General features: G+C 37.8%; 2 protein-coding genes and 1 long non-coding RNA gene across 4 annotated transcripts; 2 read left to right on the plus strand and 1 right to left on the minus strand.

Moving 5' to 3' along the window:
* The first annotated feature begins 485 nt into the window (after positions 1 to 485).
* LOC121737278 (F-actin-capping protein subunit alpha) lies at positions 486 to 2,856 on the plus strand. The gene has a single exon (XM_042128908.1). The coding sequence runs from the start codon at positions 522 to 524 to the stop codon at positions 1,386 to 1,388; it is 867 nt and encodes a 288-aa protein (XP_041984842.1). The 5' UTR covers positions 486 to 521; the 3' UTR covers positions 1,389 to 2,856.
* Positions 2,857 to 7,529: 4,673 nt separating this feature from the next.
* On the minus strand, positions 7,530 to 53,156 carry LOC121737274 (CD109 antigen-like). 2 transcript variants are annotated; one of them, XM_042128897.1, is made up of 29 exons: positions 53,049 to 53,156; positions 41,698 to 41,870; positions 41,261 to 41,333; positions 40,157 to 40,319; positions 38,064 to 38,228; positions 37,468 to 37,583; positions 36,623 to 36,812; positions 35,714 to 35,839; positions 35,265 to 35,456; positions 34,070 to 34,231; positions 33,652 to 33,969; positions 33,053 to 33,278; positions 32,537 to 32,676; positions 31,999 to 32,145; positions 31,585 to 31,692; positions 30,742 to 30,932; positions 30,381 to 30,457; positions 29,819 to 29,937; positions 29,418 to 29,553; positions 28,880 to 29,004; positions 28,476 to 28,598; positions 27,789 to 28,140; positions 26,880 to 27,037; positions 26,337 to 26,517; positions 24,367 to 24,518; positions 23,774 to 23,891; positions 8,932 to 9,125; positions 7,892 to 8,639; positions 7,530 to 7,709 (listed from the first exon to the last, which is right to left on the minus strand). In XM_042128897.1, the coding sequence occupies exons 1-29, from the start codon at positions 53,111 to 53,113 to the stop codon at positions 7,624 to 7,626; spliced, it is 5,124 nt and encodes a 1,707-aa protein (XP_041984831.1). In that variant the 5' UTR covers positions 53,114 to 53,156; the 3' UTR covers positions 7,530 to 7,623. The 2 variants fall into 2 exon arrangements, with proteins under 2 accessions (XP_041984831.1, XP_041984832.1); XM_042128898.1 differs by lacking the exons at positions 7,530 to 7,709; positions 7,892 to 8,639 and having other exon boundaries at positions 8,961 to 9,125; positions 23,776 to 23,891.
* A 383-nt stretch (positions 53,157 to 53,539) lies between these two features.
* LOC121737368 lies at positions 53,540 to 59,723 on the plus strand. Its single transcript, XR_006037135.1, has 3 exons — positions 53,540 to 53,552; positions 56,160 to 56,163; positions 59,628 to 59,723. It is a non-coding gene; the product is annotated as an uncharacterized LOC121737368 (long non-coding RNA).
* Positions 59,724 to 72,089: the final 12,366 nt, after the last annotated feature.

Here is a 72,089-nt window from a genome sequence, read left to right on the forward strand (position 1 = left end):
GTAATTCGACAGCAGCGACACGATGCGAGTAAAAGAAGTAACTTGTGAGTGACTTTGGCTTCGCATTCTCTTTGACCCCGGCTAGTTTATAAGTGTTTTTTTATGTCTTAAACTATAAAATGATTTAATACTTACACTCCCAAGTTGCCACATGCGGCCGCGAGAACAACAACAGATTTCCAAGAATCCGCGATCGAAGGATTAAAAAAATATCCTTGATCATTGGATAAATTTTTATATTTGCATGTTTCACACACGGAAATCGGAATAAGCCGCTAAAGGAAAAAAAGGATCAAAATATTTTATTCCTATTACCCCGGTATTGCAAGAGTTAATTTATTTTCTCAACCAAGTAATAACAAAGTAATAACAAATAAATAATAAGTAAACGACTTTGATTGACCGTCTAGAGTGCCCTTTAGACAGTATTAAAAAAACCGTTGACAGTTGACAGCTATTTCAACTTCTGTTTCCTTGATCTTTTGAATCTGTCGCTGACAATTTTGTCAAAAGTATCAAAAATGGCGGCGGACGGTGACGAAGTGATTAGTGATCAAGAAAAAGTGAGAATTGTTTCGGATTTTATACTCCATTCCCCGCCCGGAGAGTTCAACGAAGTGTTCAATGACGTGAGAGTATTGCTGAATAATGATACCCTGCTGAAGGAAGGCGCTAGTGGGGCATTCGCCCAATACAACAAGGATCAGCTCACGCCCGTCCGTCTCGAGGGCTCAGAGCTTCATACCCTCATCACCGACCACAATGACCTCGGGGCCGGGAGGTTCTTCGACCCGCGCTCCAAGCGCTCCTTCAAGTACGACCATTTACGTAAAGAAGCTTCCGAGTACGAGGCGTTCGAGCCGGACCGTGTCGCTGAGTCCTGGCGCGCGGCTTTGGACATGGAGCTCACGAATTACGTAGCGGAACACTACAAACACGGCGCGAGCCTCGTTGTCGGCCGGGCGCTGGAGTCCGGCTCCGTCGCGCTCGTAGCGTGCATAGAGGACCACCAGTTTCAACCTAAAAACTACTGGAATGGCCGGTGGCGCTCCGTCTGGTCGTTGACGGTGGGCGGCAGCGCGGCCGAGCTGCGCGGCATGCTGCGGGTGCAGGTACACTACTATGAGGACGGCAATGTTCAGCTGGTCAGCTCGAAGGAGGTGCGGGCGCCGGTCATCGTGCAGGGGGAGGCGGCCACCGCCAAGGAGTTGGTGAAGATCGTGTGCGAGGCGGAGAACGCGTACCAGACGGCCATCTCGGACAACTACAAGACAATGAGCGACACCACCTTCAAAGCGCTGCGGCGGCAGCTGCCCGTCACGCGCACTAAGATCGACTGGGCGCGCCTTGTCTCCTATACGATCGGCAAGGAATTGAAGAGCCAATGATGTCCTGCCGCTGCGCTCTGAGCAGCAGCGATCGCTCCATGCCTCTGTACATATAAGAGTAAATCTTGTTCAAATATTTACTGGCGCCCGGCCAGGTGCATATTTAACTATGAGTATATAGAGAAATCGCTATAACTGTTAAATTTGATTGCATTTTGTTACTCATGAAGGGATATGCTTTGGTGTCACCCGCTTTTCGGTGGTAACCGCAACTTTTTAAAGAGATTTTGTTGGTCTGTAGTTTTATTAGGCCCCACATGATCACAATGTCCCGACGATCATGCAATTTTTGTTTTTTATAATACCGTGATTGTAATATAAAATTATAGTTGTCAATTTAGGATCCTATAGAACAGAATTTAGTGGTCTTCAGTCATAGAAATCCATCCCAACTTGAGTTTACGTGTAGGCCACTAGTTATGAAAATTGTTGATACAACAAATATTTGATTCCATAAAGATTTACGTAACTATTTGAAAGATTTCATTAAAACTTTGTCATTTCATAGTTCAAAGTAATAGAGACGTAGAAAGCCAGTTGTTCCTCAAATTCATTAAGTCAATGACAGTAAATATTTAGCATTAAATATATTTCTAAGTTTTGAATAACTCAAAAGACAACAACTTAATTAACAGATTTTATTGTATTCTCTTTGTTTTTAAAGAGTATCAGACCATCAAGAGCAAACAAATTGATGTAAAATATTAAGAAAAAAGCAAACTCAAAATATACAATCATGGACAATCATTGCATGCACAAAACAACTACTTCAAAGTGGCATTTATATATTATGAAAAAAAAAACACATTGTGTGAGCAATATTTTAATATTCAATATTATGTCAATTACCTTACATTATTTTCAACATCACTACAATATTATAGTTTTCCTGGTAGTCCATCCAATTTGTTAAGTCAGTATTATTTACGATTGGCTGTGATAACAGAACATGCAGACATACAATAGTATCCTTGTTAAAGAATACTACAACACTCATCAATCATCAACACAGTCATATTTCGGTTTTATTTCATAGTTTATTTGAATCAATTATTACAAATGAATAAAAATGTTTATATGATCAACATTTTCTATTATCGTCAGCCAATCGCCTGTTAGTTCTTAAATATTGCTTGCATAATTGATTGGAGGAGTTGGGAGGAGATGGTGCATTTTATTGTAATTAATGTCCACATAGCTTTAATGCGGATTCTATGAGCGACGAGCACAATGTTGATTTAATCATAAAATTGTGGATTTGCTCAATGCGAATATTGGTAGATGAAAAATATTTTCCATATTGTTTTCTGCATTGAGACATGCGTATGAAAAAACTTTTTATATCTCAATATATTACGCCGATAAGGTTTATTTTGTAATTATAATTTAAAGAATGTAAACTAACTTCAAGTATTCTGTAATGTACGATTGAATTCATTTGAATAAAAATATATATTAAAATGTTGCTTCAATGTATTTTCATTATGCACTGGAACTAGTTATATGTATTTTCCTGAATTGGTATAGTCACAGACATGGGCAAGGAGGGTGCCAGGGGGTGCACTTGCACCCCTTGGGAATCTCCGGATCAACAGGAATTATTGAAATAAAAAGCATTTTGTAACGCTATTACCATGTCGTACAAGGATAGTTCGTAATGTTTCGGCACTAAATGTTTTCTGTTGACGTAAATAGACAGTCACTGTTGTTAGTAAAAAGGAAAGAAATAAAACTAAAATCTGCACCCCTTGGAAATTATTTCTGCCGGAGCCCATGGTCACAGAATATTATAAGTACATATTTTACTAGTAAGTACCACTACTATAAAATAGTTACAGGAAAATTACATACAAGTAACATAGATTTATAATATAAACCAATAGAACAATTTATCGCGTGTGAAAGGTGTTCGAGGATAAAGACGTAACAGACGGACAGACAGACACACTTGCCTATTTATAATTTTAATGTTGAATTCAAATTGAAGGTTTTGTGTGATGCAGTGTATCATGACGTCACTTGAGGTGCGTCCAGGACGTATGAGTCACTTATCAAGTTATCACTTATCAATTGCCGTGCCTTACGACCTATATGCTGATGCAAATAAGGTCCATTATCTAGTACATGAAGGTAAAATAACTTTAAACGGACTACAGGCCAGTGTATCTCGGAAACCAGTTAAGCTGACAGGAAGCCACTGTAGTGTGTTCTCTGAATTGGTAACAAAACTAAAAGCGATAAGAACGCAGTGAGTCATGCGTAAATAAAATAAAAATAAATAAAATAAAAAATACTTAAATCAAATATCTTTTATTCAAAATGGGTATCATGATACACTTTTTTAAAGTCGAACGAAGAAACTACGTTGCCTACCACCGTATAATGTCAAATAGACCAATAGCACAATAGACATATATCATTCTGTCTACTCTGCCAATAGGTACGGTAATAACTATGCCCTACCTTAAAAATACCAAAATCCAAGAAAATAAAATCAATTATGATTTATTTTTATTTCCGCCCTATCTGGCTGTAGCCAATGCTGCCCTACCTCAAATCTGACTCTAGCTACTAGTAATGGGAATTAATGCTATTTTCTATTAATTTCATTAACATGCTAATTTGATATCTTAGCATGTTACGTGCTATTGGTTTGCTATTTGCTAAAAACGCAACATCGTTAATTCACGGTTCGCATCGCACTGCTCGCGTCGAGTATTATTTCGCATCGAGTGAAAAATATCAATTCATAATTCATTAACAGCGCCGCGGTGCGAAACATCGCGGACTTGAATTATTTTTCATGATCGCCGACTAATTGCTGTGCACGATAATTTTAGCAATCGTATTTTTTAGCAAGTACTATTAATTTAATGATTGCTAATGGGCAATTAACAATTAATTATTATTGCTAATGCTATTTTTACCAACACTACTAGCTACAGCCCTGAGGTACTTAGTAATTAGGTACACGTTTCCTGCACGAGATGTAGGTTTCTGCAACAAAGTATCTGGCAACATTGACAAAATACACGATTAACCAACCGCCTCCTAAGTGGTCCCGGCCCGGTAGCGGCCATTATGGGTAGGTATTGGGTACATATCCTTCAAGATTTCACGAATTTTTGTGTGTCACGTTCGTCCTTAGGGCGTAAGAACTTTTGCAAAACATTACTTTTTGTTTAAATGTGTTTGTTTTAAGATATATTTGACCCGCGAAGATCGCTAGGGAACACTTAGCGTTAGGAGACCGTTGGTTCACCACACTACAGCAATACAACAGACATAATGTCTTATCGGTCATTCAACTCATTCACCTCACTAACGAGATGACGAATGAAACTATTATGTGCGGCACGCACCCCAACTTGATGTGAAGTGGACTGCAAGTGTACTTCGTTTCAGAGTTTTCCATGAAAATGAACTTTATGTTATTAGCATACGGGTGCTGTTAGATGTAAAATAACTCTGAACAGTATACAGATGAATGGTTGCTACTGTTCATTGAATTGTTATCACTTTCAATGTTAGTTAACGTTTACACTTTACCCCTTTGACGTATAAGGGACACGGGTGTCCCTAACTTTTAAAGTAATTTTTTATCTAAACAATAACTTTATTGAAAAAAATAATCTTTCCAAATCATAGTTTTTGAACTTGCCTTTAGTTGTTTTTAATTAGTTGGTAGCTTTGCGCGAAAAAAAAGTAAATTGTTCCCTATTACTTTTCGGTGTTTTGGCGCGCTTCTTTGATATTTTTCAAAAGTGATTTTATTTATGTTTTCTGCGGTAATTACTAACTTCTTGTGCAACATTTCATGAGAATGGTAAGTAAAAGTTGTGAATTTACTACTATTTTTTAGATTTATATAAAACACGATATTTACATCAAGGGACACTGCTGTCCCAATATGCGTAAAAGGTCGTACTCCTATATTATTACTGATATTATTTTATGACTTATTTATTCAATGTTATTCGTATTTTATATTAATTTTCATTGTTTTAGGCCATATAAAGGCGAAATTGTGTCCGTCTGTTACCTTTTCACGCCCAAATCGCAGTACCGATTTTGCTAAAATTTCGTATAGAAGTGGTATTTTGAGTCCCGGGACATGACATAGACTTTTTATGTCGGAAAAATGTACGGTTCTCACGCGATAAACGAATTGTGGCGTAACGGAGTTGCGGGCGTCATCAGTATACAAATTATTTTATGATGAAAAGTATCCTCGAACGATAATTATGTGGAGGAGTATCTTATGGCTGATAACAGCGATGATGAAGATGCCCTAATCTTGGATGAGGAAGACCAGGCGTTTATCCAAGGAGATATGGAAGCTGGTATATCAAAACTCCGAAGTAATAATTTAGCATGCTCCTGCATCAGACTCCACTTCAGCTCCAGATCCAGCTCTAGGTTCATCGTCGTCTGACTCGCTTGATCCGCCGTTGAAAATAGCATTTTCTGTTTGCTGTGAAGCACAAATTTACGTTGCATACATCGCAAATATTGTTAGTGCGATTCTCAACTCCCGCCTGTGCGCACTGCACACATCTTATTCGTAAGGGTCCCTTCTTCATCACGTGTGATGGCAAGGATTGCCTGTGTCCCAGATTTTGCATTCGTTTCTTCGTCACAGAGATTGACGGTAATGCGTGCTTTCTTATAATCATCGCTCGGGCTACAACTTGACGGAATTCAAGTGACGAAAGCAAACAACTCTCACCTCTGTGTTCGGTATGCAGTTTTTCGTAAATTATTATATATTCATTGTTCATTGCAATATAATTCCATAAATCGAAAAACAACCGAAGCTAATACTTTATTTTCGACTTTCTGTCGAATTCATAAGTCACTTTTTTCTGGTCCATGAGGTCTACACCTCCCATATTTTTGTTGCAAGGATTGCCTGCCATCACACGTGATGAAGAAAGGACCCTCACGAAAAAGATGTGTGCAGTGCGCCAAGGTGGGAGTTGAGAATCGCACTAACAGTATTTGCAATTTATGGAACGTGTGCTTCAAAGCAAACAGAAATTGCTTTGCAGAGTTTCACGTGTAAATTTATCAATAAATTTATATTATTTTATTAAAAAGTTGTATAATTTATTACCTAAAGCATATAAAAACCTGTAATTATTATACTTAGTTAAACTGGTAAAAGTCGCCCTTTATCGCATATTGGGACACATTTGTCCCAGCTATTTTTGAAAAATCTACGATGTCTTTTTTATTTTTTTCTAATCATATCGATAAAATACTCCACAAAGCATACCCTAAACTACTAACATCCATAAAAACACTTTTATACTAGTTATGTACGTGTAAAGGTTAAAGATACGATTTTGCAGTCTTTAATTCCTAAAAGTTAAATTAATTATTTTGATGAGCTGGAAACATGAAATAAAACACAAGATACATAACAAGATTTTAGTACAAAATTAAAATATTTAAAACTCACCCTAGTTAAACAGATAAGTATTAATTAAGTATATTCTACGAATAAATATTTATTGTACAATATTCAGTCTTACTCCTTCAAACAATATTAAATATGAGTTATAACAAAACGGTTATATAAAATTAAATATATGTAATTATACCTACCAGAATTATAATTAAATTACTTCTTTAAGAGGAGTCCACACCGCCGTTTTTCCATACAAACGTTGTCCCCTGTTTCCTCCGTGGATAATGCCGGTAGAGTTATGATTTTTTTTCTGAATATCTATGGCCACTATTAGCATGTTCCTATGTTTTCTTTTTTTTTTTCATAATTTTATTATTAAAAAAGATAGAACGTCCAAAAACCCAAAAAAATGGCCAGATTTTCCTCCGTGTTCAAACACCCAGAAAACAAAACTGGCTAAAATATACAAAAAAAAAAAAACAGAAACACAGCCCAAGCCTTGCTTTGATTGCTTAAGTTTTGGAGAAGGAATCAGCGGACAACGAATCGAAGATTTTCTGTTCTTTTATTAGAACTTCTGTCGTGTTGTCTCTATCGCGCTCTGCGGTGGGAGATTTGAGATTGGTGAGACAGCAATACATTTTCAAATAATTACCTATTTTCTATTTCTCTCGCCCCTGGTGTATCCTCTTAAGGACTGATTTTTTATTAGATTATTAAAAATCTATAATATTATTGCCAAAATGAGAAGGGCCGTCCAGCGGCTACTGAACCAATGTTGGGTCCTTTAGGCTAATATTGCCAGTAATTGTATAATGTAGCTTATCGCACTACGAAATGTGGGTTGATATAAACATAATTTGGAATAAATAGTGGTTCAAAATGCCGGCGAGTCTGCAGGGGTTGATCTGAAAATATTAAAAGATGGTTATTGACTCTTATTGTAGATGGTTCTCCACATTTTCATAAGGATTTACAAAAACCTGCATAATTCTTGCAATTTAATAATAGTTCATCAAGAATTATTATAATAATTAATAATTATGCCTGACTTTAACGATCATAAGTAGCTATTTCATTTAATCCTTACCTGATTTAACGAAGAAATCTTTAGGAGGCAGCACCACAGAAGGTACTGGTCCTTCGAGACCAGAAGGCACTTCCAAATCATAATTCACTTCATGAAAGTTGGACAAGTGCGGAGATTCTGTAGATACTATATCTTGATTCTTCTCTTTAAGTTCATTAACTTTAACAACTTCTTTTGTTTCATCAGTTTTTACTTCTTCTTTATGACTTTCACTTACAGCTATTATTTCTTCTTTGTCAACTTCTCTTATTAAGTCTTTTTCTTTTGTTGCATTATTTGGCGATTTTGTATTATTTTCTGCGTTACTAACATTATTTTCTGTGACTATTTCATTCAATTTAACATCTGCAGTTTTATTACTTTCCTTAATTTCTGTTTCTACTGAACTTATATTTATTTTAACAGTTCTGTTATCTATTGATTTACTTATGTCATCAAATTGTGCAGTTTCATTCAATTTTATAGCACCTACGTCTTGTATTTCTTTGTTATTAGCTGAATTTTCTTTACCTAGAGTTACATCATTAATTTTAGATGTATTTCTTTCAATTTCTTTTACGATATTGTCATATGCTGGATAATCAAGTGGTATACCTTCAGGTACATCTTCATATGAGAAATCATCAATGATTAGTATTTCATCGCCATCCGGAGATTTCGCAGAGTTGAATAGGTTATCAGTTGACGAATATTTTGGTTTACGACTTGTATCTACGGGTGCTGGACAATCTTCGGGAATGGTGAAGGTCTAAAATAAATATATAATATTAAAGAGGAGTTAATTTTAACATTGACAAGATTGCAAGCGCACATATTAATTATAAGTACTATTAATTAGGTACAAATCGATTTCTTAAAAATTAAAGTCAATTATTATTTAGTTGTGTTTTCAGAGCAAAACTTTTTCGCTTAAACTATGGCATATTTAGGCTGTGATAGTAATTACATTTTTGAATCAAATCCAAAAACCTTGTAGAATTCAAGATCTTTGTAGTTAAGTACGGAACCCTACAAGATTCTTAACAAAGGAAATATTATACCTGGGTATCCATAACCTCTGGATGATAGTAATCATAGATCTTGACATATCCAGGTTTGGTCTTCACTTTTGGTCCTACGACATGTATCTTGAAGCACTCGTGGCCGGCCCGCGGAGTCGTGTCGGCCCCGTCTCGTGTCCCGATGTATAAAGTGGCCTTACCCCCGCTCGTGGACAACTCTATGCGACGCAGTACTGAAATAGCGCGGAATTCGGGTTACTTCATGCTGTTGAAATTAGATGTGATGCCATAGATTACTAAATAGTAAGTGATGCGTTCTGTGATTAATCTATGTCTACGCCGCTTTTTAGTGGGTAATATAAATATAGATTGGACAACTAGTAACTTTGTTTACACAAATTTTTTTTTATACTTATGCGTAAATGATGACATAAACAATGGTCATTGCGGAATGCGGATGTGATTAACCATATTATAGCAGGCTCCTAATACTGGATGTTGCAAAGACGCCTGCTGTTACTAAATCTTAGGGCCAACCCACACGTACCACACCACGTGGTCGGGCGTATAATATTTCGTATTGTAAATGAACTGGACCATTCACACGTACCCGGTACCACATTTTGCAGTCGTTGTCGACCACTTGTGTAATACCGACCACATCGCAACCACAACGTCGCGTCGATGCAATGACAGTGCGCGTACACCGCCCGCGCTCGTCCCCCCTTTCCGTTTCATTGACTTTCGTACGTAACCACATTGCAACCACGTCGGCATTTTGTCGGCACCACAACGCAATTACAAAAAGCTGCAGCGACACCATTCACACGTGCCTTACTACTTTCGACGACATTTTGTCGTTGCGATGTGGTGTGGTTGTGGTACTTGTGGGTTGGCCCTTATGGGCAACGCAAATGACTGGAAAAACGTTGCTGCTGAACTTTTTAACCGTATTATAAACTAGATGACGCCGCAACTCCGTTGCGCCAAAATTAGTTTATCGCGCGGAAACCGTACATTTTTCCGGGATAAAAAGTATCCTATGTCCTTTTCCGGGACTCAAAGTATCTCCATAGTCCATACCAACTTTCAGCGAAATCGGTTCAGTGGTTTGGACGTAAAGAGGTAAGACAGACAGACAGACAGACACACTTTCGCATTTATAATATAAATTTGTTATTTGGTACGGAGATACTTTAAGATCCGGGAACGGACATTCCCAAGGAAAATGTGCCGCTGCTTGCGTTAAACATAATTATATCTCAGCGCGAACGTTATCGACATCTCTACTAGATGACGAACATTTTTATTTCCACGTTTTATGTTAGTATTTACTAGTCATCTAAACTCCAGCTTGTTCATATTCCCGAGAGCGGACCTTGACCGAGTGACCTGATCATTGTTCAGGAGCGGGCCGCATCCCTCGGGTAAGGACAGACGTACGAAGCGTGGATGAGGCTTCAAAAAAAGAAAGGTCCAATACCCTTGGGTAATAAGTAAACCGCGGTTGGCTTTGCCCTGCCAAGAACATGTACCTAGTTATGAATAAAAGTGAGCTATCTGAATCTAGAATCTATCTAAAACTAGAAAATCGTTGTGGCATTGAATGTGTTAAGCCGATGAAGTTACATATTTGGATTGTGGTATGGAGGTATTATGTACTTATATTGAGTTCCGGGGATCGGGGAAAGACAAAGCCAAGTTTTATGCTGGAGCAATACTGTTAAAATGAACTTAAAGCCTAAAGGTATGAAGAAAAAAATTGTCAAGATCCCAAATTCACGTTTAAGTTGACTTTACTTTTGAGCGTCCGTGGCCTAATGGTTAGAGTAGAGTAGACATTTGGTTCGCACTCGTAGAGGGTGCAGGTTCGATCCCAGGTGGAGGCGTGTACCAATGAGAGATTTTCTGATCTCAAGTACAATATAATACGGACACTCATACGGTGAAGGAAAACATCGTGAGGAAACCCGCACATAGGTAATTAATCCCAGACGTATTGGCTAGTTCTTTCCTCTGGACTAATGACTATGCCGACTATGTTGCGAGAATGCCGTATGCGCTTGGGCAACTATACGGACATTTAAAAAATCTTGTCCCACTTGGCACTATTTGGCACTACAGTATTTGAGGAGTGGTTACTTCGCTCTGAAAATACTGTATAAGTCATCCACAAAGGATGTAAAGGCCTAGTAATTTACAACACTATAAACTGTGAATTTCTCGGAAAAATAATTATTTTAATATGGAACACGATTCGCGACTATTAATTTCCATTAGCCTTTGATATTTAACCTACTTAGACATAACGATCTTCTGATGTTCCCTTTTTTTTTCTTAAAAATGTTTGATTGATCCAAGATTTCTTGTAACTTGTAGGGTGTAGCACAGATTTTTTTTGCTCGAACGTTACGAAATACTTACAAGTTCGTGTTCAGTGCTCAATGCTCTTCGTGTTCAGTACAATAATATCTTTAGAATGCTGTTAGGACTACCGAGGTACTGTAGTGCCTCAGGAATGTTTGCCGAAATGCGCACTGATGGCTTTAACGCCATAGTAAGAAAACGAGTGGCGTCATTGATGCGGCGTGTCAGAAGTAGTCATAACAACATTCTAAGGGTATTGACTGATAATCTTGATGGTTTGGTAAGGCATTGGATAGAGGTGCATGTTAGATAGAGAATGGCTCATTACTCATTATTCATTATTTTATACGTGGGAGAGCCATGCTTCGGCACGAATGGGCCGGCTCGACCGGAGAAATACCACGTTCTCACAGAAAACCGGCGTGAAACAGCGCTTGCGCTGTGTTTCGTCGAGTGAGTGAGTTTACCGGAGGCCCGATCCCCTACCCTATTCCATTCCCTTCCCCTCCCATCCCTACCCTCCCCTATTATCCTATTCCCTCTTAAAAGGCCGGCAACGCACCTCCAGCTCTTCTGATGCTGCGAGTGTCCATGGGCGACGGAAGTTGCTTTCCATCAGGTGACCCGTTTGCTCGTTTGCCCCCTTTATTTCATAAAAAAAAAATCCTAATAAATATTTTTTTACTATAAGAATTAGAATGTAATGTGCCATCGAGGAAGTTGATTCCTATGCAATTGACAGACCAACATTATTTGGTCGAATATGTCAATTCACTGTTCATTGTGATCTGTCAGCTGGGTTTGACGTAACGCAACCACACTACTTAGGCCCCCGATTTGCATAGGAATCAACTTCTCTGATAGTACTAACATAATTTAAATTTTAATTGTATTTCTACTAACACTGGATTCTTTGTGATCTGAAATAAATGGTTATTATTATTATTACAAGTATGTAGGTAGGTACGCTATTTAGGTTCCAAATGTCTAGATTCTTTGTGACAAGTTTATCTATACTATCTATACTAATATTATAAAGAGGTAAACTTTGTTTGTTTGTTTGTTTAATTGTAATGAATAGGCTCAAAAACTACTGGACCGATTTTAAAAATTCTTTCAACATTCGAAAGCCACATTATTTACGAGTAACATAGGCTACTTTTTATTTTGTAGAATATAGGGTTCCGTAAGATATTTCAGTTTTTCGGAAACAACCAAAAAATTTACTTATTTTGCGTACGCTGCCTAAACTATAAAAGATAGAACTATACAATGTTCTAAGTAAATGTAGATCTTATAAATATCTACAAAAATGTCGGCGACACAATATACCTTTCTATGTCAAGTGAGGCACAAAAACATTTTTTTTATTTAAAAATCTTGTTTTTTTTTTGGACTACATTTAAACGCATTTATTTTACTCATGCTAATAATCCTTATCAAAATAAATAATTTCATCACTAAGTACAGTTTATGTAGATTATATTTGCTCTTTGAATGATTAAAATTGGACGTTTGATTTAGAAGTTATGGCGAAATTAAAATATTGCGATTTACGCCCGTTTTACAAGTACCAATGCAGGGGTGCGCATTGTACACATTGAAAAGGTCTACAGAAAACTCCGCGATGGTATATATTTTTTTTATGAAATAAGGGGGCAAACGAGCAAACGGGTCACCTGATGGAAAGCAACTTCCGTCGCCCATGGACACTCGCAGCATCAGAAGAGCTGCAGGTGCGTTACCGGCCTTTTAAGAGGGAATAGGGTAATAGGGGAGGGCAGGGATGGGAAGGGAAGGGAATAGGGGAGGGTAGGGAAGGGAATAGGGTAGGGGATTGGGCCTCCGGTAAACTCACTCGGCGAAACACAGCGTAAGCGCTGTTTCACGCCGGTTTTCTGTGCGAATGTGGTATTTCTCCGGTCAAGCCGGCCCATTCGTGCCGAAGCATGGCTCTCCCACGAAGCTATTATGGATATATCCCACAATGACATATTTTTTTGTCATTTACTTTTAACTTCAAATAATGGCAAATTTTCGAAGCGATTTTAACCAATACGGCAATAATCCTTATTCAATTAAATACTTTAAATACATTATTGATTATGGCCCTTTACAGCATAATTATTACGATTTTAATTTTAAATGAATATTTTCGAAGATATTACAGATTTAAAAATTGCGGGACGTAAGTAGCTTTTGCGGCAGTACCGACCAATGCGGCCCACGGCCCACGGGTAGTACTCGTAATGAATATAAATTATTTAAAATCAAACTACTGAATCGATTTTAATCATTTTTTCAGTGACTTAGGCCATAATTTATTTTATACCCGTGCGAAGCCGGGGCGGGTCGCTTTATAAAGCAGTGTGATCAATTAACCTTTTGACATTAGCATTGATTAGGTCGTAATTCATTATTGCAATTTAAAGAGCTAGTGAATGCATGAAATCCTGCCAAAAAAACGAAAAAAACTCATAAACCGGGTCTAAATGGCACATCCATATTTCGTACAGCGCGTAGCTTTCATGGTGCACTATTTTCCTAGATGGTTTTCACTCAGCTGCGCTAGTTGTGAGTTGTTCTGTAATCATCATTTTCCGGTTTTAATGCTGTTTTCATTGAAATGCAACCGGTTTTTATGAGATTTTTAAATTTTTATTAGATCATGTTAGTAAAAAGTAATTTTTTCATTTTACAAGGAGATTCTTTTGGTTTGCATAGTTAAGTAAAATAAATAATCATATTTTGCCGTCTGATACAGAGTTTCCCGAGCCTTTTAACCTCCTCGATTAACCGATGTTGCCTGTAACAACAATGTGCAGAAATTCGTCTTTAATTATTATCTCATTAATATTTCATCATACCAAATTTCAATATACCAAATTCCAAAATCAAAATCGATTTAGAGCCAGTCCACACGGCGCGATGCGTCGCTGCTGCCGTTGCGTTGTTTTACATACGTTATATTATATAACCAAGGTGTTCACACCGCGCCGCACACGGCGCGCTGCGTCGTGGCAACGCACACAATATGACGGACAGCAGCCCCCGAGACGAAGCGGGAGGGGATGTTGACGAGACTGCTCTAGTCTTCTAGTGCATAATATAAGAATCGCGTACGGCCAGTCCACGCACCGAGCATCTGTACCCGGAGTCCCCGCAGTCCCCGCATTCACCCTACCGACATGACACGGTCGGAAAGTTGCTCTACTAAGTATTATTCAATATTAGTTTCTGTTGCATATCAAGGGGTATTAATACGGCCCGGTTTTTAATAGTATATATTATATGTTACCGGAAATGTATGTAATCTGTCATTGTATACAATTCCTAGGAAATGTATGCAATTCCTATACTTGCACGGAAATGTGTAAAATTAATTATATTAAACACATTTCCTAAATAGTAATAGGAAATATAAAACATTTGAGATATCAATGGTTACGCAGGGGATAGCGGGGCGGGACTTTGGTCAGTTACTAACCTACAATCTTCTGGAATCGGCCAAGGATTTAAAAATGCCTTTGCAAGAAAAGCTATACTACAGCAAGACGTCTGTGCTATAAAAATAAGTTATTGTGTACCTACTTCCAAGTGCCGTTCCAGCTTACCCTGCAAAAATTAATAGCCATATTATGGCAGTCTATGTCACGGGCGTAGCCAGGTTTAAGTTTCGGGGGGGGGGGGGGGTCAAGAAAATAAAAGAAGTAAAATTACATAAAATAACCCTTATATTCATACGAAAAATATTAAATATGCAAAAAACAAACGAATTGGGGGAGACCTATTTCGAGCAGTGCCACTGCTCGAAACACAGAAGATTAATTCTGTAATGCGTACAATAATATAACGTATAATAATACTTATAACAGTTTTTTTTATTTAGCGCATATTGTCCCACTGCAGCAGTGGGATAATATACGCTAAAAAAAATATTCTGTTATATTATTATGTAGGTACGCATTACAGAATTAATCTTCTGTTTTTATTTTTAAATACATCCACTACTTCATTCGTATCAATTTCTATCCCATAGTGAATGTTCATGAGAGCCAAGCCGTTCAGTCTGTTTTCACTCGTTGTGTTTCGCAAGTAGTTTTTAAGTCTTCTTAGGCTTGAAAAAGACCTTTCTGGGGTAGCGGTGGAAACAGGTAAGGTAGCCAATATTTGCAACAATGTGTAAATATTTGGATACAGTTTTTTGTCGCACCTATCCAAACATTCTAAAGCTGATTTTGGAGTAGGGGAGGTGAGAGTCATAGCTGCTTTCCACACTTCAAGTTCTGCTTTAAAGACAGGTGTACTTTTTTCAGGCAGTACTACTGAATACATACAAAATGCCTCTTCAATTTCATAACCGGCCGCAAAATTTGACGGTAACACACCAGATAGTGCCGATACTACTTTACGGTGTTTTGTAAACCTCTCAATCAATTGTTGAATTGTATAGTCGAGAAATGGGATGAATAAATTTATTTTGTAATACGTGGATATATCCGACGCAGGAATGTTAGAGCGATTTGTCTGCCTCCCGACGATACGTGGCATAAGCAGTATACCACCATTTTCTTCGAGCAACACCTTTACTTCTTCATAGAGATGGTTGATGGATGAAATTGTTTTTAGTGCAATAGTTACAACACGGTCAAATTAACTTGACGCATCGAAATTTATAAATAACATGCGAGCTCTATAACGACGTCATTAAACCGTGCGTCTAGTTAATTTGACCGTGTTGTAGTAATAAATGATATATGCCGCACGCCTGTCCTTATTTTAATTTTATGAATGTTAATATCTTAACTTTTCGGGGGGGGGGTTTGAACCCCCTAAACCTGGCTACGCCCGTGGTCTATGTTATATGTTAAACTAGATGTTCCACGCGGCTTCGCCCGCGTAATTTAGGAATTTCACGGAAACCGTACATTTTTCCAGAAAAATAGCCTATGGCCTGTTTCACCACTTTCTGTTAAAGTGCCGAATAGGCTATTCACAGCTTTTTTGACAGATTCTCCATACTTCATCTGTCAAGTTGAGTGGTGGATAGCCTATTCGGCACTTACCAGGAAGTGGTGAAAGGTTTTTTAATCGTCAGATAACCTTTAACTTAGGAATTATTTTGACGCTTTGACATTTTTTTCATACAAAACCTGTCAAAGCGTCATATTTATTCCTCAGTTAAAAATTATCTGAAGATTGAAAAATCAGACCTTTTTTAATATTGTGACGTAAGTATATGATATATAATTACTTACCTAAATAACAGACTTATTACTTACTAAACGAAAGTTTGACTGTATAACAATAATATAAATCGATTTTGTAATGAATATATTTTAAAAGTTACAATTATAGTTGATTTTTGAGGTTTTAATTAGTAATATATTATGAACATTATTATATGTTAGATACGATTGAAACCTGAACGTTGTTATCTCAACGAGTACTTTACCAAAAATTATTATTATCATTGAAATCGGTGAATCATTGTTTTTGTGTGTTTTGTTATCCCCGACATAAAAAACTATATAATAGTGGAGCGTAATAGCTTATGAGTGTGGGGAGAAATAACGCTTCATACTCACACTTATAGGCTCCCCGCCTATATGTGAGTAGGAAGCGTTATTTTTAAGGTTAAAACAATACATACGCCTTATATTTATGTAAAGTAAGTTTATTATAATGCTTTAAGAAGTAGTTAGGCAAACACAATATTATTGTTTATTTGTTTCGCAAAATATACACGTAAGTCTATGTAACGACTCTTTGCAGAAATTACTTTGCCTGAACGGCAGCGTCTGCGGCAGAAGACGTGGACGCGTTAGTATTTTTTTTTTCGTACAAGCATATTTACAACGTTTACGATCCATATTGAAATCAAATATTTACAAAAGTATTAGGTACAGAAACACAAATATTTACAAAAACTACAGTTAAAATACTAATATTTACAAAACACTCAAAAAATTATATAAGTACATAAAATAATAAAGTAGAGCAACTTTTAGATTCACAACAGTGCGCAACCTACGTTAGAGCGAGAGCAAAATTAGAGCGAGAGGGTCAGTCTAAATTCGCCGTGGACCACACGTCTGAACGCTCCGGCCGTGCAGTGGCCACTAAGGAATTTCCCTTGCAATTCTAGTTTATAAACCCTTTTTTTGTAGGTCTTTTGAGATTATTATTATTGTTGGAGTAAGGTGATTTAGGTGGTTTTTTTTTGTATTTGCTTTATTGGAGCTCTTGGAATCAAAATAATCTAATTATTACATACTTACGATGCATAGTTTTTATGAAATAACCCGTTTATTAAGAGATAAAAACAGAGAATTTTGATGAAATTGTGACCTCTTGATTAAGAAAATGAAAGATAATTAGAAAAAACTAATCAGCGCATTTTGAAGACGAGAATGTTGAGCTCATTATGCGCTGAATAGATTTTTAAATTATATTATTTATTGCCATAAACTAAGCGCACAAACACAACTCGAAATGACATTGGGCACGAAAGAGCTGTTTTTAACGCTTGATTTACCTAACATTATCCACATATATGAACTTAAAAAAAATAACTGGCTATTACTTATATTATACGCAATAATAATATTTCATGTTATTTTTTTAATGAGTGTTAGTTTGTCAAAAAAAAAAATACAAAGTTGCGCAAATAATTCGCAGCGAGTGAATTTTGCAAGACTGCAGCCTTAACGCTGCGATGGCGCAGGGACTGACTCTAAATCAATTTTGATGAAATCTGATGATGATGGCTATGCGTCAAAATATTTGCGTGTCGACAACGCAACGCACCGTGCATACTGGCTCTTAACGTTAAGAGGTAACAGATCGACAGACATACACACTTTCGCATTATTAAATCTAATAAGTTAAATGAAATATAGAAATATTAGATAGTCATAGATATCTTCATGGCTTCCCCTTGTATCATAAGAGCTGTCTTCACAATAAGTCTAGGACTTAGGCTGAACCTATTTATGTTGAATGTAGATCGTAGATCGAGGGCACAAGCTTATATCCTTGACTTACTTACACGGCTAACTAATATACCTATGCTGTGCATGCTATTACCTATATTGATTTTCTTACATGTGGGCGTGTAAGGTACTATTTGTGATACTACTTAGTCTCATATATCTTCCGTTTAGCCGCCCTTAGACGATCAATGTTATTGTGCAATATCATGTATTGTGCAACGTTATTGACCGTATAGGGTTGATATTGAACGCGCCCGCCTTTTAATCTTATTGTCAAATAAATTGTTCAATATACTAATGTTCAATGATATTGCACAATAAAATTGATCGTCTGACGTCTATGGGCCCACTTATAGTTATTTTTTGGAGTAATTATATCATATTCATACTAATATTATAAACGTCACTAACGCGAACTGTACGTGTCTATCGGTCACATCTTCAAGCTGTGATCCCATTTGAATGAAATGTTTGGAGGGTGGATAGTTTTATCCCGTGGTTTTATCACTCGAAATGTACGGCTGCCAGGCAAACTAATTTCTGCACCAAAGAAATTCCTTGCAAGTTGAAACAAACATTTTTATTTGATAACAACTTGCATCCACAATAGTTTGCTACAGACAAAATGCACGAATGTCCTATACGTCTCCCTTGCTCCTAGAGCTATAAGGGTCAGGTACATTGTAGCTACAGAGACACATGTAGGACGTAGGCACTTGTAGACCGAGTGTAGGACTCTCAGTTACGACAGTGTTGAAGTTATCTTGTTTGCTAAAGGGTGTCTGCCGTCTAGCAGTATAGTCGAAGAGCGAGTGTTCGGCAGACTAACAGTAAAGTAACAAACTCAATAATATTAACCCTTTCACGCATATGGGACACATTTGTCCCCACAACATTTTTACGATTTTCTGGAGTACTGGCCAACTAAAACCTTATGTAGATATATTTTTTTATAATTAATGATACCTTTTCTAATTTACGCGCTGGCAACACTAAAAAAAAAACTATCTGTCAAAAATATCACACGCGCGAAAAGTGCAAATTTTTTCCGCCATAAATATTTATTGATTTAAATTTTATTTATCCTAAGTGACTTTTTACGGCTATTCTTTTCATATTATATTATTCATTGGTAAGTACAGTTATCGTTTTATTGGATGTATGTGGCTTTTTTGAGTAAAATAATGCATATTATCTACAAATACACAAAGGGACGCGGGTGTCCCTATATGCGTCATAGGAAACTTTTTGATTGAATTTATAAAAATGTTTACATGGCTATATTTAGTATTTTATCGTGCTAATTTTATTGTATGTTATTACAGATGATGTCTTCGAACAGATTCAAAGTATTTGAGCTTCAGGAAGATGTTGTTTTTCAAATCCTTACGGCTGACAACAGCGACGACGAGGACGGTTTGCTTCTTGACGAAGAAGACCAAAGTTTTTTAGCGCAAGATATGGAGGCAGGAATATCGACAACTGAAATAGAGCCCAGCACAGCGCCTCTAGAAGACAATAATATTATATTTTCTAGTCAGGAATCCAGTACGCCGAGAGCTGCAGCTGTAGCTCCTTCTTTCAACTGGCGCAAAAACTCTTATTCGCCACGCTGTTTTTCGGAGATGGCAGATTATAACTTCGGTGAAGTCCGTATATTTGATCTGAATAGTAATATAGAAATATCACCTGTGAAAATTTTCAACGCAGTTTCAGGTTTTGATAAATTGATAGACGATATTATTATTCCTGAATCCATGCTTTACGCACAACAAAATGGCCGTTCCTTTAGTTTGCGCAATGAAGAAGCTAAAGCTTTCTTGGGAATGAATTTCATAATGGGATAGCATTCCCTGCCTACATTCAGGAGCTATTGGTCTACAGATCCTGACATGGGCGTCCCTTATATAGCTAATATAATGACAATAAACCGCTTCGAGGAAATACGCAGGAACTTACATTTGAATAAAAATTCAAACCAACCAAGTTGTGCAGATCCCAATTATGACAGGGCTTACAAAATACGCCCTATTTTAGATCATTTCAATCGAACTTTTCAAAGTGCTATGTCGAATACAAAAACCCAGGCAATAGACGAACATATGATCAAGTTCAAGGGGCATAATATAATGAAACAGTATGTCAAAAACAAACCCATAAAGTGGGGTTTCAAAATGTGGTGCAGGGCGGACTCTTCTACAGGTTATTTATTTCAATTTGATTTGTACACAGGAAAGAAAAAAAGCGGCACTGAAACGGGATTGGGTGAATCGGTAGTTTTGCAATTATCAGAAGGTTTGCAGGGTATCGGGTGTGAATTATACTTCGATAATTTTTTCAATTCCCCTAATCTTCAATACAACTTGGCGACTATGAATATAAAAGCTTGTGGGACAGTGCGTTCAAATAGAAAAAATATACCAAGCAATATTCCGATTGACAAAAATATGAATCGTGGGGACATTTTTGCGACAAGCAGCAATGGCATATCTTTTGTAAAATGGATGGATAACAAAGCTGTATTTTTATTGACTAACTTTTTATCACCTGTACCGACAACGACAGTAAAAAGGCGCGTGCAAGGGAAAACTGAAAAGATCAACGTAACTTGTCCTGAAATGATATCAAAATATAACAAGCATATGGGAGGGGTAGATTTGATGGATCAGAGAAAGGTTTGTTACGAAGTTGATCGAAAAGCCAAAATAAAATACTACCTAAGAGTGTTCTTTGATTTATTAGATATTGCGATGAATAATTCCTACGTAATTTACTGCAAGTTACACGAAGCAAAACATATCGAAGGAAGTCTACTTTCAAGTCTAGAATTTCGTCAAGTAGTGGCTCGTTCACTCATTGGTAGTTTCTCGTCGCGACAACGAGCTTTGTCAACTGTAGTCATGACAAAAAAACGAATTACTTATTCACAAAAACGCGGAACACCTTCGTATGTAATGGTGAAAGTAAGTAATAGGAAAAGATGCGTGCAATGTGCCAAAAGTCACATTGAAAATCGCACAAATAATACATGTCCCACGTGTAATGTACATTTATGTTTCACAGCAGAACGGAACTGTTTTCTTGCCTTCCATTAAATTTTACATTATAGTAAGTAAATAACTTAAATAAATCTTTTTTTTCGAAATCTGAGTTTCATTTCGGAATATAAGTGATGTAAGTATTTTTTTGCGATATATTGAAAAATGTACTACCTTCACGCATATAGGGACATCCGTGTCCCATTCAAAAAAATATAAAAATATTTATAATTGTCATGTAATATATTACTTTTATGTTCAATTAGACCAAAATAAATAAATATAAACAAATAAAATCATATTTACTCTTTTGGACTTATTATAAACGTGTAAGGGTTAATCATACTATTCCCACATTCCCATTATATTATTATACTCATACGTGGGAGAGCCATGCTTCGGCACGAATGGGCCGACTCGACCGGAGAAATACCACGTTCTCACAGAAAACTGGCGTGAAACAGCGCTTGCGCTGTGTTTCGCCGAGTGAGTGAGTTTACCGGAGGCCCAATCCCCTACCCTCCCCTATTCCCTTCCCTTCCCATCCCTACTCTCCCCTATTATCCTATTCCCTTTTAAAATGCCGGCAACGCACCTGCAGCTCTTCTGATGCTGCGAGTGTCCATGGGCGACATAAGTTGCTTTCCATCGGGTGACCCGATTTTTCATAAAAAAAACAAGGCTTCGAGCGTGGCTCCGCCTGCGTAATTAAAATATAACTACCCGGGAACCCTATGTTTCCCCACAAAAAAATAGCATGTCTTTCCCCATGGCCTATTCTATACGTGCCAAATTACAGAAAACATTTTCGTGAGATTAGCGCGTTCATACTTCAAATCTATTCCGCTTTATAATATTGTAAGTGTAGTAGGAACCGGTATTAATGCCTGCCATTTATTTGACCGACTTCCAAAAAAGAGGAGGTAATACGTTCGGCTGTATGTATTTTTTTATGTATGTTCAATAATTACTCAGCTGTTTATGGCCATAATTTTCAAAATTCTTTTTGTGTTATATAGGGTTTAACTCTAATTTGGTACCGTGTTCACAAAAGTGTTGATCTGATGATGGGATGAATGAGAAATCGAGGGGACTCCTTGAAATTTGTATGGAAACATATAGTGATTTTGACAAACAGCCAAACCATGATCAAGCTTAACCAAAACATACCAAAATCCTTCCTTTTCACTTCACCGCATTCAATTAGTAATTTAGATTTTAGATTATTATCAAAGAGGTTTCAGGATATTTAGGCCCCACTCAAGCAGGTAACAGACAATAAAGTGGAATACATAATGCAATCCCTTTCACAGTAATTGCAGACGCTCTCATCATCCCAGACTCGAAGGAGTGGGAATACTGGAGTACTTTATTATATTGTAGTGGATTAAACGTCGACTGTATTCTACAGTGTGTAACAAAAACTAGTGATAATACTTTAGGGTGTGTACATGTTCCTTGTAGAGAGTTCACTGTGAAAGTAGCAGCTCTGAAAGACGAACATTTTTTTTCACTTTTGTATGGGCAAGGGCCCGAGCGTCACGAGTTTCCCCATACAAAAGTGAAAAAAAATTTAGGTCTTTCAGCGCTGCTACTTTCACAGTGAACTCTCTACAAGGAACACGTAAACACCCCAAAAGTATTATCACTTGTTTTTGTTACACCCTGTATAGAGAATAGTGTTATCTAAGACTATAGTTTAATCGGGTACGGGAGTAAATCTATACTTAATATTATAATTCTAAAGAGTTTGTTTGTTTGTTTGTTTGAACGCGCTAATCTCAGGAACTACTGGTCCGATTTGAAAAATTCTTTCAGTGTTAGATAGGCCATTTATCGAGGCTATAGGCTATATATTTTATGACGCTAAGACTAATAGGAGCGAAGAAATAGAGAAAAATGTGGAAAAAACGGGGGAATTTATTTGAAAGGGCTTATCTCACGCACTACTGGAGCAATTTTTATGTTATTTGGCAGAGATAGGAGGATGTAGGCCACGTGAAGGATCATAGGCTATTTTTGTGGACTAATTTGTCTGTGAAATATCTGAATTACGCGGGCGAAGCCGCGCGGAACGTCTAGTTATAAATATATTATGTTTGATACGATGATATTTTAATGAACAAGGCGTCAATGGATTTGTAATAATATTGGACAACTTGTGTGACAACAATATGCTATAAGTAAGTAAGCCAAATTACGATTTCCGTGCTAATAATATTATAATGCGAAAGTGTGTCTGACTGTTTCTTACTCACACAAACACTAAACCACTGGATATCTATAAAAGAGACAAAAGGACATAAGACTGTTTTTGTCCCGAAAAAAATATGTCTTAGTTCCCGCGCGGTGAACTAATTCCAGAGCGACGAAATTTCGCATAAATTGCTTAAACTTTCATAATAAAAGACACTCAAATATTGACTTCAATATTAACCAACACCATTCCATTCTATTCCCACAAGTAGGGTTTACACTCACACGTGTTAGTTTTCTTAAGCTGCGCGTACAGCATGCCAGCGTCCGCCGCGTAGCTCGCCGGCAGCGACAACTCCGCTAGACTCATGGCGGGCAGCGGGCCGCGCCATATCACACATGCCTGTAAATAAAATTTAAAAATGTTAATTTATATATATACACCATGGCGTAACCAGGATTACACTTCATAGCTGCGAGCAACCCTGTACCTGGATACCTACTCCCACAGATATAAATCAAGATAGAACGGCTAAGCGGGTGGAGTACGCGTGTTTCAATCTTGCACAAGTTAGCAAGATTTGTTGAACGTTCATTTAGTCAGCGCGCACGTCTCGACTTGATTACACCGGAGCGGTTGTGCAAAAATGCCTCATTGCGCAGTGTCTAATTGTAAAAACAGAAGTACGAAAGTGCATCGGTCAAAAGGAGGTATTTCTTTCCACGGGTAAGTTATTTGCTCTAACTAAAAGCAAAGCAACAATTGACACGAGCGATTCTTTAGCAACGCACACGCGTCGCCGTTCTATCTTGATTTATTTCTGTGCCTACTCCCAATGATCACTCACACCAGAGCAAATCCCACTAAAGCCACTTACATCAACAATCGCAGCGCAGTAACAGTTAGTGGTGTTATCGCAGTTGAAAGGCCCGTCAGTTCGCACCGATACATCGGCTGACAGCGACTGGCGCGATGTCGCGCCAGTGCTGCTGTAGCTGCGAGTCGCTTGCACCAGCGCACACCCCGTACCTGAGGAATAATTATAAGGTAATTACAACCGTATATAGAAATGTTTAACTAGCTAAAATTCGAGCTTTGTGAGGGCTCGCGTCGTTACACCTTGACTGACTGGAGCATTTTTTTTATGAAATAAGGGGGCAAACGAGCAAACGGGTCTCCTGATGGAAAGCAACATCCGTCGCCCATGGACACTCGCAGCATCAGAAGAGCTGCAAGTGCGTTGCCGGCCTTTTAAGAGGGAATAGGGTAATAGGGGAGGGTAGGGAAGGGAAGGGAATAGGGTAGGGGTCAGGGATTGGGCCTCCGGTAAACTCACTCACTCGGCGTGAAACGCAAGCGGGTTTCTGTGAGAACGTGGTATTTCTCAGGTCGAGCCGGCCCATTCGTGCCGAAGCATGGCTCTCCCACGTGCATATAAAAAACCTTGAGTAACTGATGATAACACGTCTAAATATAAATAAAAATTACTATGTTAAAGCACAAATCAATAGGCATGATAGTTTTTCCGTAAAGTGTACCACAAAATGTTCAGGTTGTTCATATACTAGGGCTCGCTTCGCCCGCCCTGATGATTATTTAGCTTTAATGAAGAGTTTGATAGAAAATGTATGAATTTTAATAAGGCACGACATCGCGCCAGTACTGTGCCTGTGCCTGGGAAGGAATAGAGAGGTTTGTTTTGAGTGTGTTCTAGTTCTAGCTGTTCCGGTGAACTTCGTGTCACTTTAAAACCTTCCCTGGACTTCTACGAATATTTTAAGACTAAAATTAGCCCAATCCGTTAAGCCGTTTTCAAGTTTTAGCGTTACTAACACAATTGAAAATCCATTTTTATATATATATAGACTAGATGATCGCAACTCCGTTGCGCCAAGATTCTTTTTTCACACGAGAATCGTAATTTTTTCACAACGACAACAAACCCTTGTCCTTTGCTGTATCACAAATTAAGTGTCCTGGCTGATTCCATTTTAGAGCGCCTCATTTAAATTTGTGTTTTTCAATTGCAGACCATAACGCGTCTTATTTGCACACAATGCCCAGGTGCGATAATTCTTAAGAGGAGTCCACACCGCCGTTTTTCCATACAAACGTTGTCCCCTGTTTCCTCCCTGGATAATGCCGGTAGAGTTATAATTTTTTTCCTGAATATACATTGGCCACTAATACATTGTCCCCATGTTTTATTTTTTTCATAATTTAGTTAGTAAAAAAGATATGAGCGTTCAAAAACCCAAATAATTGCCAGATTTTCCGCTGTGTTCAAACACCCAGAAAACAATACTGGAATTATATAGGTACAAAAAAACTAAAACATAGGAACACAGCTCAATCCTTGGTTTAATTCTTAATGAAAAAAGTACTAAAATCGGTTAAGTTTTGGAGAAGAAATCAGCGGACAACGAATTGATGATTTTCTGTTCTATATTAGAACTTTTGTCGTGTTGTCTCTATCGCGCTCTGCAGTAGGAGACTTGAGATTGGTGAGACAGCAATACATTTTAAAATACCTATTTTCAATTTCTCTAGCCCTTGGTGTATCCTCTTAACTTGGAACGTGTTTGTATGACAGTGTTTGTGCGAAGCGTTGCTGTAGTTGAAACATTCAACATTGAGCATGATATGCCTGCGCTATAGTGCTGCAATTGGAACCCACTTTAAATCATAGCGTTACTTCTTGGCTACGTATCTGACTGCAATACAAACCATACTTTAAGGGCCTGTTTCACCACTTCCTGATAAAGTGCCGGATTGGCTATCCACAACTTTTTTAACTGATTCTCCGCGCACTTACAAGGAAGTGGTGAAAGAGGCCCTTAATCTCACCTTCAACAGTGACACTAAGTTTGTCACTGATGTCCATCTTGATGACATTGGGTATAGTCATCCCTGGAGCCAAATTCACAGCTTCAGTTGTGTACTTGCTCTGTATTCTCACTCTTAAGTTACTTGGTGGAGGTAGGATAGTGGACCAACGGAGCAATGCTTCTAGTGCTACTAGGGTATCCTGGAAGAGAAGATCTTGTTAGCAAAAAGCCTCAAAACATATTTAATTAAAAACAAAACCTGATCGTTTTGATATACTACATAGTGTAACCTATATTTTATTATAATAAAAGAAACATAAGGTACAGCATATCGAGGCGAAAACGTGCTAAAAAGTGCCGTTTGGGCCATTTAGAATTTGAAGCATGGCATACACTGTAGGTACACGTCATGACACATCAAAAAACAAACAAAAAACTAACACCAATTTAGAGTATTTATAAAAATCTTGCTTCTGCAACATCTTTCCAAACAGGCATTTTAAAACCTTCAAAAAACCTTTATCAGAAGTGGATAAAGGTTTACAGCAGTTCCTTAGCTGACCTGAGTAGACACAAATCCCCCGCCAACACTTCTATGTGTGGACAGCCACAGTACAGCGGCTCGCGCATCCACCGCGCAAGTTGGCTGGAGAGTCACTGGACACTCCGCTAGCGCCAGCAACGCGTACCCTGTCGCCTCTATTGACGTTGCTAGATTACCTGCAACATTTTAAATGGTGACTTACATTGATAATGTAGTGGCGCCAGCAACTGCATTCAGGACTACTACTGAACTCTGAACATGTTTAGCATTTGGCGACGTTAGGTCTAACAATACTGCCACTCGCAAATACAACCCACATTGCTTAAGTTCTGAAAGTCATACCGAAAAAGTCATAATATAGTACGTCAATGTAGTGGCGTATATTTCGGAACGAATCAACCATATCACCATACTGGCGTCGATTCTAGAAATCATTGGCGCTTCCGCAACATTTAGGAATTTACCAATATTATAATATTAGATTTAGAACACGAAACACTTATTGTTGTAAGGAACATATGCGCCAATAATTCTATTCAGTTTCGCCAAACTATTTTAAATTTGTGTGCACCGTACAAAGAAGAATAATTAATAATAATAATAATATCTATGGACGCTTCACAACATGTCAGTCTGGCCCCGTGCTAAAGGACTTGTGTTACAGGTACCAGACAACGGAAATATTTTAATACTTTTATACTATACATATATTTAAGATTTTTATTATATCATTCACATATTTAATACACATCCAGACCCGGGAACATTGAAAACTTTTTGTTCCGTCGGCGGGATTCGAACCCGCGACCCCCGGCTTGAGCTACCAACGCGCTCACCACTGAGCCACAGAGGTCGTCAAATAATCATTCAAGTCAAATAAATTATTATACATCTATCGGTGAACATACCAAAATTAGGTATACATACCAGAATCCCACCAAACGAACTCCCCACTTCTTTTTGCCACTCGTATTAAATCCACCAGCTCCCTCATTTCCTCACTATCCTTCAACGCTGACGGTTTCTCCCAAGGACTAGCCTCGTTCATCTTCGCCAATTCCGCCTCATACCTCCTCAACCTCATTAGAGTATAAGCTAGTATGGAATGAGCGTATATCTTGGAGGACGTCTTGGATTTAGCTGGCGGTAGCGCACGGAAGCATGATAGGGAGTTCTTGATGATGCGGTATGGGAGTATGGTGGTGCTTTCCATGAGAGATGAGATGGTGTATGCTGTGAGAGCTACGCTGGCTATTTCACCGTCGTCTTCTATTCCACCCTAAAAGTGGGATTTATGTCAGCTGTTTGCTTAAAATATCGTTAGAATACCAAGTTCTTTCTTAGCGGAGCTGTCAATAGTTTTTTACTTGAAGCCTATTGATAAGTTCTATTTAGAGAAATTGCAGAAAAGAGAACTGTGAAAAAGTTCAATAACAAAAAAAATCTTAAATATTTACAAGCATCCATAATATCATGTCTATCTTATACACAGAAAAAATTCAGGATGAGTATCTTGCGAAAGCAATACAACAGGCATTTGACAACAGATATTGCACAATATGATGCTATCACATCCCTGTTGCATAGCTGTCGCAGAAGTCGTTTTAAACTTACCCTAAGTTCTCTATGGAAAATCTGCCCCTCGTTCCTAAAGCATCCGTTTTCCATCTGCTGGTCGATCAGCCATCGTTCAGCGCGATTAATGAAATCTGGCACTGGAGAATCTGGGTATAATGTCTGTAATTAAAGTATTGGTAAATTTAACTGGAAAATACTTCAAATCAATGAAGTGGCCCGTAGGAACAAAATCATGATAACTTGAAAATTAGGTATCAACGATGATACCATGATGAGAAAGCCGATAATATAGGATGAGTCTGAGCAAATTGGAGATAAGAAGATACTAAATTGTGAGAATGTTTGACATGAAAAAACATGTTTGACGAAATAGATATTATTCTGTCATAAACCTTAGAAACAATGTATGGCATTATAGTCAAGGTGTAGCCAAGGTATACCTGGTGTATTCTCCTCAGGTATCTGACGCAGAAGGCGGTGAGCCAGGTGGAGGGTACGGGGTCTGAGGGACCGAACGCGCTGAACCCACCTGATGGGTGGAGGTACTGCATTTGACGGACGAAACCTGTTGGATGAGAAAATGCGTGTAGTAAAAAAATCAAACGTGGGAGATCGATGCTGAAATGTTGTCACGATCACGAGATTTTTGGGGGTTCATAGATAGTAATAGACGCAATCGGTACCTGGCTATAATTAGAGAACTTGCATAGTATTTATTTATTTTACATGGGGAAATGCGCATGGACCCCGGCAGATTGGGGAAATCGCTAGGGTATGTAGGACTCCCGTAGGATCTACCCACTAAAATCCCAAGGTGCTCCACTCTCTTAGGCATAGTACCGGGCACCAGCAAACCTACTTAGTAATTAATAATTACCTAGATACGTTTTTGTCTATTTTAAAAGTTTTTAAAACCGCTGTATAGGAAATTAGCAATACAACCTAACTTAACCAATACTTTAGATGAGAACGACTTACCTCTAGCCATATGCAGTCTTGTGGTGATGGTATTTGGGGAGGAGTTCTGCAGCAGCGACGCGAGGTAGTTGGCGGCGAGGCGCTGCATGTTCTGTTCCCCACACCCACGGGGTAGGAGGATTAGGGAGTCTGCATCCTGGAATAACGATTCAAAAACGAATTGACGCTGAGGTATCATTGTGTTATTTTAATCCAGATAAGGGTTAATCAAAAAGCGGAAACACACGAACGGACAAACTTTCGCATTTGGGACTATATACTATGCAAACCTGTTAAATTGATATCAAGCCAAAAGCTCTGATCTATTCACGCTAAAATATACTCAATGACAAAGTAAGTTTTAAAGATGTCCATACACCGCCATAAATAATTCCAACAAGTGAATCGATGGCGAAACTTACAGCTAACAAGGGTCCATTCAGATCTCCCGTGACCCAAACGATCAAGCTCTCTGATCCCGGCGTTGCTTGCACTTGGGGCCATTTCCACGTCTCGTCCGAAGCTCCGAAACCGGTGTTGGCTGAAATCACAAGAAATGTAAACAAAGTAGACAAAAGCAACCAAGCTAATTAAACATATTTTCAGTTAAACCTAATTCGCTTCTGTGATCATTATTTGCTCAAACTTCTCAGCAATAATATAGGCCGGTCATCAAACGCGTAGAGATTAGGTTCTTGATATATCACTATTGTTTTATAAGGCTTAGGGCCTGTTTCACCACTTCCACTATCCACTACTTAACTTGACAGATTATACAGATTAGACAGATAGATATGGAGAATCTGTCATAAAAGCTGTGAATAGCCTATTCCGCACTCTATCAGAAAGTGGTGAAACAGGCCCTTAAGTACACGATGAAAAGCAATGGCGATACTTTATATCGCTATTGCTTTTCGTCGTGTACGTCTGTGGGAATGAGATAGCTAAATATTTGGGTGCGAGTAAAAGAGATAGAGAACTCACCACAAAGTAATGCAGATTTGTAATCGTGTGTCGGGACGCCTTCAGGTTCCACCTTTACTTTAATAACTACTTCATCTCTGAAATTATTTATTACATTGTCTTTATGATCTTCAAAATATCGAACCGAAATATCTAAAACATTGGTTTAAATAATCAGTACTTGTATTTTTATGACCATATTCTTTTTCTACCGAAAATCGACATATTTTTCAAATTCAAATTCATAAACGCCATCTTTATTATCATAACCTACACCATTATCACCATCTTCTCTATCATTACTATAGTCTATTGACGCTAAGAGAATGTTACGCTACTTTGACAATCTTTTGACATTCCACTATCTTCACCTATCACTTACCCACTCCCAGCAGTAGTGTTATTACCACAAGCGCCTCTCTTGGGTTCAGCGCGTATCCTCAAACTACCCTCACCTAACTCTCTAGCTGTGATGGTAAGTCTACGAGCTACGGATGATCTAGCTCTTATGCATAACAGCTCTGTACGTTCTAGAATATCCAGAGATTGGTCTGATGCTACTGTTACTTGTACCTGAAAATAAAGGAATATTATTTTAACCTACGAATAATAAATTTATGTTAACTGAGAAATTATTTTTAACAAATCGGTTATATTCGGATCATGTCTAGCCAATTATAGTAATGATCGCTTCAATATAGTCATAATCGCTTTTATACGTGGGAGAGCCATGCTTCGGCATGAATGGGCCGGCTCGACCGGAGAAATACCACGTTCTCACAGAAAACCGGCGTGAAACAGCGCTTGCGCTGTGTTTTGCCGAGTGAGTGAGTTTACCGGAGGCCCAATCCCCTACCCTCCCCTATTCCCTTTCCCTCCCATCCCTATCCTCCCCTATTACCCTATTCCCTCTTAAAAGGCCGGCAACGCACGCAGCTCTTCTGATCCTGCGAGTGTCTATGGGCGACGGAAGTTGCTTTCCATCAGGTGACCCGTTTGCTCGTGTGCCCCCTTATTTCATTAAAAAAAAAAAAAACAGGGGCAAACCAAAGAAAAGGTGGCGCGACGAGCTAGACGCTGTAGATATAAGTGGCCAAATACAGCAAAGGATAAAGGTATGGAAGGAATTAAGAGGGAAGGTCTTTGCCCAGCTGTGGGACACTAGCGGCTATTAATAATAAAATGTTATAACAATAATAAGGCAAAAGCCTTAGTAAGCACTCACGCTGAGAGACTCGTATAGATAATTGAAGAGGCGATATCGCATGATGGTGGTGTCGCCGCGTCGTAGTTGTTTGGGACCGTCCGCGTGGATGAAAAATTCACGAAACACCTAAATATTGAAGAAACTATATTATGTAGGTATTGCAATTAATCTTACACAATATTTACTTACAGAGAGCAAATAGAATAGACCAAAACATGAAATATAAAATAAAAATTTTAAATTTAATAAAGAATTTAATTCAATTTAGAGCATAGTCAGATTTAAATAGTTTTGATTTTCAGTTTTTACCAATTTGACTCTTTTATAAAAAATTCAAGAGAGTCCTAAATTCAGATTACCAATAATTTCATCTTATTACATCGATGATATGATTCTATTTTTTGTGTAATATTATTAATTTATCTTACATACCTGTAATACAGCAGGTTGTGACACAGCAACCCCGGTCTTGGACAGACAGAAGGCGGACGCCTCGTATCTGGTGACGGAGTCTGGGGTTACAGCAGACGTGACTCCAGTGCCGTTAGAGCCAACTGGGAGAAGACGCCATAGCCATGCCTGTGAAAAGATTAGTGGTTAAAATAATCATGTAACTTGTAAATCATCAAATTATCATTGGTCATGGTCCCGAAAACCAATAATTTGTAGTTTTATTTTCTTCGTCAAATAGCTCTTCCGATTTCTATGTCTTTTTTCTATCCGTCAGATCATCGGTTACCACTTACCCCTTTACCTTGCCCATAAAGCTAACCTGACCACAAAACTTCAAGAATTACCACAGCAAAGTCATTACTCGGTTTAACTTCATAAGTGAGCGGTTGTGGTCCACGCACTTTTCGGATGGCTTTTCTGCCTTCACCGTCTTTTTCTCCGTCTGTTTGTGTGTCTGTCTGTAACTTCTTTTTGTTCCGCAATCCTAACACCCCATGAACACATCACAAGACCTTACCTCAGCAAAATCAGTCCTCGGTTTAATTTCATCAGTGAGTGATTGTGGTCCCCGCACGCAGCGCGGCCGTGCACCCGCGCCTATACTACGGACTCCACTCGCAGATAGCTCGGAGCCTTCATCGAATGGCTCCTCTGAGGCTTTGGGAGAAAATTATTGCATTATTGCAACCATTATACCATGTTTTTAATAAACGTTCTTATTCTGTTATTATTAAAAGGTAATCCTGACGTTTTATCGCCTTTACTAATAATAAAAAATAGTGCACTGTTTTGACTTAGTGTTTTGTCTAGTTGTCACATAAAGAGAAAGAAAAATCCTAACGCTATTTGGTTCTATTAGTCGTACATAAAAACATGGTTATGAGCAGAAGAGTCGTTATTAGTATATCACGATCAGACGGTAACAAGTAATGGGCGGTGGTGGGTGGTGGGTTGACACACGCATCGATTGCCCCTTCCAGTTTTGCCAAGCTACCTTTGAACGCGGCCTATAGCTAAATATTATCTAACTTACTCAAGAAACAATCCCCCGCTGCATCATACTGCGTGATATTCCTCTGCGTCTGTATAACTCTTCGTAGTTGCTGCATCACTTCGTCCTTCAGCTCGTGTGGTGGGTTTGTCCATTTGGCAGCATTGTCTATAGCTGAGAGGGCACAGAGAGCTGGACCGAGTGTAGAGAGGGTTAGAGTTGCGGTGGACCCAGGAGGCGTTATACGGTTGTCCCAAGATAGTTCCACCTAGAAAGAAATGTTGCATCGTTTCTATGTTGCCATTCTTTTAGAGATAATTTTTTAACCATAAGTAATTAAGTTTCATCGCATTTTTTGCGATGTCTATTTTGCCTATAAATTTTAATAATTTGAGAGCCTGCCTGTAGTGCCTAAATCGCTGAGCCTGGTTTCCATGTTATAGTGTTTTAAATTATACATTGGCAATATTTAGTGATCGCTTTGCTTTTCACTTGCCTAAGCCTATTCGAGCCAAGCATGGCTTTCCATCTTGACTCCACAAAAGTGTGCACTGTGCAGTCTGCTAAGTCTATTTTGTCACCTTGTTGACAGTTGACTGGCCTATTTATTTATTATACTATTTGTAGGACCTTTTACTTACCTCATTCGTAAAACATTCCTCCATTTCGAAATGCTTGCTTGCCGTCACAAGTTCACCATCATACTGGAAATACGCGAATAGATAGCTATCTGGGCACATTTGGTGGCTCATTTTCAGTGGAAGCATTATCTTGGCAGCGTGGAAGTCCTTCAAAGAGTCTAAATCTGATGAGTTGGTGATGATCAGGTTACTTCTCCGGGGGATGTCCAGGGTTGGACAAATGCTGTTTCTGGTGGTGGTGTGGATCTGGTCTGAGTCGTGAGTGGGACATTGCGTGGTGGCTCCCCACCGGTATATTGTACCACCTCGAGTTATTACCTGCATTAGAATAAATTATTAGTCTTATAAAGTCCGGTCGTTGAACAGGAAGAAATGATAATAGAGCCCTAGCTCTATTTGTCTCGTCTAAAATACTTACAACAAAGTGCACAGTGACCGGAGTATTGCTGTGTGCGGGTAGTCGCAAATACAGCGGCAGTATAGAGCGCGTTCGTGCGGCGCGGAGCGGGCCGAACGCCGAGCGCGCGCCGCTCACCGCGCTGTGTGCGACCAGCCTTATGTGTGTGTTACGGGCACTGGCCTGAAATAAATTAATAATAAAAACTGGAAAAAGGGCGTTTACGGGACACACCGGTATATCGGTATATAAATTTTGAATTGGAAAACAAAATTACAGCCTAAGGGCGCGTTCAGACCAGGGATGTTGCGAATATTCGCATCCGCATCCGTAAATGCGGAGCATCCACGCAAATTTGGACATCTGCATCTGCGTCCGCATCCGCATTAAATCAATGCGGATTTTCATGCGGATGCGGATGTCATAGGAGTTGCGACAAGAAAGAAAAGGGGCGGGTTTGATGTATAGAATCATGTCATTAGTCATTACGCTATTGACAATTTAAACTTCATAGATATGAGTTATGATTATGACGGGACGTCGTCCGTCGGGCCCGCTAGTATAGTATAATATTTATATTTTATATAGGATCCGAAACATCCGCATCCGCATCCGCGGATGTCAGCCCCTTAAAATCCGCATCCGCATTCACATCCGCGGATGTGAAAAATGGGAAAACACGCGCGCGGCACGCGCTGACCCTGCGCGGGTTCAGCGCAGTTGCTATACGCTAGTAGAACACGCGCAGAACACGCGTACGTCTGAACGCGCTCTAAGTAGTGGAAATGTTACATAGAATTGTTAAGCTTAGAACAAACTTACGCGCAGTGACGGAGCGTCAAGTTGCGTCAAGTTGTCAAATATGTTTTTTGTATACAAAACCATAGACATAATATATACTGTCGTATACAAAACGCACATTTAACAACTTGACTCCGTCACTGACGCGTAGGTTAAGCCTCTGCTTAACACTTAGCGGCGCTAAAATAGAATTGCGAAAGAACAGGGAATATTGCGTAAAGGAGCAAAAGGGCACTCGAGCTTATACAGTAAATAATCCAAATAATAATTCTATTAGAATTCTTTGAAATAATCCGACCAAAATCTGACATGCTGCAGATGTCATATCAGAATATTGCTAGACACGTTTTTAAGCGTGGTGGCAGCTGGTGCTGCCTCTAGCGTGAAAACATTGAAGTAATGTATACCCTAGTACCTCAAACACATAGTACGGGCTGGCGTGCTCCTCCACGGTGAACATGACACGCGCGACGCCGCTGTCGTCGGTAAGGGCGTCTACACACGCCGCGTTTGTTACTCGCGCGTCGTTCTCGCTTGTGGCAGGCGAGCGACACACGTGGACGAGTTCGTTTGTGGCTGGTTTGTCGTCCCAACGGGTGGCTTCGATCTGGAAGTATTGAATAGATAATTTAAATTAAAGTATACTATGATCTTCAAACTTTATCAGTTGACGTTCTGTTTCAGCGCCTATTTGATGCGCATAACTTTTTGAAATGTTCTATTCAAGACTGAACTTTTATTACTTAATTACTAAACACACAAGTGCGCGATGTGCTGCACAGTCTATTCCAATTTTAAATGGCTAATTGAAATGTTAGTAGGTATAGAAATACATAAACAGCTGACTACTAAATACACATTTACCTTCAACTTATACGGTAGTCCAGGTGAAATGACAGGTTTGTGTTTAACCAAGAACTCCAAGCTCACTGGATTCTCTACGACCTGTGACACGACGGTAGTGTTCTGCCAAACCCTAGTACCCTCTTCCTGAAAGAAGAAAATGCTCTTTAAAATTCTCTGGACAGATCCAAGAGATTTAAAATTATCCGATTTTGTAATAGAAGAGAGCCTTAGCTTTTCTATTTGTAAAGAAAATTTTAGTGTCCCTAACCTAAATAGAGCATGATATAAATGCGTACCTACTGTTGCCGGTCCGTAGTGAGCAACGATTCTTCGCACAAACCGCCCCTGGGATAGGTTAGGTTAGCCTCGAGTTAAGTTAGGTTAGGTTAGAAGGCTAACCTAACCTTACCCAGGAGCTCTATTAGCCAAGAGGTTAGGTTAGCCTCTTGGGTTAGGTTAGCCTTCTAACCTAACCTAACCTAACTCAAGAGGCTAACCTAACCTAACCCAGGAGCGGTCTGTGAGCCGCGCCGGAACGGGTACGGAACGGCAACAGTACGGATTTAGTAATTTTAAATGACAAGGAAATAAATATCCCTAGCTCTTTTTTTATACTTATGTGAAATAAATTAATTTTCATTGATTTCTATATGATATAACTTTTGTCCACAGAAACAGGCTGGCCCCCATAGAAAAGAACTTTCTAACGACATAATTATATGTCTCTGCGTTATTGGTCGTACATTTTACCTGTCCTCCTTTCTGGTGGCGATGGCGTCCAGCCACGGAACTCGCACCTTGGATGACTAATCTGCCTTCTACTGCTGACCATGAACTTGGTATTTAGCTTTTTTTTAAACTTTTATACTATTGTATATAATTGTATGCTTAATAAAGAATTTGAATTTGATTAGACACAAGACTTACCTGGAACGAGAAGTCAGCAATCACCACGTCATCAGCGGCCATCTTGTCCAGCTGTATTCGTCTGGCGGCGGCGGCATGGCGATGGCAGGCGCGGGCGCGCAGCCGCACCGCCGTACGTATACCAGCTGAAGAGCCAGCACCTCGGATGCGGATGACCAGCATACCTTCTACTGCTTCTGACCAAGGATACCTGGTGAAGTGATATACCTCTTGAATGGAGCTACCTCAATTTAGTAGGAGTTTGAAAATGAGATAAGAGAGTTTGATGGATGAAGCGGAAGTATCATCAGACAGAGCCAACTAACGCAGAGTAATTGATTCAAAGGCAGATGCGGTTATTCGGTTACGTTTTTAGTCGCTATGTCGGCTGGACTTGGCATAACAAGATCAAATTATGCAGTGCCATCTATCTATCTATATATGTAAAACTCAAAGGTGACTGACTGACATGGTGATCTATCAACGCACAGCCCAAGCCCCAAGCCACTGGACCGATCGGGCTGAAATTTGGCATGCAGGTAGATGATATGACGTAGGCATCCGCTAAGAAAGAATTTTTATCAATTCCACCTCCAAGGGATTAAAATAGGGGATGAAAGTTTGTATATAATAATACTTCTTAACGCGAGCGAAGCCGCGGGCAAAAGCTCGTCATGAATAAAATTCACTGAATCTTATCAGACTCTTGATTTAAAGCCACATAAGCAGATAGTTGATATAAATATTCTTTCCAACCCTAAAAAACTTCTTTGTTTGAAAAAAATATTGACCATAAACAAGGATTATTAAAAAATGCCGAAAAAATACCACAGTTTAAAGCAAAAAGTTTTAGTAGGTTATCTTACCTAACGCACACAGTCCACGACAGTCTTTCACTGGAGCGCAGCACCTTGGCGGAGTGTCGCACTGTCAGTTGAAATGGAGGGAGCTCATAGTTTCCCACCAGAAAAGTTGAAGAACCCTGAAAAATCAAGACGGAGAATGCCTGAAATTAGCACACATGACGTCATTTAACGTTATGTGAACTCTAAAATATAAAACACATATTATTATAGCAATTAAAGTAAGTTGTTATTTGATCGGTGATCTTGAAGAATTGGAAATTAGTACTGCAGACGTGACTCCCTTTTTGGTTAGTTTAAAAAGCATTGAGATATAAGTACTTATATCTCAATGTAAGAAAGTAATATTCTTTATTGTCTGCTTTCAAGGTTCATAACACTTTCTGGTCATTATACAGATTAGCGTCTATTACTGGTGTGCGATAGGAATTTCTTCAGCTCCATTTCTATTAGTTTCCTGTACGAAGGCAGTCATCCAAATTTCTAGTCTTCATCTGTGTCTTTACAATTTATACACAAGGCTGATTCTTTATGAAAGGAAACCAGCTTTCTGCTTTCCTTTCAGAAAAAATCAGCCTTCGCCAGTATCATCATGTTACCTGTGACCCATCATCTAGCCGTGCCCTCAAGGTCCACTTCCCAGGTGGAGCGAGCTCGTCCAGTTCATGCTGCAGCTGCACCAGACCTGTCCTGGTGCGCACGCGGTTCCACTGGGCTGCCTTCACCTCCCAGGACCCTGGACCCTCCAGCCATATTTCTTCTACCTGGAGACGAAGGTGGTTTGGTGAGTTATTATGACGTAATAAGCGTTATAACTATAATTATGTTATAAAGAGCCATTGCAAAAAATTTGGCCAGTGAATGGTCAATTGTGAATAATAATAATTAATTAATTTTATTATTAAACACGAGCTTTTTCCCGCGGCTTCGCTCACATTAAAAAGTTATATACGATCTTTCATCTCATTGCAAATAAAACTTATTCCGCCATTAATTAACAACGTGATTTAACTAAAGCTAAGTTAATTATAAGATTATGTTAGAAAATGTTCCATATTACGTTCACTTCGTATGATTTAATCCGTTTTGATTTGGGTTTTTGTTACAATTTGCTGATACAAAACGGTTATTCTTTTCATTGTTACATTTCGCATTGTAAGCGTATTGTTAATAAACATTAACTGTGTCATTGTAACGCTGACTGGCTCAGGAAATGTATGTTACTGTAAATAATATTTAAAAAAATAGGATATCGACCGGTTTAAATGTCCGCCACCTACGAGCTATGGCTAATCCATACTAATAATATTATAAATGCAAAAGTGTATCTTTCTGTCAGTCCGTCTGTTACCTGTTTTATTATTATAACTTATAACATTATGTGATTTTTCAATTAATTTTTAATTTACCTAGGTACGTGAAACATTATTCAAAATGTTACCTGCAACTTTGTTCGTCTTAAAATTTATGGGGACCGTATATTTTCTTAGTGACGAACAATACTAGCACGTTGGTGATTGTGTTATATTTAACACAGTATCACTAACTGCCGCACTCAGAGTGGAACATTAATTACTTAAATGTAATTAATTCAAAATTTTGACATAAGCCCCATACATTATCTGTAAAACTCTTCATTTAATTGATGGTTAATCATAGCTTAATGTCTCTGAGTACGGCGGTAAGCCAGCTATCATTTTATTGTTTTGATAACACAAAAAATACTAAAATGAAACTGAAAAAGTGCGATCAAAAATAGAATTTTAGGTAGAATATGCATTCAAGCGGTAAAAACTATAACCATTTCAAACAATATCGCTCGTGGATTAATCGGTTCTGGCCATTTGACATATTGACGGAAACTGAAATATAACCCTAACACCGGCTTTAAATAACTGTTATATTTTTGTTTGTATTATATTGGTGAAATTAAGATTTAGTGCTAATTTTAATGACGTCTGTTATGAATTTTCTTTAAGAGCCCCCGCAAACTGCAGACTTTTAGTGGGCTGATAGTTTGATCAAAAGCTTAATCAGTATGACGATTTATGAAGGTGCGCACACTAAAGGATTTGTATCGGCCTATAATAATGTACTGAAACCCCAATTTGGTCAAACTACTAGCCAAATAAAAGTGTGTAGTTTGCGGGGGCTCTAAGACTTACTGGGGCACTAACTACGTTACCAAATAAGCAGCATTCGTAGGATTGAGCCTAAAATCTGGCTGAAATATTATAGTTTTATTCAAAAGCACTAAATCATGTCCCAAGGTAGGCTAGATCCAGGTCAGAAGGCGGGCACTAGAGAGCTCAGAGCGTGCCTTGTCATAATATGCACATCCTCCTTTCTACCTTCATGTAAATTATTGTAAACAAAACCTAGTGGTTTTATTTTTTTGAAAATTTATTTAACTTTTATTCGTTTCATAATTATATGCAACGAAATAACAATAATGTTTTCATCAAAATAAAATACAGTATAATATAGATTATAGAGTTTAGAACGATAACTCAATAACACACTTCAAAATATATGGCTCCAGAGTCCAGACACCAGTTACAGTCATAGACAGTTTGCTCTACCATATTAACCCAGAGCTAAATTTCTAGTGCTTTCATCCTTTTTACTAAAAATTCAAATTCCAGTGCATCTACCACCTACCCTCATCCCGTATAACTGTCATGGTACTCACCGCAGTGCTGACCGGCGTGAGGTCAGTTTTCAGCGCCAGCACCCGAAATTTCAGCACTTCCCCGGGTCGGTACCGTGCCCGCTCAGTGTGGACCACCAGTACTTTGCTGGCGGCGATGCGGACGGGCACACGTTGTGTCCAGACGCAGTTGCCGTCTATGTATCTGCAGAGAGAAGTTTTAAATTAGGACCCATAATTAAATCGATAGACTGCTAGACAGACAGTTAGGTCATTTAACATCCCCTTTTTTTCGGTGGGAAATGCGTTGCGCATTCCCGACAGCCCAGGGGAATGGTCGCCGGGATATGTGGGACTCCCCAGGTGCTGCAGTAAGGAGGAGCACTCGGATTTACCCACTAAAACCCAACGGGGCCTCCTTTCTCCGCTACGCTGCTGGGCCACCGGACCCGCCTACGAGGGCGATATCTGCGGCAGCCCAGTTAGCGGCATCTGCCTGTGCAGACTCCATCGCAGCAGCTGTAAGCTGTTGAGCCTTCGGGAGAGCAGTCCGAGGTTCCAGGCGCTCATCTACCGGACAGGGCTCGTGCAATGGGCAGCGTATTCCCCACTCCGCCGCCCGAGCCCTAGGTCATTTAACCCCTAGTAAAATATAAAAGCGTATAGTTAGCCATGTTGGGTCATCAACTCATCATGTATAAACACGATCACAAAGCTGTTCATGGGAATCATACAAAAATATATACACTCGTGTAGAGGTTATAATTTATACCTTATAAACGTACGTAATCGTTCGTGTGATGCGGCTTCTCTAAGTTGGCCCTAGATTGGTCCATCAAGGGCCAACGTGGAAAAGGCATCACGCTCTTTATGGATAAGGACAAAACATCGTGTAACGACATTGAGTAGGTACTTGTCTGTCGTCCTACACGTAACGTCCTATAGTTCGCATGTCAGAGGGCCTAGACAAGCGGCAAGCGATTATCGTAAACGCCAACACCACAAAATGTATGGGATTTGACATTAGTATTCGCTAGCGAAGCGATGACTTATGTCAAATCGCATACATTTTGTTAGCGTTTACGATAATCGCTTGCCACTTGTCTACTAGGGCAGGTATAGTTTATCCACTATCGTAGATCTTACCTGACATTGACATTCACATCAGCCTTTGTGTTCGGTTTTTGCGGAACCGACAGGTCGAGACAGCCGCCGTCCCCTAAAACAAAAAAAAAGCTTAGCCAAAATCACGGAATAAATAAAACTAGAATCAACATCGTGACATTAAAGGCAAAATCGCATTTTCTGTAGGTAGTTGTTTCACTATTGGAGTTCAGAATTTGGAAATGGAATGCAATTTTGCGTCGCCGGGAAAATTGGTGACAGTGTTTTTGGACTTTAAAGTGTGACAACCTTTTTTTGTTAGGTTTTAAAGTAGCAATAGCAAATGCCAAATAGCAATGCAATGATTTAGTGTACACTATACACGTAGCCAAAATGATAGCAATACAATGCTTTAGTGAACACCGTACATGTAGCCAAAATGGTCAGACAAATAGTAGCCTTTTCCGCTAATGGTATACCTGTAGCAAGATCCCTGCTAGCAGACACTCTCTGCCCATCTTCCGTGACCAGGGTGATGATCATCCGCGCCTGGCCGTCAGGATGGAACCGCGACAGGCAGGCTCTACTGCTTCCACCAGCTGCCAGCACTCCTGGCACGAAGAATATGTGGTTCTGGTCCAGACATGGTGAGCTGGGGAAGGAACAGGATTTATATTTATATGGTTCTTCTAGCCAGGTAAGTTCCCGAACCGGTGGTAGGCACCCGACGTTCAGAGAACATTTAAAAAAATATTCTGAATACAAAATTTTGAGTTTAAGTATGAGTATATAGGGATGATGACAAGGTCAAAGATTAGCGAATTTTGTTAATAAAATAAAGAAATCACGGTAAAAAATAAGTGTTCCCAAAATTTCAGCTTGATAGCATTTGTATTTTTTTTGTTATGTATGTGCCTTCAAAGTTGGATATTCGAGTCGAATTTTTTTTCAATTAAATTTCTTAATATTTGTATACAATTCGATAACTTATGCAATTAAAAGCAACTTTTGTTATGAAACCACTTTCATAAACGCAATATTTAATATACCTGTCGAACAAAGTTGTCTCCCGATGCGTACAAACTACGAAAGACTGACGTCAGTCTTTCGTAGCACTTTGTATGGAGCGTTTCGGGCAGGTCTTTCTTATGAGATATTTGAATTGTCATATCTTGGTAAATTTTTAAGCTATCAGAGTCATTCTTTCAACGATGTTTCTATTTTTAAGTGTCTTTCAATTACCGATAAGAAAAAAAATAGTCATCATGCCTATTATTAGGCCACTTTAATTTTGCCGCCCCTATGTACGAATTCTGCCGCCATCTTAGGCTTCTGCCGTCCCTTCTAGCCTCTAAGTCGCCATAGGAGGCTGCCTCTCATAGGCCATCGCATATTATGCATAAATCTAGAGCTGGGGAGGAAGTACTGATGGACTTCCAAATAAGATTAACTTTGTTCTTACAGAAAATCGCGGGGAAACCATAGATCTTTCCGTAATAAAAGCTATAGGCACTAGTCTTTTCCTGGAACTGAAAATATATCTTATACAGAACATCTAAATCGGCTCAGCCGTTTGACAGCAAAGACCCAGGAGGTTAGAGATACCCTTTTGGATGTATAACATTTTAAAGTGCAACAGGGCAAACTAAAAAAAATAAAAAAAATAAAAACGAGCAAATTTATACGTGGGAGAGCCATGCTTCGGCAAGAATGTTCCGGCTCGACCGGAGAAATACGACGTTCTCACAGAAAACCAGCGTGAAACAGCGCTTGCGCTGTGTTTCGCCGAGTGAGTGAGTTTACCGGAGGCCCAAACCCCTACCCTATTCCCTTGCCTACCCTCCCCTATTCCCTTCCCTTCCCTTCCCATCCCTACCCTCCCCTATCACCCTGTTCCCTCTTAAAAGGTGGGCAACGCACCTGCAGCTCTTCTGATGCTGCGAGTGTCCATGGGCGACGGAAGTTGCTTTCCATCAGGTGACCCGTTTGCTCCTTTGCCGCCTTATTTCACTAAAAAAAATGGATCGCCAGATTAAAAGAATGAAGAGATGAACTATGACCGTCTCGTCATGTCATGGACATTTTACAGAGCAGTCGCATTTATCTTGCCGGCTTAGCTATTTATGTGATAAGTCCCATCCGTTATTTCTTCTTTTGGACATGCATAAAAATATTAAGATATCATGATGAATCATTAATTTAATCTCATCCGTTCATGGCCTTAAAAAATAATAAACAACTTTATCCTGCTAAAAGCCCGAAACTCCGAGGCACAATTCAAACACGGTTTTTGGGTCAAAGCCGAAAACCTTATTTACTTTCTTGAGGTCAAAACGACCAAATGAGGGCGTTTCAAAACAAGACTATGGGGTCAACCGAGTTTTACGCGGTCAAGAAACTTGGATTTTGGAACAAGAAAACTGTGAGACGGGTGCATGAAGAGTTCCGTGTATATTCTTTTGAGAGTAATACAGACTTTTCTCGTATTTAGGCTCGCCAATTACTTTCTTTCATACTAAATTAAAAAACGTGTCTGTCTGTTTGTTAACTACCCCTAAGCGGGTAAGCCTCGATTTATTTGCGTCCGCGCGAATGATCGGTTTGGCCGCTACACCACAAGATCTCAAGGAAATTGTATGAATATCAGTGCAGGCTGCAGCAGACTCGTAGTCGCTGCTAATACCACAGAATAGATAATAGTATACCGAGTTGGCTCCAGTTTTGTTACACAATATAATATTGTAATTTGTTATTTCTTTCTGTATTTTCGCTTGCTGTTTATTATTGTTTTGTGTTATCAAAATCAACTTATTCTTAAAATAGCGGCGCGATGTGGCTATATTAATCGATTATAATTATTATCATTGGAGTTTTTCTAAGTTGTATTTACGCAGAGCCGCGAACAATCAGTAGATCATAAGACTGGACTTGCCTTGAAAAGCCACGGCATGTACAGGCAAGATATAGTAGATAAGGAAAAGGAAGCTGTCGGATGTAATCCTATGCTACAAGTTACTATTTATGCAGGCCACTAGCGACCTTCGAGGCCCGTGGTTGCTATGTTGTAATATGACCTGCATCGTGTAGGTCAGGGATAAAATAAAAAAAATAAAAAAAAAAAAAAAAGGTCAGGGATAAAATGGGTTCCATGGATGATTCCGTACAGTAGCACAGAATACATAATATTAGACAGTAGCTATAACCCCTCACCAGCGGCATGCAAAATGACCGATTTGCCGTGTCTGTGGCACCCTGAGCGGGTTTTGCCACAGGCAGAGGTTTCTACACGACCAGCAACACTAAAACAGCAATTTCATGTTCCTTGGTCTTGCGGAAGCCCTCATAAGGATCTGAATCATTTTTTTATTAAATTTTTTACCTAGAAATAGTACTTTTGTAATAAATTTGTCGGTAATAATGTTATTAATTACAGCTGGTATAATTACTGAGGTAAGGTACCTCTATCTGTTCAATAGATTTTGGGTCATATTTTAATAATAAACCACTACTTAGCGAGCTAAGAGTATTTATTTATAATACTATAATACTATTAACAAAAATAATATCACACAAGTCATGACTCTCATACAATTATTTTAAATAATCAATGTTTTTAGTACAGAACAAAAATGGGTGCACCCGTAACGTGGTTCGCCACAGCTGAGGGGTAACATATTCCTTCTCTAACGAGAACTCAAACGACGCTTGCTAGCTGTCTTGCTCTATATAAACGCGTTTCAATATGATAAACAAAGACAAAAGTAGTTTTATCGCTGTTTGCACACTTTAACACATCGGCCCAGAAAGGGTTGCGCCACATACGTTGACTTTTTACATGCGATCCAGTTAGGTACTCCAAAATTACTGAACGCTAGGTAAGAGTAACTAAGCTATAACTCAAAATAACCAGACGGGCATTTTTTTTTAATGAAATAAGGGGGCAAACGAGCAAACGGGTCACCTGATGGAAAACAACGTCGCCTATGGACACTCGCAGCATCAGAAGAGCTGCGTTGTCGGCTTTTTAAGACCGGAATAGGGTAATAGGGGAGGGTAGGGATGGGAAGGGAAGGGAATAGGGGAGGGTAGGGAAGGGAATAGGGTAGGGGATTGGGCCTCCGGTAAACTCGCTCACTCGGCGAAACACAGCGCAAGCGCTGTTTCACGCCGGTTTTCTGCGAGAACGTGGTATTTCTCCGGTCGAGCCGGCCCATTCGTGCCGAACATCTTGTCATTTTTAGGGTTCCGTAGCCAATGGTAAATAATCGGCCAAGTGCGAGCCGGACTCGCACACGAAGGGTTCCGTACCATAATATAGAGCAAAATTAGGCCAAAAATTGTGTTTTTGTATGGGAGCCCCCCTTTATTTTTTTTTTATTTTATTTTAATATTATTATTAAATATTAAAGTACACATATAACTAAGGACTTTGAGAAAAATTCAAATACCTACCTGTTGCTTATAGAGCAAAAAACGCCAAAAAATCACGTTTGTAATTTGTTTTATGGGAGCCCCCCCTAAATATTAATTTTATTTTATTTTTACTATTTGTTGTTATAGCGGCAAACAGGTATACACAATCTGTAAAATTTTCAACTGTCCAGCTATTACCGTTCTTGAGTTACAGCCTGGAGACAGACAGACATATTTTTACCCTTTGGGTACGGAACCCTAAAAATGATTATAGATTCGTTATGTCTGTCTGTATTTTTCGCGTCTTCTTGTCAGGCGCGGTCCGAAGGTTTACAGGGGACATGAACCCCCCAAAATCTAAGGTCAAATAGAAAAATCTCAATATCTTGCCAAATAATAAAAATAAATTTCTAGTTATCCTATAAAAAGCGATAAAATTTTTTGTGTGACCCCCTCCAAAACTTCAGGCTGCGACCGCGCCTGCTTCTTGTACAAAATAGAATGACGCAGAAACTGTTAATTATCCCGCAATTTCCTGTGGAACGTGATCTAGTCTAAATTTCTATGTCAGCTTTAAAGTGGTTATCAAAATCTGTTCAGTAATTTGGGAGTTCTTTCGAGTACTTAGCGTTGGTACGCTTTGCATGTGGTCAAATCATTGCTGGTGTTAATTTCAGTGTCAGCTGTTTCATCCATGTCCTATACAATGTCTACCTGCCAAAACATCCTTCTACAGGGCCAGCGTTAGCCCTACCAGTGCCCTGGGCAAGATTCCTTCGGCATCCCCAACTTCGATTCAATTACATACGAAAAAAATCGGCCAGGCGCCCTTTTATATGGCATGCAGCGCCCCAGTGTCGCCCCTCCTTAACGCCGCTACTGTCCTTCTATTGTCTGTAGGATATTCTTACTTTTATTTTTATTTTAGACGGATTTCCGAATGGCATTTAACACTAGAAAGACCGGAGCGGTCAAATGACCGCATTTTCGTTTTTAATTTGCGATATTTTTGTTACCGTTGCGTGAAATTCGTTTTCCTCTCGTGACATTTAATAATTTGCGATTGTTTAAATTGTGATAACGTGTTTTTAATGATTGCGTAATAATTATAAGTTTTAAATAACAACCTACCTAGAAAGACCGCAGCGGTCAATTGACCGCTTGAATACAATTTCTAAAGAAAGTGGGTTTTTCTTGCAAGTTTTATTTTTCTTTCAAATGTTTTATTATCATTATGTTTTGTTTGTGTATTGTATTTGAAATTTGATTTAAAATTTATAAAAAACTCGACTGAAATAGACTTGTCAATGACTCATAGGACAAAAGTTGAATAAATACTTTTATTTACATAAATGGTCTAAAATTTTACATTTTTATATGTAAAAATAATGGTAATATATTTAAAAATATAGTATGTGCCCAAATAAAACCTTTTGCCGTGCCTGTTTTGATATTGTAACGTATTTCAAGTTTTTTGCCTAATGAAACCCTGTGTTTTGAAAATTATTAACGTAACTACAAAAATCTGTCAATTTTCATAGTATTGTTGCCTGAGTTGACCTAACACAGCCAGGGTTTATTAGCAGTTCGAATTTCAATAAAATATTTATGCTGAGTTATTTTATTTTTTGTTGTACCTACACAAACGAAGCAAATAATAAACTAAAGGTTGCGAATTGTAGTTTTATGAAAATATGATAAAAATTGTTATATTTATGCTAATTTTAAGTATATTTCATTTCTAAAGCATATTTTTTGTGCTTTTTTAGCTTTAGTGATAAAAGATTTTTATATTGGGACCAAAAATACGACACGAAAAAATAATAGTTTTGTCCTCCAATAGGGTATTTTTATCAAGATGTTCATGGCTTCTAGACGTGAATTACTGTACATAAGTGATAAGAGTAACTTTACCATTATATTGCTAAAATGAGAAAATATAAAATCTAAAAAAAAAACTGTGTTTTATGCTCAAATACAGGAACAGAACCAATAAATTTTGTGGAGTCATTATAATGTCATTATATCAGTAGCAGGTCTATAAAATGCTTTTTAAAATAATTTTCTTGAATATTTGTTCTATAATTTAATTTACTTACATTTATAAATAATTACATGATCAATAAAATGCAAAAACAAAATAGTAAGACACACAAAAAATTTAAAAACATATGATGGGTCATTTGACCGCTCTTGGTCTTTCTAGGAAGTTCAGAATTCCGGTCTTTCTAGTGTTAAGCCAAAGGATTTTAAAGTCTTACAAATCCCCAACCTTTTGTCCTTCAGTGTCTTTATCTAACTACTTTAATATGACGCCTGCAACTCCGTTGCGCCAAAATTAGTTTATCGCGTGAATTCGCGTGGGAACCGTACATTTTTCTGAGGTAAAAAGATCCTATGTCCTTTCCTAAGACTCAAAGTATCTTCATACCAAAAGCAAAATCGGTTCAGTGCTTTAAGCGTGAACAGGTTACAGACAGACAGATTGACACACTTTCGCATTATTTTATAACTAATAATATTAATAATATATGTTGCGGAGCCCAAGAAGTTTCGGATAAAAAATCGTAACAAGAAATCATTAGAAACAGAATTTCGTAATATTTTACATAATAATTGTGTATCTAGCGAAGTAACAATTATAATAATTGTTTAGTTTTCAATTGCATTGTTTTATTGGTTTGTAATGACTCTTTACAGTACTGATAATGTAATTAATTGTTGTGAGAATGATTGTAAGTTTTAATATTGCTAATTATTACGTGTGGGCATCTTTCGTGGTAGGTACTCTCTACTAATTGCTTTCGATGATTTTGACACCGGAGCCATCGAAAATCTACTCGAAAATGCACTCGAATTTGACATAAAAGCAGCATATTTTCATAATTTAGCTAATCGTCAGAATGCATTACATGTTCATGGGCGTACTCAGGATTCCAAGTGTGTATTTGCATACCCGGTTATTTCGGATTGGTGTTTACAGACCATACACAAATTTATAAATTTATATTTTAGTATGATATAATGAATGGAATACATAATAACAGAATGTTACTTACAGTTTTATTTGAAGCAAATCCTATTTTAGGATGCGGTTAATTACAAATGCGAAAAACAAGTGCGAAGGCTTTTAGGTAAGGTGACAAACCGACCTTACTACTTTGATAATAAGATTCATATCTATCTAGAGATCATGTGCTCATCTCGTACTTGGTACAGTTCTAACAAAAAGTGGATCTTGTCGATCATTATCTATGTTTTTATTTCGAGGATGAACTCATGTTTATGTCATGAACAGACCTTCATCACTCACAGTTTTTGTGGGATAAAAAATCATGTTTTTTTACGTTACAAGGCGCTATTATATTTATTCCTCTATGGCGCCATCAAGTTGTTACTTGTTTGTTATTTCGATCATATTATCTATTATGCTGTACATAGTTCTGTACATGTATGAGATCCATAAAGCCTCAGCTGTTCTTAAAATTAACACTTCAACACTTTCTTATAAAATGCCGCACTTCACAATTTTTTTGACAAAATCAAAATGAAAATAATTTTTATTCAGAGTATTTTTTTACAAAAATCTTTCCGAACGTCGTAACTAAGGTGCCTACCACCGGTTCGGGAACTAACCCGGCGAGAAGAACCGACGTAAGAATTAGTAAGAAACTCGCACGGGGCCATCTTTTACTAAAAAGTTGGCATCAGCATGCAGCAGATGGCAAAGGATGGCTTTTACTAGAAAGATGACAGATTCCCAATACTTCATCTGTCAAGTTAAGTGTTGGATAACCTATTCGTCACACACAGGCCCTAAATGTAAACATACGATGTAACCGCGATTACTCCAAAACCCTAACCCATTGCTGACGTGCGCACGATTCAAACGCGCTGCAAACTTTTCATTTCAGGCCTGCAACACACCTGCAGCTATTCTGATGTTGCGAGTGTCCATGGGCGACGGTAGTTGCTTTCCGTCAGGTGACCCGTTTGCTCGTTTGCCCCCTTATTTTATTAAAAATCCATAAAAAACATAAGAGCGTTTATTAGTCGCAGTGTCACCAGTTTTTTCGAGAATCTATTAATAATGACTATACTGTCCCGGCAAATGTTGTTTTGCCATAAAATGATTTTCCCCGTTTTCCTGCTTTCTCTTGAAGTTTTTTCTGATTTTTTTTGACCTCACGGAGCCCGAGACCTTTCCAACGAATGCAAAACCGTGGAAATCGGTTCGTGCGGTCTGGAGTTATAGCGTCAGGAAGCAAAACCCGACTTTGTTTTATATTAAGTATATTAATTATTAGATTACTTTTTTGCCAAACTTTACGTAAGCTATTTAGGTGTAACTTAAAAATTTTTTTTTTATTACTGTAGGATAATTAAAAAAAAATGTTCTAATCCTTTAAAACTGAGTCCGTTTAGAACTCGAACATATTATTATACTGGTATTAGGTATGTGGCAACATCCTTTGCGACTTGCAAGTAATCGTAATGGAATTCACCGAAAAAAGACATGCAGAGGATGTTGAGTGGATGCCTAGATATTTAAAATTTAAATTACTAGCTGTGCCCCGCAGTAATTTCGGAAAATAAATTGTGATATTTTCCCGCGGTAAAAAGTAACCTGTGTGTTAATCCAGTTCCAGGGTATCAACACTCCATACCAAATCAGCCGTTTAAACGTGAAGAAGTACAAACTTTCGCCTTTATATTAGGGTGGGTTGCACCAGAGGCGTAGTTAAAGTTATGGTCAAAGTTATGGTTATAGTTAAGGCTATCTTTAACTTAAACCTTAACTTTTACCACAGAATTTGACAGATGACAGCTGGTCCGACAAGGCTTGAAATGAATGTGGGCGGGGGCGCTGCTGGTAAAGGAGAACTGTCAAAAGTGGCGTTTTTGTATGATGACAGCGTTGGTTCATTTTTTCGCCACGTTCATTCAAAGCCTTGTCGAGCTCAAGGTTGTGGTTAAATATGGCGTCCATTTTTGACTTTAATCAAATATTTGACATTTTGCATTGTATTTTTTTTTTATGAAATAAGGGGGCAAACGAGCAAACGGGTCACCTGATGGAAAGCAACTTCCGTCGCCCATGGACACTCGCAGCATCAGAAGAGCCGCAAGTGCGTTGCCGACCTTTTAAGAGGGAATAGGGTAATAGAGGAGGGTAGGTAAGGGAAGGGAATCGTTGAGGGTAGGGAAGGGAATAGGGTAGGGGTTAGGGGATTGGGCCTCCGGTAAACTCACTCACTCGGCGAAACACAGCGCAAGCGCTGTTTCACGCCGGTTTTCTGTGAGAACGTGGTATTTATCCGGTCGAGCCGGCCCATTCGTGCCGAAGCATGGCTCTCCCACGTATATAAGTAGTTAAAGTTACAGTTATAGCTAAAGTAAGTTAGTGCAACCAGGGTGGGTTGCACGAACTTACTTTAGCTACGAATATACATGATTGTGATTACTTTTAAACGCTTATTAATATTTAGATTACTAAAGGAAGTCCTGCAGAGGAAGTCCCGGGAAAAATAATTGTTTAATCGTGTCCATCTGTCAGTTACCTCTTTAGTATTCACTCTTAAACAGCCGAACAACATCTTGAATTCTGAAGATACTTACGAGTCTCGGAAAAGGACTTCTTTATTATGAAAATTCGCGAACGTAGTTACGAGTCGCAAGCTAGTACGAGATTTTAGAATTAACTGTTACACCACTTCCTGATAAGTGCAGAATAGGCTGTCCACCACTTGACAGGTAAAGTATGGAGAATCTGTCAAAAAGCTGTGAATAGCCTTTTTGGCACTATATCAGAAAGTGGTGAAACATGCCCGTAATGTTTTATTTTTGTATTTAACTGTTAAATTAATTAATAATAATAGCTCCCACACCGGTTTCGGTGTCGGTGGCCGGTTTTATTGAAACCAGGCCAGCTACGCAGGACTAATTTTATAGTGCCCAAGTGTGTGCGCAGTACACAAGAGCACTCTCTATTCCTTAATTTCCTTTACTCTCATAACCCAGTGGGACGGACGACCGACACGACTGGCGAGAGATCAGGTGCAGGACCGACTTTTTGCATGCCCATCCGACGCATGGATCATCTTACTTGTCAGACAATCAGGTGATCAGCCTGCATTGTCCTTACCAAACTTGGAAATAATTATTTCCAACGCGGGAATTGAACCCACGACCTCCGAGTCAAGAGCCGCGCTCTTTACCACTAGACCACGGAGGCGATACCACTAGACCACGGAGGCGTTAAATTAATTGACGTAATAATAATAAGTAAATCTATTTTAATTTTTAAATAAAATGTTATCAAAGAGCAATGAACATCATTCCTTCCATCCAGTTCTAGCACGCATGGATGCACATGCGTACAAAAAAGTAGCATTCTCTACAAAAACACACCATAACCCGTTAGTATTATTGTAGGTACTTTAGTTAGACGTTAGTTCATTTTGTAGCCTGTGAAATAACGTTATATTACTTATTTACTACTAGCTATGCCCCGCCATGTTACCCGCGGTTTATTAGGGAAAATAAATTGTGATATTTTTTTCGCAGTAAAAAGATGTAGGCGAATCAAAAGTACACAAATCTCAAACTTCACTGAAATACTAATTTACTCATGGGAAAATTATTCAGTTTGTCTTCCACATATAGGTCTACCAGAATCTGATGGCAAATAGTGAGAAAGCAATTGAGAAAGTAAATTAACTCTAGCAATACTAGGGTAATTGGAATAAAACAATTTGATCCTTTTTAGGGTTCCGTACCCAAAGGGCAAAAATGGGGCCCCTTTTCCTGACTTCGATGTCTGTCCGTCTGTCCGTCCGTCCGTCTGTGTGTCTCCAGGCTGTATCTCAAGAACCGCTATAGCTAGACTTCTTAAATTTTCACAGATTGTGTATTTCTGTTGCCGCTATAATAACAAATACTAAAAAACAAGATAAAATTAATATTTAACGGGGGCTCCCATACAACAAACGTGATTTTTTTTGGCCTTTTTTGCTCGATATCAATAATGGCAACATAGGTAGGCACTTGATATTTTCACATAGGCCTTACATCGAGTCCGACTCGTACTTGACCGATTTTTTATATTTTTCCTTATAGCGGCTGATTCTGTGTGTGAAATTATATAAATTTATCCAATGATCAAGGATATTTTTTGAAAATCTGCTGTAAAATTTGCCATCAGATTCTGGTAGACCTATGATAGCTTAGATTAGGTACATTTCTTTTCAAATGCTGGCTACTCGATATTATGGCCTTTACTTGTGTGATAAACTAAGTATGTAATGTAACATCCGTGCCATACTTTTCTTTACATTTTCCTGAAACACCTAATATAGGTAATTATTTCTGGAAAACTCCGATAAATGTAACATGAATCGGAATTTTTAATACTCACGTAAAGTTTTGCGGTGTGTTCACTTGCGCCTGCGCAGGTATCAATAAAAAGAATAACCACCACATAATATGAAATATTGTCTACAGTCTACACTACACAGTAATAAAATTTTTACTTCGTTAGTACCACATTTTATTTTATTTATTACGATAATTTATAACTGCTTTTATAATTTATAACTTCGAACACAAAACTTTGAAATTCGAATGTTTTTATTTTCTTATTTCACTTTTTATCGGCAACAGATTCGATGTTTATTATGATTTTGAATGTCGAACATTGTTATTGACCGTAATAATTTACAGTTAATGCTCGATAGGTCAGTAGGTATTAAAAAAAAAAGCGGAAACAAGATGGCGTGCGGCGAGATGCGCGCGTACTGACCGTCGCCCGCGCAATGGTCGCCCGCGAATGTGTCAGATGCTGCAAACCTTTTTATTTATTGAAAGTAGAAACAGTTATCGTCCTCATTACTCTTAATTATTTGCGGATATCAATATATTTGTAACCTAATTTTTATATTAACCAATGAAGCAGGTTTAGAGAATGCGTCCAGTTAATAGTAATTAGTAAACATGTTTTAGTAAGACAGGAATTATTATCAGTAGGAATAATCAAAAGACCTTAGGAATCGAGCACAAATCTAGATTCTAAACATTTGAAAGAACGTTAGGTTAGGTTAGGTTAGAAATAATAAAATTTTTATTAAGGTAAAAGCACTAATGGCAGGCGCTTTAAGGAAACATAGAACATTTTAATGTTGTAAAATATATATTTATGAAAATAAAGGATTGATAACTTCTTCCATGTCTTCAGTGACTTTTACAAAATAAAACTATTATAATTATTCGCTGACAAATCAATTAAAAAATATGTTAGAAAAAAACTGTATTCTAAAGTTAATTTAAAATACTAGATGCCTCAAATAAAATAGAGAGACGAACAATCAAACTTATATTACATACTTTTACAAAAATAACGGTCACAATGCGATAAACAAAGTAATTAGGTTCCTACCCCGAATTCAAGCGGAGAAAGAGGCCCCTGGCATCTTCGACAGCCGTTAAATCATAGACATATTATATACTGTATATATTAAGTCTATGCGTTAAATAGCTCCAGATCCTGTCAGTTGTCATCCATCTCGATGACAGTTCCGTCAGCTGACAGCTGTCAACCTGAAGGTTGCCAACAAATATATTATAGGTCTTCTTGTAAACTTAGTCATAACAACAAATAGATGACATCACAGTAAACGAACATCACTAATAGTAGACACCAATATGAACTAATAGTTGACATAGAACATTACATTACATTTAACATTTTTCCTATTATTAGGTCTTTATTTGCCGTTTTTCAAAAGATTTCATTTACTTTATCATAGTAACTACATGCATATAAAATATTATCCACGTTGTCTCCAGATCTTCTTCCATGCTAAAACTAACTTTCCTTTTATTTTTATTTTTCATATATTTTTTCCTAGCAAATTTATTTTCAGTCTTTAGTCTCCGTGCTTCTCTTGCCTTTCCTGTTTTCTTCTTTCTTTTCTCAGCTCTCCTTTTTCTTCTTTTTACTGCTAAAAAACTAAAGCAATCGATTTTTAGATCAGTACAAGGTCTAATAATATGTCCATTTTTAGGTACAGTAGTTCTAATTTGTTAGTTTGTTAATAGAATTATATTTTCAGAGAATAGTGATGATATTTGCAGTAGAATAAACTACAAAATAACTTTAGTATGTATTGCAAAATGATGATATGAGTTCCATGTCATCTATTGTTTTTTTTTACATTTTCAAGAACTAACAGTAGACACCCTTTATATTGTTAGGGAAAATGGATAAAAAATAATAAATAAACATTAATTACTGTAAACAACATGACCATTAATCCAAAGAAATCAATAGAAATTACAAAAAATAAAATAAATGTATTCAAAACTTACGTGCAAAATTTCGCCTTCCTTAACCTCAAATAGGTTAAGGAAGGCGAAATTTTGCTTAGAAATTGCCGAGCCCGTTTTTACCCTTTGGGTGAGGAAACAGGGGAAAATCATTGTTATTATACTATGCAGTATGCTGACACGGACAAAGTCGCGGGCAACAGCTAGTAGAAAATAAATTCTTGCAATATCGTATTGTTTTCTAATGTGTTATATTAATTTATAAAATAAAAATAATGCATTTGAAAAAAAAAATAGCAACAAAGTTATTTTTAGCAACAACAACAACAAGTTTTGGTCCTTGAAAAGTGTCTTACACTACATGATACTAGTTCAGAACAATAATCTACAAATTATATAGAAATATTAGCCATTTGAAAATAAGTAAAGTAAGACTCATTTTAGTCCACTTTGGTTCCTGGTACCTGACCAGGTGTCACACTTAGAGCTACACAAATTCGCAGGTATTCTAAGTACACGAGGCACTACTAATAACCTATGGTTTCGTCCATCAGAGAGTAAGTTATGTCTTATCCTTCTGGGATCCAGGTCTATTATTTCTAACCTAACTACTAGTATTTAATACCAGTAGTTGCATAAATTATGTTTTGTTAAATATAGTATGATTTCAAATATTTAAATAACAAATTAAATCTATTTTAAATGTTTACTGCCCCTGGCCATGTCAATAGGTCGAACATTGACCGAGTAGTGAATAAACATTATTTTGAATTTTGATACAGTTTAATTTTAAAGATGAATGTCAAAGTAACTTATTAAGTGATAAGTTGACTATAATATTATAAACAATAATTATTTACCTAGCTAAAAGAGTTTTTGATAATTGTAATTATTAAAAATGTAAAAAATGTGTTGACTATGATATTTGTATTTTAATTAATTTGTATTGGACTTGTAAAAATAATTATTATGTCAAATATTAGTTCAAGTTAAAATAATTCATACTCACAAATTTTATTCAGATGATGATGATGCGTAATATCAATAATTATATTGGGTTATTTTATTGACAGGTCAATGTTTTTTAACTTTATTAAACATCTTATTATTGTTGACCATTTCAATTTTGCAAAAATAATAAACATTAAGCTTAACGCCATCTATGTTAGCGTTGAAGAACAAAACTGTAAGGGACTCAACCAAGATTTGTTGTCCCCTCATGTTTATATTATAGTGATTCAGTGCGGTTGCTGTAGATGCTGCTTTTATAAAAGTAGGGTTTAGTAGAAATTTCAAGTTACGGTAAGTTGAAATTACTACGAAACACTAAAATTATAATTATAAAGTGAAAAACAAACATGTTATTTGCCAAAAATTTGGTACAGAATTAACATACAAATGAGAAGCCACGAGAAAGTGGCTGAAAGAAACTAAAAAATGACAAAATAATAATTTAAGTTGCAAGTGCGTTACCATTTATTATAGTTACTTAATATGACATTATTTCTTAAAAGGCACCGCACCTGCAACTTTTCTGATGTGTTTCCGACAGTTCCCAATGACCGCCATACTACTGCAAAGGAGATTTTTTTTTTATTTTGTACCACCCTGAAACTTTTTTTTAACAGTTCCCTGTATGATCATAAATAGAAGTCTGATAATGCCATACCATAGTCGTGAATGAGAACAATATTTTTTCAAAATCCTAATATTTCATTCGTAATCATCATCATGATCTTCTACTGTATCACACTCCAAATGCAATTGTAACTCCTTACACAATGTTTCTGACGCGCCATGCCTGTTTCTATTTTTCAGTAAAGTTCGCACCAAAATCTTTTTCTCTTCTCCTTCAGTGACGCCAATAGTTTATTCTTCAATAAATCACAGACAGTCAAAATTGCTCCGCGTAACATCAATTGTTGTTTCATGGCAAGAACGTCTGTAACTGGCGACGAACACAGAGGTTCTCTCCAGCCCTGCGGGCCCTATCGACTAATGAAAACGGTTCCCCGAATGCGGGCCCTGTGGCATGCGTTTCAGAAATCTCTCGCACCCCGCATGCGGGCCCTATCGACCAATGAAAATGAGCCAGAAGTTCTATAATACTTATATTAATTATTATTCTATCGCTTTATACTTATTAGTACGAAGCGTAATTTCTAGAAATGTTCACCAGTATTCTCATTTCTCTCAGGCCATGGTGTCTGAAAAGAGTGTAATTGAGTTAGTTTATACATCGTTACATAAAAAACAACTATTCAAGTTAGACAAAGATAAGCAGAAGTTATATAAAATAACTATTAGCAGTGTAAATAATATCTTCATTAGTAAGGGGTATTATAGGTGCATACGTGCTACGTGGGAGAGCCATGCTTCGGCACAAATGGACCGGCTCGACCGGAGAAATACCACGTTCTCACAGAAAACCGGCGTGAAACAGCGCTTGCGCTGTGTTTCGCCGAGTGAGTGAGTTTACCGGAGGCCCAATCCCCTACCCCATTCCCTTCCCTACCCTCCCCTATTCCCTTCCCTTCCCTACCTTCCCCTACCCTATTCCCTTTTAAAACGCCGGCAACGCACTTGCAAACCTTCTGATGCTGCGAGTGTCCATGGGCGACGGAAGTTGCTTTCCATCAGGTGACCCGTTTGCTCGTTTGCCCCCGTATTTCATTAAAAAAAAAAATACGGGGTGCAGGGATGTGTAATAATAATTAATTTTTATTTCCGGCAACACCATCGCCGGTCAACTCTTGGAGTGTTGCCAGGTGGAGGGATTTAAACTGAATTTTTAACGCTGGCAACATTATTCGGTCGAGTTCGCGCAAATACGCTTAAAATGTAAATGTAAAATTTTATGTCTCGTTGTGTTTTTAAAACAAAGGGCAATCTTTGTTTAATTGACAATTTTTTGTACTTTCCGTACAGCTTGCATAAAATTTTATATGCATAAGCTTCTTTGTTTTTTGCATTTGGTGCATGTTTACGTTAGTGAAAGCGGTTGCATTCAGAACAAAGATAATAATTGGACCATCAAATTAAAATTTACTCTCGCGCTCAGAAATTAAAAAGAAATTGGGAATTTAGTTTAATTGTAACTCACTAAATAAGAAAGAAAATCGATATTGTGCTTTGTCATTAAAACAATCATAATAAAAACAAAGGGGTTTATCATAAATCTCATTATACGTACAAAAAGAAAATATCCTCCTATATTCCTGTAACAGGAATGTTTTTTCCACTATATAAGCTACCTAATATTATGTATAATGTATAATTGTATATATTACTAGATGACGCCCGCAACTCCGTTGCGCCAAGACTCGTTTATTGCGCGGGATCCGTGCATTTTTTCTGGGACAAAAAGTATCCTATGTCCTTTCCCGGGACTCAAAGTATCTCCATGCCAAATTTCAGGCAAATTGGTTCAGCGGTTTGGGCGTGAAGAGGTAACAGACAGACAGACGGACAGACAGACACACACTTTCGCATTTATAATATTAGTATGGATGTCATTTCCCATGGTCTACTTTAGATCTATCTGTGCTAAATAGATCATAATCGGTCTACAACTCGATACAAAATAACCGTTTTTCTTTACAACATTTTTCTTTACAACAATATTCTCTATGCTTAGAACGAACAGGATGTAGATATGTTGATATTAGAAACAACGTTAATATAGATTAAAACGTTTTAAAACCAACAATTTAGTTTAACTTTATAATTCCAGAAACACCCTAAAATCCGAGTAAATTTGATTTAGTTATAAATGTGTTGCGGTGGGAATGGGGTTGCCATCTGTAGAATTGAAAAGTCCCGAATTTTGTGAATTACTAATTATTATATTATTTGCGATTACCTGATTAATTTAGATTTCCTTCGATCGCGGATTTTTGGAAATTCTAATGTATTCCGGTGCTCTTATGGGGCTTGAAATATTAACTCTATTATATTATACTAGGAATTGGGATGCAAGAAGAGAAAATAATAATATTTTGGAATGTGTATGTCTTATCGAATTCACTGTAAAAGTAGCAGCCTTGAAAGATTTTTGTGTTTTTATGGGAAGTGCCCCAACATGATGAATGTACCCCTAAGAAAATTGAAAAATTAACTCGTTCAGCGCTATATTATGTAAGGGAGACATACCCCAAAGTGTTTTCTCTTTTACTATTCTGGAAATTTCAATATTAAACAAAGACGAAAGGTTAGTTTGTATGCAACTACTTTTCACCGTAGAATTTTCTTTTGAACGCAATGCGCGAGCCTATATATAATAACCTGTATAATAATAACCTATATCCTGAATAAAAATTATCACCTCTGCTTACCTAAGCCATAAAAAGGTTTTAAAAGTACAAAAAAGGCTGTTTTATCAACAGTTTCTTGGAGAAAAGTCCGCAAAAATTTTAAAACATGGCAACCCCAGCGAGAGATATAAATGAAGGTGCTTTACTCTTATTAAGTGTGGAGAGGCCTGATAAAACGTCTCCGTAAATGAAGGCTGACCGAAAATACTCGGCGAACATGCTTTGAGCCTCTGTGACCTGTTTCAAAGAAATTTAAAATAATTTAAACAAGCATTTAAGCTTTAAATCCTTATGTTTAATCTGCGCTTTTACCCCTAGACCTTAAGAATCTATTCATACTAGTATCACAGTGTAAATAGATTTTGTAATTATTATAGTGGCTTGGCAATGAGCACTAGAGATATAATCAGCGACTAATTGAATTTATTCGGTACCATCGGCCACATGCGTTACATCTACTAAAACACTTGCCTTCTGTGTAAGTATGAACTCCTCCAAATATGCAGTTTTATATTTATTTTTCTTGTGCTCATTGCCAAGCCACTATAATAATTATAAAATAAAGAAATCTATTGATACATTTACTGAATGTTGACTTAAATTACAAAATAAGTTGAATTCTTGGCTTGAATGTGATCTGAAAACTTTTTACGACAGAAGTATTACATAGCTATGTAATATTTTGCTTGGCTTTTACATTTCATGTTTTTGGTGGGATATTAACTTTATGATCCAGTATAACAATAACTGTGTGTGTCTGTATGCATATCCCCGGCGAGTTGACAGCTCTCGACAGTCGACAGTCGAGTGTCGACATTATAACATCGTAACAATTTGCGAACGTCCAGAATTAGTTGTGCAGTTGTTGTTTCTCGTTTGCTACGCCTGAGGTTTAGACACAACGGCGTGGCGGAGCTATTTTAGATTTAAACTAGCTGTCCCGGCAAACGTTTCTTTGCCATATAAAGTATTTCGCCCGTATTATTTTATTGAAGTGACAAAATAAGTATGTCACCATGACAACGTCCATCGCTATCCCGTCGCACAAACAGTGGTCGCCGTCAGACTCGAGTTGTAATAATTTACTATTATTTATTCAACAAATGCACTTATCAATATAAAAAGTAGGTACCCAGTAGCCGATTCTCAGATCCACTGAATATGCATATAAAATTTGGTTAAAATCAGTAAAGCCGTTTCGGAGGAGTACGGTGATTAACATTGTGACACGAGAATTTTATATATAAGATTATCTACAAGGTGTAACAAAACTTTATAAGTGATAATACTTTAGGGTGTGTATGGATCCCTTATATTATGTATAAAGTACACTGTGAAAGCAGCAGCACTGAAAGAGCTAATGTCCTGACTTTGCCAATACAAAAAAAAAGATAGTCTTTGAGCGCTGCTTCTTTCACAGTGAACTCTTTACAGGGGAACTTCATACACAACCTAACATGAGAGTTGTGAAATATCCCAATAACTTGGTTAGGTATTTCAAAAAGTTTATAATATATAAGGTGTTTGTGGCGTGGTAACCGTACATTTTTCCGGAATAAAACCTTTACAGGGTAACTTCATACACAACATCACCTATGTCCTTTCCCATAGGACATAGGTGATGTTGTGTATGACACAGACAGACACACTTTCGCATTTATAATACTAGTATCATGGCGAATAATATAAGTATCATTTTCCAGTGGGAGTAAAATTTGACGCCTAAATGGATATCTGTGGATGATGCAGCCGTATGGAGCTTAAGCTGTGTCTACACTGCACTTCCAATTTGTTTGGTTGCTTCTTTAAACTTATATACATCATAAAGTTAATATACCTAGCGGAATACAGAAACAAAGGCCTGAGCAAGCGAGATGTCACTATCAAATCAAATCAAATCATTTATTTCGGGCATCAGAGGCCCATATAACAAATACCTTAAATCTAACATACATATCAATTATTATATAATAAATACCTTAAACTAACATACATATTTTATATACTATCAGTAACACTGCGTGGTAAAAAGAGACGAGTGATACTAGACAGCAGAACCAATTTTTCATCTTTTTGACGTCCAGTCGGCACTTACCGGCACGTTGATAATTTAATCTCATAGAATTCATGTTCAATCATGCTTGTGTAAGTGTATAACGTACACATATTTTTACACACAGATGCAATTTCGGTTTCGTTTGACAGTTCCTCTATTCCGCTAGGTATATTAAGTTTATGATATACATACTTCCATCCAGTAACTAGTTGTCCCATTGTTATAAGCTGGTTGTTGGTGACTGTCTGCAAAATATAACCCATATTTCTGCGTATACTGTAAATTATACATTGTTATTTGTATTGTGCCACACGTGTGGTCGGTTTCAATATTATTATTTTTAACAAAAAATTAAAACCGACTTCCAAGGTAAAAACAATAATAACATCCTTATAATATGAACTAAAAAGTATTAAATAATGTTTTCTATCTAATAGTGCCCTTTTCCGAATTCGGCTAAACCTCAACTATTTCTAAACTCAATCTTCATCATTTTGAAGTCGGTACGCATACCCGTCCTCGTCTGGTAGCATATGCTTAGCATGCTTCTCATAAAACCAAAATCACCATATGTTTCCATATAAATTTTGAGGAGTTCCCTCGATTACTCATGGAGCCCATCATCAGATCACCACTTTTGTGAAAATGGGACCAAATTGGAGTGAAACATAATATAACGAAACAAAAAATTTGAAAATCTGTTCACAAACGGAGGAGTAGTGGTCGAACATACAAAAAAAATATATATATATCCACAGCCGAATATATAACCTCCTCGTTTTTTGGAAGTCGGTTAAAAACCAGGCCAGCTACGCAGGATTCATTTTATAGTCCCCAAGTATGTGCGCAATACACGTGAGCACTACCTTTTCCTTTTTAACCGTTTTCAAAAAAAGGAGGTTATCAATTCGACACTTATGTATGTAATATTTCCAGAACTGCCCAATTTTCGTAAAAGTATCAGCGTCTGAACAAATGTGCCAAATTTCAAAAGTGTATGTATGTATGTATGTATGTATGTATGTATGTATGTTTTTATGTTTGTGTTCGGATATGGAATTACCATTCCGATTTCAGTATTTCTTTTTTTGTTGTACTTACTAGGTATTGTTCAACTTAGGGAATAGTGCAAGTTTAATCAAAATCGGTTCAGTAGTTTTAGAGATAGGGAGTTTTAATTCTCAATAGGTACGTTTAATTTTGAAGTCGGTTTTATCTTTTTTAAATACAGTTATACTCTCACAACGTGGAACGGACGGCTGACTCAACTGGCGAGAGACTGACCTCGCCTGAGCGCAGGACGGACTTTTTACTGCTTTTTACATGCCCATTCAACGCATGGATCATCTCACCTGTCAGACAATCGGGTTATCAGCCTGCATTGTCTGTAACTTGGAAATAACACGATACCAACGCAGGAATCGCACCACAACAGTCAGGAGCCATGCTCTAAAGCACCTGACCTTAGCGGCGGCATCCTGACTACGGAGTGTAGTACTCCGTAGCAAATGCACACAACGCTACTAAATAAGTTTTCACTCGCTGTGCACGTACCTTTACACCACATATCGGGTGTTGCCAGGTTCAAAAGCGGCGATATTTCGGCGGAAAACCGATAAATAACGCGTTCGCGCCGCGCATATTGGTTTATAAACTGCTCGTTTTACAGTTTCCACCTTTGACACATTGTTATTGGAAATAATTGACTTAATGGCAATAATATCAATACAATTTGCTGTTTCGTTTTAAATAAATTAATAGCGGTTATAAACGTTGTTTAGTGGATGTAAAATAGCTTTGTCCACATTGTGCCTTTTTCTGTTCATCAAGGGCATGCCTTATAGCGCTGTCAACAGCGAACGTGAGGCATGCCCGAATCGCGCATTGAAATCGTAGCGCGCGCTATGACACTTTTCTTTTAACGCGGGTGGATTTTGACGCGCGTTACGGGCATGCCCGGATTAGGAATTCCCTTGATGAACAAAAAAGACACAATGTGGACAAAGCTATTGTATAGCGTAGGTTATCCATATTTTATAGAAATGCATATCTACGAGTCGCGTTGCGGTCTGAATCAACCCTAACGTTTACAACCCGACCAAATAACGTAATTCCTCCGTCTACCTATATGATACTTAAATAATATTCTCTTGGTAATACAACATAATATTTGGGATAATCATTTTAAAATTCAATCGCAAAATACAGCCCAAGTAAACATTTCAAGCTTAATGAAAGTTCTGAAATTAATATATTTAAATGAACCGTCAATAATAAATAATAACGAAGATCAGATAAGGTATGCAGTATACCTGAACACAAAACTGTGTTTTATACGCGTCATATATCCTTCCTTGCATCATATATCTACAATAGAATAAATAAATTAATAAATATCTACGACAAAACACGCAACAAATGTAAAACTCTCGTTAAAAAATGGCTCCTTACATTAAATTACAATGAATCAGAAGACCTAATAAAAATTATAAATTAGTATAATATTCCATATAATATGTGTATATGTGTATTTATCATAATATCATGTATTAAGACTTAAGTATATGTATGTATATTGTTAATAATATAATATTATTCTTATAAAAATATAAAACTATAACAAAATATATTACTTACTTACATAAAAATATTAATACACATAATATACAAACATCACACACACACCCACCCACACACACACACACACACACACTCACAAACACACACACACACACACACACACACAAACACACACACACACACACACGAACACACACTCGCGCGAACACCTTTTACTGTATCTGCGGGTGGAACCTGGAGTCCTGAAATACAGGGTCACCTAGTTTAGGCTCCAGTTCACACAAAGATTTAGCTATTGAGTATAATATTTCATGTACCTAATTATCTTGTAAGTTCCTGTTGTGTGAAGAATAAAACATTTTTATTATTTATTTTTTATTATAGCTAGATCGATTTATCGCCCCCGAAACCCCCTATATACAAAACGAGCTTTTGCCCGCGGCTTCGCTCGCGTTAAGAAGTATTATTATATACAAACTTTCATCCCCTATTTGAACCCCTTGGGGTTAGAATTTATCAAAATCCTTTCTTAGCGGATGCCTACGTTATAACCATAGTTGGGCACCGTTAATTAAATAGTTAACTTCGTTAATCGTTAATCCGCTACAAAAAAAGTTAGCTTCGTTAAACGTTAAAGTGTTACATTTCGAGAGAATTAACGCAAGTTAACGTTAATCGTTAGTCCGTTAATTTGTGTAAAATTGCATTTTTATATCGTTGCATTAGTGAACTATTATTAGAACTTATAAAACCTGTTGGTTTAGGTTCCGGAAGTTAACAGGTTACAACAGGGGTTCCCAAAGTGTGCGCCGCGGCGCAGAACCCTGGTACGCCGTGGAAAAAGCAAAAGAGACGCCGTGACTCGTGAGTCGATTCTCCATCATTATCCGAAACCACTAATATTATACAATAAAATTATAATATTATGAATCATACAGGCCACCTTTTGAGCGTGAGTACTGAGTACGTTTAGAAAATTTTGTACTGCGTCTACTCTTTCTTGACAGACTATACGTCTAAAGCTGTGAAGTTAATAGTAGGCATTCGATTAACGATTAACGGACTTCTACATATTAACGGAAGTTAACGTGTTCGTTAAGATTTTCTAAATTTAATCCGTTAATCTCGTTAATCAAAATCTTAACCTAAATTGAATCTTAATTAACGAAATTAACGATTAACGGATTAACGAGTTAATTCCCAGCTATGGTTATAACATCTACCTGCATGCCAAATTTCAGCCCGATCCGTCCAGTAGTTTGGGCTGTGCGTTGATAGATCACTATGTCAATCAGTCAGTCTTTGAGTTTGAGTTCACCTTTGAGTTTTATATATATAGATTTCATGAAAATCGTATGGAGCCGATTCCGAGTTTCCAATTATATATATACATATTATATGCAAGAATTGCTCGCTTAAAGATACTATAAGATAATATTGTGTTATTTTATTATTATATACTTTTTATTAAATCTAAGTTCTTTTAATTGGAGTATATTTATTAGGTACAGTCCAGGGTGCAGCCAACCCTAAGTAATATAACGATAAACAGCAACGCCCTTATACTGTTTATATCATTGATAGGTTTGTCTTTTATTTAAGGTTACATCACTGCATTATGCATAGATAAAGTACTGAGTTATTTAATAACGTTAAAAAGTAATAACAATCGAAAAAAAAATCGAGACTCAGATGTAAGATGATACCACTACTTATAGAAAGAAGTCTGCGCAAGCGTCACCGCGATGTAGGAGACGCACGGCGCCATCTATTATGAATTTTTGAAACTAACTTAATTTGAACAAATTTACGCATTTTCACCACGTTACAATCCTTTTTTCCAGTAAAAAAGTAGCCTATGACCTTTCTCAGGCTTTAGACTATCTGTATACAAAATTTCATTACAATCGGTTCGGTAGTTTTGGCGTGAAAGCGAGACAGACAGACAGACAGACAGATAGAGATACTTTCGCATTTATAATATTATATAGTATAGATAAACCTCAGAAACAGGAGATAATAGAGAAAGATACGCAATGGTGCAGAGGGCACACCGCACAAGTAGCACATAGGTACAGACTACAGTAAATAGTCCGTGCAGACGTCATATCAGAATAGACAGAAACGTTGTCAAACGTCGAACAAAACTTTAAGAACGAAGTTCCTTATCGCGCGTTCAGCGTAAAGGTTAGATATGTTAAACAGATTTTTGACCTCGACACTTTTTTATTAGTACCCGCATGGTAGGGGCAGAGGGCGTTGATAGTATTCCTGTGCGTCAATAAATGGCGTTTTTTTAAATATTTTTTTGAGTGTATAAGTATACAGGTTTTTTGAACATATGAAATAATTTCGTCCATTCGAGTGTCCCTTGACACCTCTCAAGTTTTTTTGTTTACTGTCTATGCTGGCGCTGCCCCTACCGAGACAACATCGCAATGAAATTATATAACTATTATCCTATTGGTTTGAAAAATTATTATGGATTTTTTAAAGAAAAAAAATGCCACGCATATAAAAACAAAACGTCAAATTATAGACTGAACATTAAGAGGGACGACATTCCAAAGTTTTACCTGTTACATTTCCCTGTAAGTCCTGTGGGCCTCTGAGACTGGTAGTTCAGTCCCAACACGCCGATAAACATTATTTAACCCGGGTTTAAGCGTTTAGTTAAGTTAATCTATTAAAAAAGGTCAAACGCGGGATTCCCAGGCGTTGATTCAATTTGACACTTTATTTAAGTGCCAAGTTTGTTCTTGTTAGCGTGGTTATTTACAGAGGTAAGTAGAGAAGGTTTGCAGATTGAAATGTTCAGATGAAGAATTAGACCGATAGGGTTTTTAATTTGGCGCAAGAAGATAATATTATAAAGATACTAGAGCTGATGACGTCCGCAACTCCGTTGCGCCAAAACCAGTTTATCGTGCGGGAACCGTACATTTTTCCAAGACAAAAAGTAACCTATGTCCTTTCCCAGGACTTAAAGTATCTCCAAGCCAGATTTCAGCAAAATCGGTTTAGCGGTTTGGGCGTGAAGAGGTAACAGACAGACAGACAGACACACTTTCGCACTTATAATATTTTTGACGACCTCTGTGGCTCAGTTGGTGGGCTGTTGGCAGCTCAAGCCGGGGGTCGCGGGTTCGAATCCCGCCAACAGAACAAAAAGTTTTTGAAAGTTCCTGGGTCATGTAATAAAAATCTTAAATATATGTATAGTATAAAAAGTATTAAATATATATCCGTTGTCTGGTACTCGTAACTCAAGCCCTACAGGTACTTACCAGGGATGTTGCGGATCCCGATTTTTTCACATCCGCGGATGCGAATGCGGATGCGGATTTTTAGAGGTTCACATCCGCGGATGCGGATGCGGATGTTTCGGATCCTACATAAATATTGTTTATAAAATGAAAAAGTATTATTTTAATTTTTGCTAATGTGTAAAAAAATAATAGTACCGGTGGGATAGAACAAATTTTTTGTATTTATATCAAGCAAATTTTTCGTGAGTAGTTTTATTACGTATGAAGCACAAACAAACACGTAGTGATTAATTTACAGAAGACAATTGATGCATCACAATAAACGCGTTGGATCCTGTCACCGTTTTTAGGGTTCCGTAATCAACAAGGAACCCTTATATTTTCGGTCTATCTGTCCGTCTGTCTGTCTGGTTCTCCGCGGTTTCGCTCAGAGAATAGCATACAAAGCCGAAATTCGGCATGAATGGACATACATATAAACGATGTCGACAAAATGGTATAAAAAACCTTAAAAAAAAAATTGGGACCTCCCTTACACATCAAGCGGAGATAATTCTTTTTATTTCGCGTCCACTCCACCGTGTGTGGTGTCATTTTATAGGGTTTTTAAAAATATTTCGAGTATTCCAAGATCATTTTCCGATTTAGGGATCCATTTGTGAAATTTCGAAGAAATCGTTAGTGTCCAGTGTCTCCCACTTCTACTAGCTATTAGCTAAACGGTTGATTCTGAAAAATATGTGGCAAAATTCACGGGAGTAGGAAATATACTAAAATGAAAAAGAAAATTATCACGGCTAAGAAGACTTCATAAGTTATTGAGAAGTATTAAAAAGTATTTTTCGTTCAAATTCCTTTGAATGTAACTGAGATGATGTTGTTAGTAGTGTAAAACATGTTATAATTGTACATTCATTGACGACACAAAACTTATCAAAAACCGGCGGTACTACGGAACTCTCTATTGAAGTCTATTGTGCGTGGCCGATACGCACTTGGCCTGCTTTTTCGCTGCCATTGGTCATTTGTCAGGCGCAAATGGCACGCGCCATTCACAGACCCCGCCGCTTTTTTTCTTGTCGCAACTCGTATGACATTCGCATCCGCATAAAAATCCGCATTCATTTAATGTGGATGCGGATGCAGATGCAGATGTCCAAATCTATGCGGATGCTCCGCATTTGCGGATGCGGATGCGGATATTCGCAACATCCCTGGTACTTACCACGGGGCCAGACTAATGTGGTGTGAAGCGTCCTTAGATATTATTATTATTAATATTAGTGTGGATAAACGTGGATCTGCGTTGTTGAATACTTCTGTCAAAATATCGAAAGGCGTTAGGCTGTTACTTCTAAAATCTGTGTGCTGTTTACACACACGCCGCAGCGGCAACGGCACTGCCACCGCGGCGGTGTCGCTCTATTACTCATCCTTGTCTCTAAGTTATGTCCACACTGTGCACTTTCATCTTCAATTTTCGCCATCAACTTTCATATTGGCGCATTCAATAATTGGCGCCGGCACCGTGTTACGGGCTACGGCACGACGCCGCCACCGTGATACGGTACGGCGCCGCACCGTGTCACGGTGCCGCATACGGTGCGTCCCTATTCAGTCGATATTTGCGCTCGAACGAGAGTGCTTGTTCAGACAAGCACTCTCGTTCGAGCGCAAATATGCCGTGCCGTAACACTGTGCCGGCACCGCGACATGTCTGATGGGGACGCAGCCTTAGGACCCATATAGAATTAATACAAGGATGAGTAATGGAGCGGCAAAGCCGCAGCGCCGCCGCGGCTGTGCCGCTGCGGCGTGTGTGTTAACAGCCTTAGTCTTGCACATGTAAGTTGCGAGTGAAGTTCGAGTGAAATCGAGTTGTAGTGTTGAGTGAATGCGGGTTCGTTTGGCGCTAATGAGTGAGGTCAGGCCGGTTGCGCCAATCACTCTGATTACACTGTACCCTGCGATGTACTTGATTTGTAAGCTACCACCCCGATTCCTCAATACCCATAGACTTAAGGACAGACAGAGCGTCCACTACCCAAGTCGTCATCCATGAAGTATGTCACACGTAATTAAGGATGGGAGGAGTGTTAACGAAGTGTAATATGGTTTAAAAAAGAGGAGTTCTAAGTTTTGTGACATAAGATTTAAAATTAAAAAAATATCTAAAGAATAAGGGACATTTTTGTATGGAACCCGTACCCAAGCTGTAGCACATCCACACATAATATTCAAAAGATGTTTTTCCCTTCATTTGGTATATTATGGTTCCAAGTGCTATGCCGCTGGGTACAAGCATTTGTTATTTTAATATAGGCATACCTACAACAAGAGTATTTAATATAATTTGGTTCGTTTTCTTTACAATTTCAATACATTTTCTTGACTAAAAAGTAGACGTTAGTTAACTCGAGCGGTGAAAGCGGACAATGACGATCGGTTCATAGCGGGAATGTTTTAGCGAGACCGCATTCCGAATCCATTTTAACTTTGTTCGTCCTTTGTAAAACCTACGGTAGGGAGCTTCAGACGTGTACGAGCGCGCGACTATTGCGTTCAGTTTGTATTTTTGCCTCTTCACAAAGGGCAAGCTAATTGGAACGAAGTTCTTTATGGCGCGTTCGGCATAAAGCAGGCTAGACAGAACGATATATTTTGACTTCGTCACTTTTTTATTAGTACCTGAATAGTAGGGGCAGAGGGAGTTGATAGTATTTCTGTGCGTCAATTAGATGGCGTTTTTGAGAATAAGCAATGACGCGTTGTTAGTATTCCTGGGCGTCAATAGATGTCATTTTTTATAATTTTTTTGAGTGTATATTGTTATGTAATATGTATACAGGTTTTTTGAACATAAAAAATAACTTCGTTTAGTTTAGTAGTAGTTTTTATTAACCTAATTAGTAACCTATACCACGCATTGTATAAGTATTTTGAAACTTTAATTACCTGGATTGTACACATTTCATTTTGAAATGTGGGAGAAATTAATAAAGATATTTGATTTTTTATACGCACTCGCGCCAATCGGAGTTAAATCATGCCTTTTCTTTTAAATATTATATTTTAATGTACTGTCACTTCTTGGTGGAAGTTCATGTTAATTTCACAGACATATTTCATGCACTTATTACACTTTTATTAATTTTTCTTTTAAAAATAGTTGGAGTGACAGAAATAACATAATATTGCGCTGCTTAACTTTTTACCAGACTAGCGCACGTAGGCCATAACAATGTAAAACTAACCTATCTATATCTTTTCTTAATCCTATATCTTTTAATCTAAATCTTTTAACGTGATTTGAATAACAGCACCGTGACACTAGAAAACATGGCAGGAACAGCGCCTGCAGTAATCATACAGTTAATATTGAAATGGCAAGGCTACTCACTTGGTTACGTTTGGTTACCAAACAATTCGATACAAATGTTTGGATACGTAGCCGATGATGAAGCTGTGTCCTAGTGAGTTACGGCTCTTGTACTTAACATAATATTATTATTTAGGCAGAATATCTTCGTATACAGTGTCTTAGTGTAAAAACCGTTATCCTTGAAACCATTAAATGAGCCCCTCAAACTGAACAACTTTTTCTATAAGAACAGTGCTGGGAACTCAGAAAAAAAATTCCGTCATCATACCCATACGATGCCCGGGGCAATTTGTATGCGTACGAAGAAGGATTTTTTGAGTTCCCAGCATTGTTCTCATAGAAAAAAAAATTCATTTTGACGGGCTCATTTTATGGTTTCAAGGATAACGGTGTTTACACTAACATCTTGTATATCTAGTATTTTATATATAATTTATTAGCTTTTTAATAAAAATACAGATTGCTTGTATAACTAAATAAGTAAATTATGCTAAAGGATTTTTTTATGTAAAGCCACATTTAACCATGCAGGACTGGACCAACTGGACTGAGTTATGTCAAGTCAGAATTGGATTTGTCTGCTGGGCTTGATATAACTCGATCAGATTATTCCCGCGTTCCATTTGATGTTAAAAAAGATCAAAACGCTCAGAATAGGAGGCATTTTGTAGGCAGGGATGTAGGGAATGTAGGTTTGCAAAGTCTTTAGAGCCACTTTGACATTGGCAACTCGCCGGCAAGTCGGCCATGTTTAAAGAAGAAGAAGAAGAACGTAGGCGATATCATAGACTTAATATATACTAGCATTATAGGTTTATGGGCGATATCATAGACTTAATATATACTGTCGGGCGATATTATGTCCGGTATCTGCCTATGAATCAATTTCTCTGTTACTACTAATTATGTTTCCGCGCGGCGGCCGCGCCCAGTGTGAGACTCCATTAACCAGAGGTCACATTAGTCTAATGGAAATGGTTTTCAATTCGGATTTGAAGCTTTTATGTCCCGAGCGGGCAGTTTATTTAATTTATGATTATTTCAATTACAGTTTAATGAAAGATGAGACGTTTCTTTCACTTTGTATAATAGACATTTTAATCTGATAAAACTTTTCCAATTGATTCCAACAGGTTTAATCGGGATAAGGGTACTTTTGCGTTTCATTTCAATCTTTCAATTCTAAGCGCTTGTTTACCGAAGACCTATCTCGAGAGCTTTATCGAGCTATCTCGTGTTTATACTATGTTGCAATACCATATATAATATGTTTATTTTATTCATTTGTAAAATAGGCTTGTGTTTAGCGGAGACTCACTCATTTAAATAGGATAAATTTTTCACTTTGAGTACTTATGACAATTATTATTATTTTTTCCGAAACGGCAGCAGACCAACAGCAGACGACTTTTACATACCTCCTACGAATAATATTACATCATAAAGCTGTGGATTTTAATAAAATATCAATGTAATTGAAAAAAAGTTTTGTTAGTCTTGACTCGAGAAGGGCTGAATCAATTTGGCTAATTTT

The sequence above is a fragment of the Aricia agestis genome, chromosome 20 (genome assembly GCF_905147365.1).
Source record: "Aricia agestis chromosome 20, ilAriAges1.1, whole genome shotgun sequence".
In the NCBI taxonomy this organism is placed as follows: domain Eukaryota; kingdom Metazoa; phylum Arthropoda; class Insecta; order Lepidoptera; family Lycaenidae; genus Aricia; species Aricia agestis.

Coding starts and splice junctions, on each gene's coding strand:
- LOC121737278 (XM_042128908.1), top strand. CDS start 522: ATGGCGGCGGACGGTGACGAAGTGATTAGTGATCAAGAAAAAGTGAGA.
- LOC121737274 (XM_042128897.1), bottom strand. CDS start 53,113: ATGTGGTGGTTATTCTTTTTATTGATACCTGCGCAGGCGCAAGTGAAC. Junction 32,146..32,536: donor CGAGGACTGATTTTGCTGAG/GTAAGGTCTTGT, acceptor ATCTTTTCACAG/GCATGGCTATGGCGTCTTCT. Junction 27,038..27,788: donor GTTCGTTTGGTGGGATTCTG/GTATGTATACCT, acceptor AAAATGTTGCAG/GTAATCTAGCAACGTCAATA.